We start from the raw sequence: 72,089 nt of genomic DNA on the forward strand, positions 1-72,089 counted from the left end.
TGGATGGAGAAACATACACTTAGTTACAACCCACAATCAAAGGAGACAAACAATCAGATATATATCTCATTGAACTTTTTCATTTCATTCTTGAAAGTGTGTTATTGCTTAAAATATAATTGTGTGTTATTTATAACACCTTGATGGAGAATGAGGCTTTCAAGGTTGACTCTAACAGTTTGACCATTGACTGACACTCTAATCGCTGAGGCGAGTGATAAATCGCTCTACCAGAAGTGGATTAAGGAGAGCGGTAGCGAGTGATCACTTTCACTCCCCTTAAAACTGAGTCCCTGGCCATGTATCTTCCTTGGACAATTGTTCGTCCTGTAAAGGACCACCCAAACTCGAACGTTTCGACAGATGTGTTCTTGTCGTCTTCCGGAGAATGAGCAAAGTTTTGTAAAAGCAGGCCTTATACAGTATACTCTGTCATGGTGCCATATGCAGGGTGCCTTGCAGGATACATGTCTCTGACTGGTCACATAACATCCACATATGTGGATGTGAGTGACAGCTTGCATAATGGGCTTGCAAAACAGCAAAAACAAGAATTACCACCAATTATCATTAAACACCAAAATGGCATGAATTTAGTTTTGCTAACTGAAATTCTTCAAAAAGTCAGCATCCTCTGGACTCTTGGTTCAAAAAATTACTATTATTTCAAGGTTTTCAAGTTTAGAATAATAGCACCACGTAAACTTGGCTGTTTCTTGAAACATTTTTACGAGCAAGGATGGTTCCAGGAAGGGGTCGGGGCAAACATTAAGGGTATCTTTTGGCTATATACTTGTTTTGAACTTATTAACAATATCTCATCAAGATACATGAATAAATGTAAAATTGATTGCAACCTGTAAAAGTTCTATTGGTAATATGAAATGAATTCTGCAGAGGAACTTCAGAATTGTATATGTATGACAAAATTGGTATTGTAACTCAAATTTTAATTCATTTAGAATTGCATTAATGGGAGAGCTTCAATACAGTAATTCCTGATGAAATTTATGTCGTATTATTTCCAATTTGAATTATGTTTTCAGAATAGCGTCAGCCAGAGAGAGTCAATACAGTATGTATTTTGACATTGACATTACATCTGTCAAATTTTTATCATTTATTTAGAATGGCATTAGCAGGAGAGCTCCAGTACAGTATATGTATGATGAATCTAAGTGAACGCAGCCTTTCTGACGATCGTCTCAATCATCTGATGAACGTCGCTCCTCAACAGAGTATAATTCTCTTAGAAGATATTGATGCTGCCTTCATCAGTCGAGAGGAGGCAGATGATCGTAAGAATTTATCATTTACTACAAAAAGTTCTTCATTTAGATATGTGATTTCATAGGGCCGTGCACTTGAGATTTGAACATGTAGGGGGCCCCTTGGGGATAATTACAAAAAGATTTTGTCCAGTTAAATGATGTAAAGGAATGTCATGACTTCATTACATATTCATGTTAAAGTGCAAAGAACTGTCCACTGCATGTGCAATGATATAAAACTTTGAGATTAGTAAACTTCATCATTATTCATCGGATTTTGATTTTGATTTTTTGTTTACTTGTTGAATAGTTTATTTAGTCAGAGAATATATTAATAATAATTGGATTTATATAGCGCTTTTTCCAGAGGATACAAAGCACTGTTGATTGCATAAGACAAGTTAAGGTGTATGGTTATATAACTGGGTTTTGAGATGTTTTTTGAAGAGGTTTTGGAGAGATGGAGGGAGTTTGTTCCAAAGACGGGGGGCAAGAGATTGAAAGGAGTTGAAACCGGCCTGTTTTCTGGATCAGGGCCTGTCTGACAATGAGTATCAATTGATTTGATCAACCACAACTATGGAAAGCCAGCAACGTCAAAATCTAATGTTCAAAGTTTCTTCTAGATATGCTATATATTCATACATCCATTGTTTTCTTGAAAATTAAGTGTGCTTCTCTTTGTGTACTTTGGACACCGTGCAAATTTCCTGTAGGAAGAAAAAACGTGACGTTGATGGATTTCCATAGAGTTGAGGTTGATCACACTGGAGTACCCTTTTCAACATTTAGTTATAGCATCCATATATTTCAATTGTTTTCAGCTCGTTACCAGGGTATGGGCCGTGTCACACTGAGCGGTCTCCTTAATACGTTAGATGGAGTCGCATCAACGGAAGCTAGGATAGTATTCATGACAACAAACTACATAGATAGGTAAGGGAAGATACAGACCTGTTGGGTGTTTCATAAAGCTGTTTGTAAAGTTACGCACACCTTTACGCATGACTGAAACATGTTCTTGGGTCATAAATCAATTATAAAGGGATATCACATAGCACAAGAAAGGATCACCAGTCGTGCGTAAAGTCATTCGTATCTTACGAACAGCTATATGAAACGCCCACCTAGAGAGCTAAAATATGTCTGTAGTTTAAAAAACAAGGATTCTGATATTTAATTATATTTTATTATATAATTGTGCAGAGGTGTTGTTTATTACTTGATTCTGATGATCAAAATTTCATGGATCTATATTTTGATGAATGTTGTGTTAATGGTAAAAATCAAAAATTAATTTTTGTAGGTTCCCTGTATAGAGTGTGAGGATGACTTGAGTCTATAGAGGAGTAATGAAGCTGGACATTGTCCTGCGAAAAAATTAACGAGACAAACTGAAGCTTGCGGTCTAATATGGGTCCTGTTTCATAAATGCTTGTTTAATAACAGATGCACAATTTCTGTAAAGCGCTTACTACCAGCCAATCTGATGGAATTATTTCAGAAGCTGCTAACTCTTATTGTACAACTCCTTCTTAGCTTGTTTTACGCGAGCAAATGGGAGGCTGAATGTCAAACCTTCGTACCGTGTCACACATGACGTACCGTCCAAAATGTACCATTGCATGGCTTTAGGAGGTGACGTCACAATACGATTCAATTCATTGCGCTCAGTAACAAATGAAGGTGAAATACGCGTATAGCTCGCATTGCTGCTCGAGGTCATGTGCGCTTGTGGGATTTCGCTTTTCACTTTCAATATTTTTGCTCCCTTTTCATAGATTACTTCATGGAATAACTCTTCCCTTTTTTCATATTTTCGCTAAACTCTGAGAAATTGTACAACACAAATAGCGAATATTTTTATTCGTGCAATGGTGCGAGATTTCGCATGAGGGGAAAGGAAGAGGCTGAATAGAGTATTTCTTTCTTTCACCGACTGCAAAATCTTTTCGCTAAACTATGAGACATTGTACAACACAAATAGCGAATATTCTTATTCGTGCAATGTTACAAGATTTTGCATTCGGTGAAAGGAAGAAACACTCTATTCAACTTGGCTAACGCTTCGTTGAAAGAGCATCTTTCTTCTCATGCAAAATCTCGCACCATCGCACTCATGCCTATTTGTATATTGCAAATTTGTTATAACAAATTTTTATGAAAACGGACCAATGCACTTTGATGACACCCTTCACCTGATGGCTGCATCATATGCATAAATTCATGCATTACTGGATGTATTTGAAATTCCTACATTTTGATATGTTAGGTTTTCAAATATAATCTCTCTTATGCATCATCCAAAGATGTTCCGATCTGAAAGCTAGTAATTTTATAACTGAACACTGCTTACTTTCTAAACCTATCCCCTCAGATTGGACCCAGCACTGATTCGTCCAGGTCGTGTGGACTACAAGCAACTAATAGGCCACGCCAGCAAGCACCAGCTAGTCCAGATGTACCATCGGTTCTATCCAGACCTTGGTCCGGAGGCAGCTGAAAGGTTTGCCAACACCGCACTGTCCTTCAAGAAACCTATCAGTGTTGCAGCGGTACAGGGATTCTTCATGGTTTACAAGAACGATGGACTCGCAGTCATAGATAATATTGAAACACTCTGGCAGAGGTGATGAAGGCTTATGAGGTCTTCAACTTTTTAAGAATTATATTAGCCGAAACAACTCGTTGAAAGCGATGGCAATCTTACTGGGTTTTCTTGAGACTGCTCAGCATGAGGCTTGTATCTAGCCAGGATTCTTACAAGGATACCTGTTTTTATAGGCAGTATCAAAGTGGTCAGCGAATGTTGATTAACCCTTCGACAGCTGAATTTTGGCATTCCCATATGCTTCATACAGGACCTCTTGGTTCCAGCAAGTAATGGGTTAACAGCTACTACCTGATATGGGGCCAGTTGCAGAAAGAGCTGCAATTAATCGCAACTCTAAATCGCAACTCGATTTTTCAACCAATTAACAGCATGCATTTGGAACTTTCTATTGATTTTGTTTACTTGCTTAAAGGAACCCTTTCTGCAACAGACTCCTGGGAACCTTCTAGATTTCCATACTTTGGGCAGCATTTCAGGAAACAAAAATTGATTTTCACTGACTATTGTCACAAACTACCATATTCCTTGCATCTGATTGGCTGAGAACAAATTTGTGAAAAATCAATGACAAAATTTCTTCATGAAATGCTCTCCAGTGGGATGTTTCACAGAGTTTTAAGTGTAATTTAGAGTAGCATTTAATTTTTCAGTTGCATGCTCTCTTATAATGCATTACTTCATTGGTCAGGTCATACACACGGTTATGCACATAAGCATGTATACATCAATGAGATTACGTGTTGATTAACATGTGCACGTTGACTTTAATGGGGTGTTGCAAGAAAATATTTGCAAATATTCTGTTGCAATTTTACAACTGATCGATCAATTTTAATGGTAGCAAATGAGATTACACTCCATGTTTCAATGAGCAGATTAGCAATCTCGAATTTGCAATTAATTGCAAGACATGATTTGGGGACCAAATATAGACTTGCAATAGATCGCAAGTTTCTTGCAACGCCCCATAAGTCACACTTAAATCTTTGTGTCTTTGGCTGAACTAATTTTCAACTTTAACCTGATGAGTGACGAATGCCAACGCAAAGTGTGGCAATTTGACATCCAGTTGTTACGGTATCAATGAGAACAAATGGTATATTGTGATAGTCAGTATTGAAATACTCTGATAATAGAGCTTTTAAAGGTACCTTGTCAAGAGTCTTAGCCACATCTCTTTCCTGGAGGAGTCCAGCAAGCATCTCTTTATTACAAATCACTGCAGTCACCATAGACATAACAATAGGGACTGCAGGAAAGCTGAAATGAAAAGATACATAAACCCTTATAAGGAGATTCCTAAAGACATGGCATAGAGATTTGACAAGTTGCCTCTTAAGTAAATGTTGAGAGTGGAATATGATTTGTGGAGACTGCAGCCATGTACTTTGACATAAGGATTATGCATCACTATTGACAATACAATAGGGACTGCAGGGGCCCATTGCATAAAACTTTTTACCTGAGAAAACTCAGGTTGTTTTAACCGGAGTTTTTGCCCTGTGTTAAAGTCAATGGCAGAAATCAGACTAACCTTAGTTTTCAGTTTTTACCAGAGTTTTCTCAGGTAAAAAGTTTTCTGCAACAGGCTCCAGGAAAGCTGCAAATCATCCTTATAGGGAGATTCCGACTAAAAGACACGGCACAGACTTTTTACAAGGTTGAGAGTGAAGTATGATGCTTTATGGACACTACAGTAACGGACACAAGTGCAATCATGTTGATTAGGAATTTTTCTAGGGTACTTGGATGAGCCAGCTACACCCCTACATTTATCAGCTTGTGTGCTGGAATGGTAGCCCGGGGGGTGGGGGGGGGGGGGGGCACTCGACCAAAAAAAGTGGTGGGGATGTGCCGCAGGAGAGAAAAAAACGGGGGCCTTGGAGTGGGCTTATTGTAAAAAGGTGGGTCCTCGGAACGGGCTTCGGAACTACAATTTTGTGAAAAACGGGGGTCCTTGGAACGGATTGCCAGCGTGCGAGTACATGCGTATGTATGCATCCCTATGGAACGGGCATCCGTGCATGATGCAGCTAGCGCGGCCTCTGTCGGGTGCACTCGCGCAGAGACGATGGTCAGACAGTGCTCTGCGGCCGCTTTTCACCAAAATTGCAGCAGATCAATGCGACCAGAACGGCGTAACGAAAAATATGCGAAGCTTTGTAGCGGATTTCTTCTTTTTTCTCGATAAGAACAAAATGCTATGCCTTGGAGCGGCTTTCTTTCTTTTTTCCTCAAGACAAAAATGCTATGCCTTGGAACGGAAATTTGGGTGTAAAAATGGGGGTCCCCACCGCGGCACATACCCACTATGCATTACATACTGAGTGCCCCCCCCCCCCCCCCCCCCCCCCCCCCCCCCCGGGAATGGTAGCCGGGATAAGCCCTGGGTGATAATCAGTTAGTGTATTGACCACAGAGTGGGTACAATCTGCATTTTTAATACTGTTATTGTTAGCATTATTTGTGAAATCAAGCTCAGGGACCACTTGGCTATGTTAGTCAAGTATTGTGAGAATTCTTTTGTCAACGGGCCTGAACCATGTACCTCATAGTCTAGGTTTACTCCTCTGCACAACCATCTTACCTTGTATATCTCTGATGCCATAGTTAAAGACAAGATACTATAAAAGTCTACTGGATTTTGATGCAGTTGGCCTGCTTTCTTGCTCAAATATGCACTACCCCCCCATATGATATGGTTTGCATTCTTGAGATGGCAATGTAAACTGCTGTTGAAATATGAGAGTTTGTGGTGCTTAGTTCTCAAGAAATATAGACAAATTAAATTGTAATGCAAAGCATGTTGCAACTTGGTGCAATTTAAAGATGCATGTGCAGAATTAGGCAAGACAGCTGATGCATTGATGCCCTTTAAGTAAAGATGATTTCAATTTTGAGCTTTTCTGAACCATTGCGATTGAGCATTATAAGACGGGCCCAGGTCCCTAGGAAATCTCACCTATATAACAGTTGGACCGTCAAACTGTCTGTCATTTCATTATCCTTTATTAATTAATGGAATAAATGTCAATGAAGAATAAAATAATACAAACAGCAAAATTTATGTCAGTATTGTATTTTATTACAAAAAGTCTATTTTTCCCTTTTATTTCACCCATATCATGATTCAGTTACACAGTACACAACAGAATGGCATGTAAGCAGTAATTATCAGTATTAATGACGATTCTTTAAAAAAATAATCTGGGCTCCAATGCCAACACTTGGAGTTAGACAAGCTAATACTCACAATAGACGATAACCGAAAGTTTACTGGATGTTGCTCATGGCATGAGTTTGCCTTTTACTTGTGTTATCCCTCTGGCAGTATACTATTCTAAGCTACTGGAGGTTTCCTAAATCACACAAGTTAAAGAGAAATACCAGTAGTTGCGGTAAACACTGATTTCGTGAGAAAGTCAGTAAAACCAGGCTTAATTGTCAGTATATCATCGAGGATCTAGATCTGGTACAGTTACATAAACTGAACTTTGTGAAATCTTGAAATCTACGCTGAAAAATATTCACACTGAAGATCACCAACACAGATAAGCGCACGTGGGACAGTGTATTATTATTGCTTTGAATGTCGTGCCCGACGCTTGACCCGAATCATGTGCTTATTTACTATTTTCTCAGCAATTACACAATTTCTTCCAGAATCCTTTGGCACATATACAAACAGACACTTTGGTCATTTCATTGGATTCTGTACGGACTCATTTTGATATCGTTACCAAAACTGGCATTTACCTTTAACAGTGTGAGCTTCATCAGAAAACTTTAGGTTACAGTTGATAGTGAGATTAGCAACAAGGCTCATCTAGTGAAACTTGTCAATGTTGAATTTTATGATTTATTTGCTCTTTGCCAAGCAGTCTTGTAAGAGCTTACAGAAGAAGCTTTTGATTTTTTACCAAAAAAAATGTGAAACGTGGCCCACAAACAAACAGTCCTCAGTCACTCCAATCACATGCAATTTATACAAATTCTACTACCTACATGATGAACTTTTCATTTCATGAAAGTGAACACTTAAAACAAATGACTTACATAGAATAGACATCCTAACATATTTTTTTCTTACAATTTCTTAAAAATGATTGTTACTATGCTAAGCAGTAATTTGGCACCAATTGTTGTTTTTCAATTTATATATGTTGATAATCAACAGCATATAGTGTCATACATATATACTCCATCAGGGTTCCAACAGAAATTTGAAAACAGAATTCCATGACTTTTCCATGACTAAATTGCTGCTTTCCATGACTTCCCGTGATGTCCCGGACTCCCGGGAGTTGTGTAGAATTTGGGATGTCTCAAAACTGGAAAAAATGGAAATCGTGAACACCAATTATAATAGCAGTGTATGATCACAGAGTATGAGAGTTGCGAGACATGACAGACTGGAAAGCTGCCATAGCCAAGAGTTAAATGCAATTCCATGACTTCACAAATTTTCCAAATTCCCTGACTTTTCCATGACCAAAAATTTTTCCAGGATTTTCCATGACTGTGGGAACCCCGTCCATTCAAGTACTGTTAAACTTAATTATCATTCCATAGTATTTCAGTAGGGCAGTATACAAATTACATTAAACTACATAATACATCTGAATATTTGATATTCAATCTAGACCTTTCCATAAATGGGAAGCTCCGCGTCTGAGCAGTGATAGAAAAAACGTACATGCAAGTTATTGCAAGTATTTTGTGTGATTGCTAATGTACTGTATCTACTTTTTTTTATACTTTGTGTTGCAAAAAACCCTCCAAGATCATTAATTCCATTTTTACAATTAATAGCAAGACTTGTGACCGATTAGGGAACCTAAACTAGACTCACAAATTGTTAGTCTTTTGCAACAGTCTCTTAGAGATGCATTATAATCTCGTCTTGAGGGATATCTTAGACAAAAAGTTCTTTCATGAACTTGTAGTAGTGCAAAATATACCAAAACACCAACTTATTTTACAATTTTTAAAATTCAAAGCAATATATACCTGTATGCTGTACCTCACACATGATACTAATGATAATAACAAAAACATCTATAACTCTAATAGGCAGGGATGTAGTCAAGGCCGGCCTCAAGGCTATATTTTGCCGGCCCGGTCCAAGTTCCATGTACAAATTCTATGGGAGAATTTTTTCCCGTGCCTTGACTCGGAAGTACCAGCCTGGACTATATCCCTGCTGTTAAATAATAATTTGTAACCACTGTAAACAGAAATAACCTTGCCAAATTTCATGACTTTATTCTTTTAATTTCTTGAATGCATGATACACCTTACTTATAACATGAACTGAAGGCCACATGACTTAATATGAGTTTCATACTTACTAAAAATCATACCTTTATTTTCCTTGTCTCCTCTTTTCTATCAGAGCTCCTTTACATGCATATGAATGTACAGACAAGAAAGGGAAAATTTAAGAAACTGTTATCTTCTTCTTCTTCTTCTGGTGAATTCCTCTGTTCACCGGAGAACTGCAGGCCTTAAGTTGCAGTACAGCATGGTAAAATAACTAGCTATTAGTCACTGTTTGCAGCAGCTTGATCAACAAGGCGCTGTCTATTATGTAGTTTAATGTTATCAATGTAAACATTTACTAGTCTTCCCTTTGGAGCTGAGATTGAGCAGGATTTAACTTGGTTGAAAATATTCATAAATCAAATCCACAATTTAAAATAAAAAGTCAACAATGATAAACATTTGAAAATTAATTTCTGTTTTCAACTATTGTTTAGATGAGGCAATGTGACCATACTACTGCAAAAAATTATTGATTTGCCGATTTCATTCTCATATCTTTGCATCTAAATAGTGTTGAGACATTATTTCGAATGAAATCAGCATGTTTGATATTAAGACAACAAAAATTGCATCTATCTGGAAGAATAAACTGGGTATATGAAAGTTCATTAGTAGTACACACTTTGTCAAGGTTTTCAATATTTCATTTCAAATAGGTCATAATAATCCAATCACAACATAAACATTGTACTTATATTACCCATGATTCCTCATTCCCAAGCCGGTTATTCTCCACCACCTGATCTAAGGTTGGACTGAAGAGCTAACCACATCCCATGCCTAACGATAGCATCTTGCATCCAGGGTTCCCCAGATTTTCAAGAAAACAAAATTCCCTGATATTTCCGTTATTTTTCCCTGATGAAGTTTAAAAATTCCCTAATATTTTTGAAAACCCAGTCCCAGTTTTGCATAATTTTTAAGTTGTTGCAGAGAATTACATGTAAAAAAAAACACATGAAAACCACCGTAACCAGTCAATCAACGGATGATGTTTTGATATGCAACAAAATATAGCAGAGTCTGAATGATTACCGTGCTTTCGGCTTTGGGGGCCGATCAAAATTCCCTGATTTTTTCCTTCATTAGAGGCATTTTCCCCTGATTTGAGGTATTTTTAAAACTCAAAATCACTGATTTTTCCCCCGACTTAAAAAAAGTAAAATAATTTTCCCTGATGGGCTGGGAACCCTGTCTCATAAATCAGACATACACTCCCAAAGGCAACTATTCTATAGTCCTTCCAAATTACCTCTGATAACAATGATATTTTTAGCTCCAGATATCCTCCAAAATAGGGTTTGGCAATGAAATTGATGCACTTTAAACCCTCCAGAATAACTATGAAAAAGGTGCTACCCCTGAGATTTCTCATGCATCAGTAATTATAAATGAAACATGAAAGACAAATGGTCCCTTAGAAACAAAAAATTACCAGTACAACACATGAGAACAGAAATAGAAAGTCACAAACATAGGTGGATAAGCATGCACTAAGAATGAGAGAACAGCTATACCACAACAAATCCTTTTCAGCTACTGGTTAGGATTCTTTCCTTTGGATTTCTGTTTCTGCTTATCTTTATATTTCACTACATTCTCAGTCCCCAAATGACGAACAATCTCTACCTTGTACATATTCAACGAGAACAGCGCCGGAATACGATCCCGAATGCCCATGCGAAAATAACTACGATCCTTCTCTGCGTTGCATACATAGTTTGGAAATAGGTACGGAGGTTCATTAAGGTCAAGGTGGGGAGAGAAACTCTTCACAAGTTTGTAGGTGAACTTGACATTGATTCGACAGAAGAGGGCGTCTATAGACGCGGGTGCTATGACATAGATCTCCTTTTTGAATGATGGTGACTCTCCTGCTGACTTGTCATCCCTCAGGAGAGAGCCGATCATCTGATGCATATCATAGCGGTCCATTGTACCAAGGTCATGTATTAGGAACTGATGGGATGGGTGATGTGATCTTACACCTTGGGGCGGTAATGCTAGCAGGTATTCAGGTGGGGTAGGGGTATGATAGAAAACATAGTGGTACAATATGGGTTTATCAACAACAGGTGCCGTGACTGTCGTTTTGATGTCTTTGAGGGCTGGGACCATCCCACCCTGCAACACAACTCCAAATATCAATCCAAATAAAACATTCCAGATGATCCATGGAGCATTAGGCATACCTGTTGCAGGGTAGACCACATACTCTGCATAGAGGAGCACCAGAGGGATGATCAGGGGTAGCAGGAGTTTAGGATCTTGGTCTGGCAAGAGAGAGAAGACCAGAAGCGGGGTGGTGAAGACTAGCGCAAAGAATGCACGGCTTGTGGATGTAGAAAATGTCTTCCTGTCCTTGGTATCTGCTCCGCTGTACACCAGGAAGATCTCTGAAATGAAACAGATGACAAGAGGGAAGAAGAGCAGTGGGAGGTTGAACAGAAGATGGGCAAGTTTAGGTCGGATTTCAAGAGGAGCATCCAGGAAGTTGTACTGCAGGAAGTTCAGGGGCGTGACTGTCAAGTTCCGTAGCAACCCAGAGTTAAGATTCTCAAGGAGCTTATTAGGGTCCAGGATGATCTGCGCATCAAGGGTTCCATAGAAAGTGGAATCGAGGATAAGAAGGAAGGTACCCATTGTGATGATACCAGGTAGCAAGGATGCAAGGTTGTGTAAGACTGTTCTGAGAGCTCCGGAACTTAACTGGGAAGCAGATCCTGTAAGCCAGAAGGCCATAGGAATCAGGTAATAGATGAAGAAGGATGGATGGTTGAAGACACCCTCCAAGACGAAAACACCCAACCAAAAACCATGGTTAGGATCTCTCTTTACCATCTTCTTCTCCTTCCCTTTCTTATCTTTGGATGGCGTCTTTGGAACCAGCTGACTCTTACGAGAGTCCACTACCAAGAGAAGCAACAGAGCGAAGGTGCAGGCACTAATGACATGAGTCATGTTACGGGTCATGAAGACTAAAGTCACAAAGGAACTGGCGAAGATGATCATACAGGCTCCTGCATCTTGTCCTAAGATCGTGGCTATGTTGTAAATGCAGGAATCGCAGAGCAAGGAAACCGCAGTGATCGCCAGGCGTGGGGCGATGAGAAGAGTTCGCTCATTTACGGTGACAAGTCCTATTTCACCCAACTTCCGGAGGACGTGGAAGCCAAATCCAGCAGTGATGTAGGGAAAGAAAATGGTTGTCTGCGGTTTGGGAGTATCATAGCCAGGAGCTGATGTGCTTGGAAACCCAAATATACGAGCTGAAATAGTAAACAACAAAATGGGAATCAATTACTTTATTTTAATCATTGTTTACTCAAGACATTATTTATTGACTTGATGCCAACTGAAGCTTACAGAAATTACAGAATTCAAGTCACTGGATTAATTCTACATCTTGGTGTGAGATCAAAAATGGAATTCACAAACATTGTTTTGACATTTGGATCCTTATTCTGAATCCATGGATTACGCAGACTTCATGCATTACTTACACTTTATAAATCAGCATATACCACGAGAAAGACTTACTTAGGTTAGCACATTAATAAGCCCATTGTTAAATTGAACTGATTTACCAAAATTTAGCATGGGCTCAAATAAAATTCCACTATTTCCAATTTTGATCCTCAATTTATAAACAAGCAGTTTCCATTTATCAATTATTATCATATTTCAAATGCTTCCTTAGTATATATTTATCCCCTCAACAAGTACCCCCCCCCAAAAAAAAACACACCTATACATTCGAAGAATTCAGATCCCATAAAACTTAAAACAAATATTGAAGAAAAAATACTAGAAATATAAAATGTAGATGAAGAAACTCTAGAAACAACCCTACATATGACTTTTTTTCTTCCTTCTTTTGACATCCTAAAGCCTTAACAAATCATTATGCCTTTTGTGTATTAAACCTTTAGACTAAGCTTTTTCGGTATTGATATTTTCAATACCGGTATTACTAATAGCTTCAATACCGGTATACCGACTAATACCGAGTAAATTTCCAATTTATTGTCCAAACAGTGTCCAATGTTTGTTTAGCCCTGATATGGCCTTGGATAAAGAGGGGATGCTTGTGGTCAGCTGAGGAATGCTCAGCATGGTCCATTCTCATTGACAAAAACTTTCTCTTCCTTTACCAAAAGTTATACGATCATGCTCTCTCCCCAACGAGAGCTGTGAATTACCTGTGCATGTGTGCAAAATTATCTCAGCAAGCACATGGTACGAAATCAATAAGTCAAGTTGCCAAATGCTACATCGCACAAACTCACTGCTACTTACTTTGCTAAACATGTGTACATGCCCTAACTTCCAAGCACCAAAATTCCCTGCTAGAACTGTCAAGGATATATGCGTGATTTTCCCTTCTCCGATTTGGCCCCACTCATTCACATTCAGATTCACCCCTTTTGTTTACCACTCACATCAACACGTGTTCGTCGAAGGTTCAAAGTTTGTTGACCTCAAATTTTGACGTCTCGTAAATAACTTTTCTTATAAATGTCCATTGTGTTGAACCCCCCCCCCCCTCTTGTGAATCTCCACGTTGTCTAAAAGTAAAACCCTCCCCCTAAACTTCTTATCCCCGGCTGCCTCTTTCTCGCTCATTTTTTCTTGCTTTTGTTTTTCTTTATCTCCCCAGCCCCTTAATTATTCACTCTCTCTTTCCCATCGGCCCATTCTCTCCCCGTCACCACCCCTCTCTTACCACGAACAATCATCATCCTCCTCTTCTCCGAATCTCTATCTTCCCCTCTTTTTTGTCAATTTCATCTTTCACACATGCCAAATTTTAGTTGATCAACATCTTATCACGCCACGAGACCATCATAAATTTAAATTACAATCAATCCAGTAGTTTACTTTATATTATTCATGACCGCACATGCACAAAACGGATACAACACCCATCACAAATCACACAAATATTCACAGCCACTTTCTTCCATTTACGATCACTTCACAGATCAAGATAAACAAAGAGGGATGGCGTAACATTTTTTTCCTGTTAATGTTATCAACATTTTCTTTCTTTTTTTTATTTTCATATTTAATTTATTTATTCATTAATGTATTAATTTTTTCTTTATGCATTTATTTATTTATTTATTATTTTTTTTTTTTGGGGGGGGGGGTCAGACGATTTTTGTAGCAGGCTTATAGTATAAAAGTAAACTTGTCATAATTGAAACAAGTCAAGAGCAGTCCAGAAAAAAACATTGCATAAAGGAAAAAGTGTTAATCCCTGTGGTTTGTCTGTCAATGCACAGCACCCCCCCCCCAAAAAAAAAAAAAAACTCAGTGGACATTCCCATTGATACAAGTTAAGAGCAGTCCGAGAAAAAAAAAACTTGCATAAAAAAAACAAGTGTTAATCCCTGTGGTTTGTCTGTCAACGCCCCAAGCCAAGGTTGATACTTTGTTGAAGCCCGCAATACACCACGTGGTCAAAAGGCAGGCTAGGGAGTGTTTCAAAAAGAGTTTTGTCAGTGATTTTGTTTGTGTAGAGGGATGTTACAAGCTAGGAAACCCTCGCATGTGATTGGCGGAAAGCAAATCTGTTGTTGAAACCACTGAAAAAAACTCTTCATGAAATGCTCTCCGTCTCGGTCGACTTCGTTGTTTAGCTGTGTACACGATCGAGTGCATGGACCTGAGCCGACATGTACCCCAGTATCAGTAGCGGTGGGGCCGAGGCCTTATGCAGTGGCTAACAGAGCTCAGACAGTAGTTAGGGGCGATGTATTCATTTCGAGGTTAGATTATTGGATTCTGATTTCATTAAATACGTTGAGAGAGCCAAAGAACTTATTGTTTTGGCTTAATTTTATTGTAAAAATACCCATAAACGACAATACAGAAGAAAATACCGGTATGATATTTTCAACTTTTGGTACGACGGTATTTCGGTATTGAAATTTCAACGGCGGTATCCATACCGGTATGACTTTCATACCGAACGGTATTACTAATACCGGTATATCGAAAAAGCTTATTTTAGACCTTTTATTTTGGAACCTAATCACCAGCATAGTTGAGTGGCCCCAACAACAAGTAGTTACATATAATATATTTACCAGCAAGTTTGTCTGTTCCCTCAAAGAATTCAGCAGGATCCACATAGCTCTTTTGAGGCCATATACACCAAATGAAGCGAAGTACAACAAGACCAAACCAAAACTTGTAGACATTACCCATCTTGAAATTTACTGTAACAGAGAGATGGGGGGGGGGGGGGGGGTTGGTATAGAAAGTGGGAAACACTTAATATAAATGCTACTGAGTTCATTCATATTAATTACCTTGTGCATTGAATGAGTGGCAAAAATTATGAAATTACAATAAAGCACAGCAACACCTCTCTCTCTCTCTCTGTTCAAAGATTAACGAGTAAATCGCAGTCAGTATAAATTCTGTCCTTAGTTACTAACCCCTGTATACTGAAATAAGGTTAATTAACCCATTGATATTCATCTACCCCTCATTTCCCTCCTCTTCAAATCCACTCTGCCACATTTAGACAGCTTCCTAGAGATGATAAATAAAAAATTTTTGATAAGAATCATTAAAACCAATGAAAATCACATTAAAACCACTGAAAATCACATTAAAAACAATATTTAATTGTCTAATTACTCCTTGTGATCTGAGTCCCCTTCCCGTATTGAGACTGCTTATTTCCCATAGGAGGGGACTCAGATAACAGGCAGGGTGGTAGCACTTGTTCACTGCTACCACCCTGCCTGTGGGGAATCTACAGGTAGGACTATGGTATGCCAATTTTGTACAGAGGACACACTTTAAAAAATCATTAAAATATCACTTTTGTGACCACAATTACTTATTTCCATACAGTTGCAATTTATTTTTCATTAGTAACTTGGGAATAATTTTCGTATACACCAGAGCGCTCAAAAACTTGAATTTGGGGCATATTTTTGTGTACGCCCTCTATTGGTGGAAAGAAATATGGCAAGAAAATTTTCATTTTTTTAAATCTTTATTTTTCATTAAGAAAAAAATGATTTCAAGAATCAAATTGAAATAAGAGCCAAGTTGTATGAATAATAGGTGTAATGAAAACTGTCAGTGTAAAAAAAATTAAGCATTTGCCCCAAAGAAAAAGAGAAAATAAGCCAAACATTGCCACCCTTATTTTGCCACACATGGAGATATAACTGAGAACAAGGTTATATTATAACCTTGTTCATTGAATGAGTGGGTGGTAGCAGTGAACAAGTGGGTTATATCATAACCATGATAACCTTGTTCATTGAATGAGTGCCAGTGACTTGGATGACGATAAGGTCGAAAAAATATCAAATACTTTTTTGTAGGACATCAAAGTAATTTTTTGTATCTTAACACTCAATTTTAGATGGCATTATCCTCGGTTATAAGTCACTAGGCCTACTCCATTCACTAATCACTGCCATGACTGCCGTTTATTTCATCATTGGCACGGCAGTGACTTCCTGTTCTTTCGACTTTCGACTTTCCTCTCCCATTGACTTTGCACACAATGAGCGCACACACACGAAAAGAGAGGTAAATCATTTCAGAATAAGGCCTTTTAGAGCCCCCTAAAGTACATTCCCAATGCAACAACTGCTAAGTCAGCTCAGTCACAGACACAGTCACAGACACGCACAGATAAAATTTTAAAACATGATGAACTGACGAAGAAAGTCAATAGATGGGACTGTAGTTGATGTCCGTTCGCAAGAACCTCAACATTTTAATACCCTAATAGTACACTAGCGTGATTGTTGAATTTACTGTCTTGGGTTTGAATGCACAATCCATCCGAGCACGTAAAGATATTGAAAACTTAAAACCTAACAAAACTACAATTGCCTTGGCAAGTTTACTTACAAAATTTCCAGCTACCAGCATCGAGTGGTAGACACTATGGTATCGCCGAGCGGTCAAGTCTGAGGAGGGAAAAATAAATACATAATACGTCAAGGTTCATATAAATTGGTACCCGGTAAATAAAATAAGCCCGGAAAGGGGGCATTTTGTACTTGAATATTCAGAGGCGTAACAAGCTAAATATTTTGAGGGGGAATAGCGTTGTATATTGGACAAAATTTGGATTAAAAATCACAGGTATTGATGTTTTTGCTACAATGTTTTATCATTTTTTATACTTATTGATTGTTATTCTGTATTATTTTTGTTTTGTTTGTGTATGTTTACTTTCTGATCAATATTTCTGTTATAATGTTTACTTTGTTTCGTCATGTTCTTATATTAATTTCATTAAGGGGCCCTTTCAAAAGCTCTGCTTCTAAGGGGTTCCTAACCTTTGAGGTTATATTCTCTTTGCCAACCTTTGTACTGAATATTTGGATTACATAACCTGATTGGCTTGAATAAACTTGTATATAAGTGAATAGACCTATATAGTATTTTATGATAGATTTTGACAGCATTTTCCGAAATACCTATATATTTCACTCTTTTCTTCCAATTTCTTTCAGAATTTGTTATTTTTTGAGTGGGCATGTGTCCCCCCCCCCCCCCCCACTGGCCCAAGACCTTTCTGCAGGGTGCCCAGACGTCCCGTATTTCCCGGGATTGTCCCGTATTTTGCTCCTTTGTCCCGGCGTCCCGACAAACCTTTCCCGGGACGCCTATTTGTCCCGTATTTAAGAATATTGAACAAAACGTAGTTAATACATTTATAAGTGATGAATTTTCATCAAATATTAATAACCAACAGATGACGAAGCAGAGATAACATCAGTGAAACTAATTTGGAGATGTAATCGGTGGAACAAATTATTGAGTTTTCATAACTAGATCTTGTTGTTTTAGCTTTCGTTGTGTATGATGCCGCTATGTTTCACCTAATTTTTAAGTTTGACAATTGTTTCACTTTGAAATTTTATTATCTTAAACATTTTAGTTTTTCAAAATTCTAAAAATATATTAAAAAACACCACATATCATTATGATATTTGTTAAATGACTCATTTTTTGTTTTCTTGAAGTCTGAACTTTTTTCCTCTTTCTTTCTTTTGTATCATTCTTTGTTCATCTTTATATCCTTCCTGCTTGCCCTGTTTTGTTCCATCTATCTTTATTTCCGATCTTTTTCCCTGAACCTTTCTCTCTCTCTCTGTATACTTTCCTTTATTAAATATCCATTTTTTATTTCCTGAATTCATTCTTTCTTTCCTTAAACTTTTCTTTGCTTCCTTGCCCCTTTCTCTCTTTTTTCGTTCTTTCTCTCCTTCCATTATTTTCTCTTTCTTTCATTCTCCATTCCCTTCATTCTTTCCTCCCTCAGTCTTTCCTCCTTTCTTGCATTATTTATTTTATATTTCCTTCTGATTTCTTTCCCTTCCTTCCTTCCTTCCTTCCTCGCTTCATGTTTTCTTCTTTCTTTGTTTGTTTCTTTCTTCCAAAGAATGAAGGAAACATTTTCCTTTCCCTCATTCTTTATTTCCACCCTTTTTTCTTATTTTCTTTTTTCCTTTCTCTCCTTTTTGTCTTTCACACATTTATTCATCTTTCCTTCCTTTTCTTTTATAGGAGCGCCTAGAGCACCTAACAAGGCGGATATGTGCGCAATATAAATACCCTATATTATTATTATTATCATTTTTCTTTCTTTCTTTCTATATTCATTTTAAAGAATGAAGGAAACCTTTTCTCACTCTCTCTCTTTTATTCTTTCTTTCATCCTTCTTTTATTCTAACTTTCTTTATTTTTTTCTCTTCATTTTCCCCTTCAGTTCGTTTTTCTTTCTTTCTTTTTCAATTCATCTCTTTTCTTTTGTCTTTTCTATCTCTCATTCATTCTTTCGTTTACCCTCCCTTTCAATTCTTATATTCTGCACAATCTAACACTGTGTATCTTTGTTGATCCTTTTGTCGATTGTCCCGTATTTCATTTTGTGAAATCTGGTCACCCTGCCTTTCTGCTCGTTCTGATATGAGGACCTAGTCCTGACAGACGTTATTTATAGATGAAGTTCATCCTAAAAATATGTTGGCTTTGACAAAAATATTGGTGAAGTTTTAATGAAAATGGAATGATTTCAAGATTATTCATTTTATTTGTTAAATCACTGACAGGCAGCTTCAATTGCAATGAATATCATTTCCTAAAAAAATTGAGTGATTTTGTTTGTATGGTGGATATCAGACACTTTCACGTTTCATAACTCCTTCAATTAAAAAAATAATTTCATTTAGCATGTTCCATTAAGAAAGGAAATTCCTGGGATTTGTTTAGGGGAGTTACCTACTCTTTCAACATCACAAATTAAAAGCATTAAAACTTTATATAACTATCTTATTCTATGATGGCTTTTCCACAAACCGCACCAATATTTTCTCAAAATTTTCTGCTTTAAGGCAAACTTATTGCCAGGGTCATCTTCCTCTTTACAGGTCAAGTCCATTCCAGCAAAAAGTTTATTTGAATCAAAGAAAGATCAAACAAGCGCAATGCTGATAATTTCATCAAAAGAAAGTATAAAACAAGAAAGATTTTACTTATATACACAAACAGGGCCTATGCACGACATATATATTTTAATGAGAGAGTCAATGATGTCATGCACTATTATTTTTTTTCATTTATTTATTTTATTTTATTTATTTATTCCTTTTTTTTTTTGGGGGGGGAGATATTGCAGAATATTCGATGTAAGAAACAAAATTGATTCCTCCATCTAATGGAATTTAAAAGTCTTCTTATTGTAATCTTCAAATATTCAAATATTGTAGAATTCACAAGGGCGATTCCATGCTAGAAAAATCAGCCATTTTCACAACATTTTTCAAACTGCTGTCCAAACGAACGACAAACTTCAATTTGCATTGTGGTAATAGTACTACTGGGTAGAAATGCAAAAAACTGACAACAAAAATATGTTGACCATAGGTTAATTAGTGCTAAAAATGTTGCGTGTCGTACGGGACATTTCTGCGTCCCATTTCTGGGTCCCGTACGGCGCACAACATTTTCACCTATAATGTACTCATAATCAAATTTTTGTGTGTTGGTTATTAGTTTTTTACATGACGACCACTCGAGCTTTACCAAGGACAAAAAGAATGTTTTATTGCTCAAGCATTCGGCTAGGAAACGAGAAATTGTTGTCAAAATGTCCCGTACGACATGTATGGAATCGCCCACAAATAAAATACAAAAGAAACAGGAGTGAAATCCTGATTTCCTCATACATCAAATTTCTAAGAAATTTTCAGCATTATACTCATTTATTCTGTCCTCTTTTCTGCACCCCTCCCCCATTTTCAAATCTGCTATGTGCTGTGTGTGCTCCCTCTATTTCAAAATCTTGGATCTCACCCTCTCACACTGAATATTCAAGAACATTCATATTTCTCTCAATAATAATATGTATTTACCCAGGGTAGCCACTTCAATCATAAGACTGCTCTTCCAGCGGGCCCTGCATAACATAATGTTATTATTACCCTTCTCCAGTCTGAATGCTGAGCGCCAAGAAGGTCCCATTTTTATAAGTCTTTGGTACGACTAGGCCGGGGATTGAACCCACGACCTCCCATTCATGAGGCAGACGCTCTACCACTGAGCCACCATGCCTGGTTAAACACTATCAACACTATCAATATCTCTCTCAAAAAGTACAAAGGACTTCATACAACAGGCGTGATCATTCAGGATGATAGTAAAGGGATATTGAGTTATTGACTGACCTCGGGGAGATATATCGCTCAAACAAAACTGACTATATACCCAGGTGAGGTAAATGGGTACCGGCAGGAAGTAATTCCTCAAAAAAGCTTTGAGCACCAGAATCGGTAGAGAAACTTAGCCGGGGTAATATAGGAGCGCCTTGAGAAACCTAACGATGTTGATACATGCTCTACTGTCATATTTCTGTAAAATTAAAAAATTGTAAATTTCTGTTAATTTGTAACTTTTCCGAAGGGGTTAACATGAGAATGAATTATTCACTGGTCAATATTGGGGGGGGAATAAAATGGGCAATGAATAGTTCATGTTGCTTTACTTATGCAGTAGCTCAAAAGAAAAAAAATAAAGGGAATTTCATGCAATATGTCATTCATCTCTCCCCCACCTCTTGAAAAAGCAAAAAGTACACTTACACAAGCATATTCATCTTTTGACCAACACATAACTTATGTACAAGGAATAAAAAGAACTTTTACACAATAATATGATGTTGACATAATTTGGTTTATTCTGTAAAATTCTGAGCATTTGGCTTACAAGAGGGGATAATAACAATAACAATAATAATGATTAAAAAAGAGGGCAAATCACAAGAAAATAAAGACAGAAAAATTATACCTTCTCAGTTTGTTTTGTCAGTAGGAAGTCAGAGACATACAATAACAAACAGCTAGTAAAGCAAACAGACATTACATACAAATATATATTTATCACAAGTATATTCACAATAAAGTTAGAAAATTTACATATTCTTAAAAGTACACCTAAAAGAGTCTTTATTTTCATGTAAACTTCAATCATTATAATACATCAGTTAACAACGCATATCAGCTTGTACAGTCAAACGCCAACACTCATTTGTATTTGTAGTAAAAAGGGAGCTATTTAAAAACCAAACATAACTTAATTAAAAATGTACTTTAAGAACAAAATCATGATTTTGCTAATGCAAAAATCAGAATTACCCTCTGTTATTGAAGAATATACAGGAATAAAGTTAAAAGCAGCCTTTTGTACAGTTATAGTACCAGTATAAGGAATTCAAATAGAGGTGACAAGTACATACACCATCAAAGCAAAGTAATAGAAGTCTTAAGAGATACTAATAATATTACTCATTTAAAAATGAAATAAATAATACTGTGTTTCTTTCTACAGGTTTAGTGTTTTCCTGAATTTTTCTCTACCAATACTGCTCAAACTCTACCTTGAAACTTCTTGACATAATATCAAGTGTCAGGAAAAAAAATCACGTCAACCAATAATTCAGTAATTATTTTGAAAAAATGGAAATATGAAAAATAAATTACTATCAATGATTTAGAAGGTTCTCACAAATAGGTTTGTATGTGAGAAATTGTTTAATATGTCGTGATAATATTTTGAGAGGGCTTTGATTAATTTCTTTTTAAATAGATCTGAAAAGTTGATAAATATTACTGGTAAGTTGTTACATCAGAGAACTCCCATTCATTTCTATGAGGTATAACATGCATAAATAAGCTTCGCTTCTACAAGAAAAAAATCCTTTCTCCTATTGTAGGAAAATATAAAGACTATATGTTTGACAAAAAGGGAGTATAATGCCAGATGCAAATGATTATAGGTTGGAAAGTAGAAATATACAATCACAGGAACACAAGAACATGTTAAAAACGCATTAAAGTGACTGCCCAAAGATAGTACAGATAGTCATTTAATTCTCGCCGAGTTCTTTTATATGAGATGATAAAATGCTTCTATCCTTCCTCTTTTCATTTTCTTCAACACCAACACACAATGTTTTGTTTTTTTTATTTTTATTTTCATTTTTTCTCCATTAATTGAAATCTACAGCCTTGTTCTGTTTGGAGCAATCACCATGACAACGTGAAATGAGCTATACATTCAGACGGTTCGTTGTCAATTTACCATACACGATATAGCAGATTAGCTTTGTACATACTTTCTCACCAGTCTCCAACCCTTTCTCATTATCAATGCTTTCATGTTTTATGTACAAAATAAGTGCTGAGAAAGGTCACCTATCAAAATAAAAGCATACAGTGTTATGTTATACATACATAATTACATACATACATATTTCTGAGCAGAAATTGTCTACATTTAAAGCTGTATCGTTTCCGATTGTGAAAATTTGTCTAATTGTAAAACTACGGTTACTGCTTGAAATAAATACACTTTCATCCAATGTATACAAAGGTGAATGATGGCGTAAAAATAGAAAGATTGAGCAAACCTGGTTTACATGTATCTATAATAGTGACCAAGATTAATGTTACCACAGAGAGATTTCAAAATATTAATCCAATTTGATTACATACCAAATGCAATACTGCATCAGGTGTTGAAAAAAAGGTAGTGGTGTAAAAATAACAAATCTAAATAAAATGATTAGGTAATATCTGTTCAGAGCTCTCTAAGTAGAATCTCCTTTGACTTGTTTTATTTCCTCAGTTGTTAAATTCTTGAATCATATTGTTTGTAGTAAAATTTTTCAGTAGTAATGCATAAAAACAGAAGCACCAAAAGAAAAAAAAAGAAAACTCTACACTTTAAAAATAAAACCCACATACTGAAGAAAAAAAAACAGTTTGCTAATAATTATGTATTTATATATATATCAGCTTTAATATGACAGTTTATAGAATAGGTTGTTTAATTTATCAAGATTAACTCAACACAAGTCATTATTTTGATAAATTTTATATTTCCTATTTTTTTTAATAAATAGAAGCATAAGAAAACCAAGTGATTTTAGTATGTCGGCTCTAACAAAAATTGGAGGGAAGGTGATGTTTCTGAAAAATTCAATAAATAAGATCCTACCTCATCATACTTCACTCTCACTCAATAATGCTTCCAAAATTTGGCAATTATATATTCACAAAATGACCACACTTATTACGGTCTATGGTTACTCATACCCACAGAACAGATCCGTTTGAATCATTAATTCACAATTATCATACATTCTTTACAAAAATGAGTAGCCTAAATGGTATCATACATTCTTTTTGAAAATCCAAGATTACTGTTTTCTATTACAACATATCATACAGAGGTGCTTGAAGATTAGTCCACAGATTTGAATGGCAAAGCTTGTACATTGATAAATATGTTTAGAAATATATATATACCATCGATGCAAACATTCTAATGGTCCTTAAAATAGGTTTGCATAAAAATATCAGCACTGATTTTTGGGTGGAGATGGTTCAGATAATCAACAATGGTTTTAATCACATCAGAGAGCACTGTCACAATGCAGCAAATACTATAACACATATCTGAAAAGTTGTAGAAAATTGGCACCGCATCATAGTTTAGTTTTACCTTTTGCTATAGAATCACTACCTGCATATAAAAACTTTTTTTTCTCGTATTTTTCACATTTAGTGCCCTAAAGGTTCATACATATTGCAGACAACAAATAACTGGTGTTTCGACAATTAGTCCACATGCTATACACTTTGAAGCTTGTTCTCTTGTATGTAAAATAAAACGCACTTGCCTATATGATTTCAATGTGGAACTAGAAGTGCAAATAAAGTCAGTGTCCAACAAGGATGCCAGACCTGGGTGCAACTCAAAAAATCTTGTTTAACTTGATTTTCAGCCAATGAAGCACCCACATTCGGGACTTGCGCTTGATATTTTGACCTGCGTTTAAATGCAACTCTTTCTGCAACAGGCCCCTGGGGACGTTTCACAAAGATTTAAGTATGACTTAGAGTCGCACTTAAATGCCGACGCGTACAGACATGATCTTACCAATGTGGTCGTGCCGTTTAAACCGCAAGCAACTAGGCATGTAAGTTTGACTCTGAAGTCATACTTAAATCTTCGTGAAACACATCCCTGGCTATTTTCTATTTTGGGGGTTTGATTTGGTTAGATCACGCTCAAATTGATGAACATTCATCAATGGCTTTGTGAATTTGTGCACTTCAGCATCACTAAAAGTATCGTGTGCAGATAGGTAGTAAACAATACATTCAGTGTATCACTGTGAATCACCGCCCATCTACTCTTGAATATTGATAGCTGAATCAATTGTCTGCAATGTGTGGGAACAATCTTTGTATCATTATTATTATTTTATTTCATTCTCTTTGAAAAATTGGCAATTACAAGAAATTTAATCAATTTTCAAGACATCAAATTTGTACATCCAGATCATAGTAAAAAGACTAATTTCACATTATTTTTAGTACATAGAATCAAAGCTTTCTATAACAATCTGTACATATTTCTGATCAATAGAAATAAAATCAGACAATGATTAAATTAGAGAAACGCCTATAAAACAGAATGAAAAATTATAGAATGGACAGAATACTGCATAAAATGTTGAATCACTTATATAATAACAAGATACTTATCAATGACTATCAGCTTTTGACTAAGCAATGCTGTGTGGAACAATGCTGATCTTTGGGTTGAAAATGATTTATCAACATTACCAATATTTCTGTTTGAATAAAGATCCTACTATACCAAAATGAAAGAGACATATATACCTAGTGAATAGCCTAAGAATGGCCTATTATTCAGAAAGCCAGGATGGAATTCGTTTACGTGTATCAGAAGTAATAAATCAATGTGTTAAGGGGTAGACAATACATATTTAGTTGAAGACTAGGGTCATTATCTGTGAAGTTCACCAAATAAACATACCATGATGTAGAAAGGTTTCAATTATTTTGGTCCATATTAGTTGAGGGGTATGACATCATGTTAAGAATTATGGATCCTGCCCAATCATTAATGATGATTAAAAAACAGATGTTTCTTTGGTTTACATGAAGTCCGATCTTAGACTTGATCGTTTGCAAAAATGAGTCTTCTTCCATTCATAGTTACTACAACCTTTCACCTTATTAATCACTAACAGCAGCCAATATACAGTACTGTATTAAACCAATTATTATATTAATATCAAAATCATGATCTGTTTGTACCTCAAAACTAGGGTTTAATGGGGAGAAAATAACAAAAGGTTATTAATAATGAAGAACAGGGCATTGTTTCACTAATTGAAAACAGGTTGGGTGAAATTTGGCCCAGACGCAAATAGGAATTTCAGCCCCGCATACTATGACACTTTAATAACAATACTGTGACCTCATTACAAAACAAAGAATAATCATTTGAAAGGCAGTCTTTAGAGATATTGTTTGATGAATTTTTATCTGATTGTGAAGCGGATTGTCCTATTATTATGTTATTTTGGAAGACCAAATCATTTTACGTCCCATGAAATTTATTCCAATCACATCTTAGCATCTTTCCCGGTTATTTTCATCAAAGATGCAAAAGTCATGTTTAAACAAATGTAACATGTCAAGAGGAATTTTACCGCTTTCATATTTTTTTTCTTCTCAACAAATCACAATTTTCATGAAGTCTTTTCGTTAGTACTATTATTTAAAGTTCAATTTTTTCCTCTAGGCATGGTCTTCATGATTTTCTGTAACAAATTAAAATCTATGCAATATATCTGTCCAAATTAAGTTAGAGGATATGCATGTGTCTATATATAATAAAAAAAATCAAAATGTCTGCTTCTCAATGATAAAATAACAGTACACCAAAAAAGAGAACAGACACTAAAAACAGGCACCTTAAGAAAAGTTACAGCCAACAAAAAATGCAGTTCTATTTTCCTTGGATTGTCTAGGGATGCCGTTTTGTTGGAATCACTCTCCTTTTTTTGCGTTCTCTCTCTCGTGACCTCATAGTCATGTGATGCCGGGTGAGGTCATGGAAGGGAGGTCCTGCAGCTTTTGGAAGTTGAGACTTTTCGTAAGGAGTCCAAATAAAAACATACAAAATGAAGAGGATGGTAAAAAAATAAAGTTTGGAACTATCACCATCTGAGGAGGGACGCGACCGTTGCCATGACAACACAAAGGAAAAGCGACGTGACTCTGTGGATGGCCGATGGTTCGCCCCCAGAGGGCAGTCTTGTAGGACGGTAAATAGGATCTTCAAATTCTGTACTGAATGGGAAGAGATTGTCGTCAGGACCCGTAGAGCCATCGCCTGACCCGCTACCGCTCCCTGAACCGCTACCATCTTCTAAACCCTCTGTATTGGGAGAAGGGGGAGGGGGCAAGAAGAGGGGATTAAGAGGAGAGAAGGGGGAGGGTAGCAAGATGAAAGAGGGGGTGAGAACAGAGATTAAGATGAGAGATGAATTGAAAATAGGACGATTGGTACGAGGAGAGAGAAGAAAAAATAGAAATGAAAACATGTTCAAACCTTAGTAAAGTTAAATACAATCACACTACATATTAATTACACAATAATCATCTCTATTATAACCATTTTCATTCTCATTATCAATACCATCATCACTATCATTACCATTATTATAATTTTCATCATTAACATTATCTTTATCATTTATGTCATAATCTTTCTTAACTTCTTATCATCATCATCATCATCATCACCATAGTCAACACCACCACCACCATCATTTTCTTATCAACATTCTAATTACTATAACTATTGATATTCTCACTATCAAGTGACGAATCCAGCGGGGTTTGATATATATAAATATACAAGACCATTCCAGTTGCCCAATTAATTGTATATGTACAACAGTCATCCCCTCAAAATGATCATGGGCCTGTTTCACAGAATTACAAATTTGCCATTAGTGTAACTTCATTGAATCCTTGATTGTGATTGGCTGCTGAGCCCTGTTACCATGGAAGCTACTATATTGGCAAAGTTACCGAAACTGGGTCCTGTTGCAAAAAAGTTACTATTATGGTCACATTGCCATGCAATAGTAACTACCACGGTAGCAATGCTCAACAGCCAATCAGAATCAAGGATTCCATGAAAGACACCGATTGCAAAGTTACCATAATGGTAAGCTTTATGCAACAGGGCCCAGACGGTCTTTGTGAAACAAGGCCCACGTTTTGTTTTCATTCTTGTTATCCATCTACTTACGGTGATCAACAAATGGGACATCGTCTCCATTTTGAGCGAGTTGTAATATATCAATGATCGTCTCTAATCTTTCTTTCTGTATCCTGATGGACGCTACAGGTTTGGTTAACGCTACCATCACCTCCGGGTTATTCCTCTGGTTGGCAATACCACTGCCCACGATGTCTTGCTCGTACCTGTGAGGGCGCCATTAAAATTTATTTGATTAATATCCATGAAGATGCTTTAGTATCATTTCAAAGAGATACAGGGAGTATAAAAAATTCGCAAATTACGTGTATGGTTAATGACTCCTCTATACATAAAGAATATCATTATAACAACCTGTACTAAGGTCAATATGTTTTCAATTATAAAAGAGCCTGTTGCTTATGAAAGGTATAGACAAGAAAAATAAGGTGAATCAATAAATGGTTCATTTACATGTAATTATTCAATTTAGGCTCCAAGATAGCATCCTTGGCAAGTCATTTGTCTACATTTGCCACTCTCCACCCAGGTAGGATGCGAAAATCTTTTAAGTAAACCTTGCAATTGAGTTTGGAAACTCTTATTGTTGGAATGCTCCCCAGGGAGTGAAAAAGTGCATATATTGCGTGTGGGCAACCCAATATCCAATGACTGGGGTAATAATATATCTGTTAAGTGCTTAGAGATGTCATTATGATGTTTTACCCCACTAAAACTAAATTCAGAAATTCTCATAGCTTTTACAAAGGTATCAACCGGCTCCAGTTGTCAGCAGATCAAGCACGATATGAAAGCGGAATATATTAACTCCAATCAGTGTTGTAGTGCCTTGATGTAAATCGCCTAGAAAAATTATGTATTAAATGTACAAAGGTGCATGTAACAATATCATTTTAATATTTTGTCTAAATCAATCATGAAATTATTTTTCTATTAAGTGTACAAAGGTGAAACTTTTTCTTGCTCTGTCCCCTCGCTCACATACATTTTGCCATGTGTGATGTCTGCCACCTAAGCATTGTTAACTCATTGTTCTGTATATCGTAAGTTTGAAATGCCTTGGCCTTGAGGTTTTCAGGCCTTGGCCTTGGGGGACCATACCTTGGCCTTGGCCTTTGGTATTGAAGCCTTGGCCTTGGGTATTAAAGCCTTGGCCTTGGAGGTTTGAGCCTTGACTACAACACTAACTCCAATGCTTGAAGCTCTCACCTTCCAACTCTCTCTCCATTCCAACAATTATCCTCTGATGTCGATGTAACTTCCTCTGCTATACTGGTATCATCACAGATCATATAGGGCAGAGCCGACCAGAATGGACGACTGTCCCGTAGCCTCTTCAGGACATCCTTGATCAGACGGTCTAGGTTGGTACCGGCCGCTGTGGTGGGGGCGGGGTACCTGTAACCGCTCTGTATCAACAAGATATAGGGATCACAATAAATTAACCCTACATGCCTATTAGAATGATAAAAAAACCTCAGAACTTTTGGAAGTTTGTGTTCTCATACCTAGAAAGTTATGTAAAAACCCCTGTACCACTTATCGATTTTACTTCTTAACTATCTGTCCAGATTTCTTAACAAGTTTAAGCCCCTCTCATAAAAAAACCCTCCTATGTTTTTGATCATCCACACACACCGAATGTTATCAATTATGTATTTCATACATTGCCTTTGAACATGCATATGGAGTACATGATTATATTTATTAAACACCCTCTCTGGTTTAAAGCCAATATGGAACAACCACTTTGTGAAGAGCACCATCTCAAGACCGTCACTACTCAAATAATTCATGGAATCTTACCCAGGATGCAACATTCTGATCATAAAATACACTCACAGCAATATTAGATGATGGAATAAACTATGCTTAGAAGTATGAATTCTTGTTTTTCAATCAAGATCAATGTCCATCATCATTATCTTTTTTGTCAAACCAAAATGAACAACATTAATTATTTTATGAAAGGGAATAGATATCAAGACTACCCTTTAGCACATGGACCTATAACAGGAGCTTTGCCATGTGATTGAGCTCCCTTGGAGGACAATATTCCCTTTAAACCTGTTTTTTAATGATATTTTTTTAATGTTTCATCATCTTCTTACCGCTCTTTCTCCTTGCCCTCTCCTCCCTTGCCTTCCATTCAACCCTGATGATGTAGCTTTTGTTTCATTGCTCTCGCTTTTCGGGACTATCGCCGGTACAACTACAGCCGGTGCTTCCGCCACGATTTCTCCTTCGTCTTCTTCCATCATGAGGTCTTCGTCAGCGGGAGCAGCGGGCTGCGACGCTCCGGTTTCTCCAGGATCAGTCTCTCTACGATTCCTCGACAAAGGTGGAATACCACATCCATTGAACACCTAAGTAAAAATAAAATGAATCCGGAATTGTGATGTCAGACAGGCCACTAATACAGAGAAATAACCTGAAAATTGCCATTTTCTATATGAAGGAATATAATATTTTATGAAGACTAGGTTAGAAAGAGCAACAAGAGATTTAAAAGAAATTAAAAGTTTTATTTTTCTCCATTAATGTTCCATTTACCAAAAACCTTTTGAAACATTGAAAGGCTCTATCATTCATTATGGCAACAATTTCTCTCATTTTTCAAGTGATAATAAAGTAAAGTTTGGGTTAAATTTGTTAATACAATCAAGATTCAAGTATGCTTTATGGGGTTATTTTAGGTGGAGTTCATCTAAGTTAGAATATGGATCAAGTATTCACAAAAGCCATTAAAAAAAGAATGCAAAACTACAATGGAACCAAATTCAACAGCTACAGCAGCTTTGCTGTATGTGTTTTGTGCAAAGAATATACATTGTACCTCCTTTGAAAGTCAACATTAAAGCTACAACCATGTGACGTTACATTGAAATTTAGTTAGGATATTCTTAAGCTATTGTCGAGGAGTGAAACCAATTGCTGTCTATAGGTGGTTTCAAACCGCCTCGATCACAAGAATCCCTGTTAAATTACGAGAACTTTTTTAGGCTAAAAATACCCATTAATTTATTCTTGCACTCACACCGCCCTGAACCATACACTTCGGGATAAGTTCCTGAAGTTACGAGCATGCGCAGTATGGTCTGATAAACAGGCAAGGCGCGAGATTCAAAATCACTAGCCCAGCAGCTACCCACGGCGCCCGCGCCCAACGACACGCTGGGATAAAAAGTTCCCGTAAATTGCTTTCACATCGCCAAAATACCTGCGACCTTGGAAAAATCCCCGCGAAAGTTCTCGTAATTTCGCCAAGTACCTACTATTTAGCAGGTATTTTCTTTCGGGGGAAATAACGCGTAGTTTGCTTTCACGTTACCAAAATACCTGGTATTTTCTGATCAGGGTAAATTTCCCGATCAGAGAATACCTGGAACTGACGAACTTCGAGGCGGTCTGAAACCGATTGCTGTCTATCGTTTAAACCAGAGACATTTCCAATGATCTGTGATGTGACAAGTAGGATGCCTCATAAATTGGCCTCGTTACTGGGTTTCTGGGCGGGTGCAAAACAATACCCATGTTCGTTTCATGTCACAAAGGGCTACAATAACACAAACAGGTGGCTTTGCAATTATCTGATTTATTTCACAAACAGATGCCAGTCTCTAACCCTATGGAGCCATATTACAGGAACCCTTAAGGGTGTAGAGTGGCACCCCTGCCATGTATTCAGGGGCAGTTCAATGGGGGGGGGCTAGTGATCAGAGAATTAATGAAACAGAAGAAAAAAAAGGAAAAGAATGGAACATAGGACAGAAGAAGAAACATGGAAGATAAAACAAAATATTGAAACCAAATATGCAAGGATGTATATGATAACCATTGAATAATCAAATCACCTGTTGCTTCCCCACCCCCCCCCCCCCCCCTCTTCCATCATTAGACCAATCTTGTCAATACCCCTGACTACATTAACAATTACCAGAAATCACCTAGATGTAAAGTCACTTTCAAAGCTTGGCTTTAATACATGATCAAATCTTTATGTTAAATCGACACTGAAATGCTTTGGGGGCTTGAACATCTACATCCAATCACATATTGTGGGCGAGGAGATTACAGGTGAAAAAAATGACCTCTTGATATTTTCTTGTAAATCACTCGGTCCCATCTGCATAAGGTGTATCTTCATTAAAACAGCACGAAAGCTGAATTTCAACAAAACAGCAACAGGGTAAAATTTCATGAAATAGTGATTGTCACTGCATATTGTTATAAGCTACTGAAATCTTTGTATCTGATTGACTGTCAACAAATTTGTTAGTAACAAAATAGCTGTGTAAAACACTCCCCAGGTGGGTGTTTCATAAAGCTGTTCGTAAAGTTACAAATGTTTTTACACACGACTGGAACTTGTTCTTAGGTCTTAACTAAATTATAAAGGGATATCGCATAGCATAAGAAAGGATCACCAGTCGTGCGTAAAGTCATTCGTATCTTACGAACAGCTTTATGAAACATCCACCTGGTTCAGTAAGAGTACGGGTAATAGCAATATGGGGAGAGGATGAAAAGTGGGGGTGGGTAAAACATGGTGGAAAATATGGACAAAAATCATACGAACAAAAAATTAAAGAGAAAGTGAAAGCAAGGAGTGGGGAAAATGACACAAAAAAACAAAGAAAGAAGAAAATGGATAGTACAAAATAAGAGAAAAAGAAAGCGAGACAGGAAAGAAGAACCCTTCTATTTATTCAGAGGGAGTTGAAATCAGTATGAGTTGTTTACATTTCATATCAAGTGGCATATCATGATCAAATCTATATGTTCAACAAGGCCCACGCAACACTTCTTCTTACAGCGGGGATGGTCGGCAGACACAAACTGTGAAGTAGATATCAAACAATGGATCCTATCTAGACTGTTATGACACATCTCTGGTAATGTTACCCTTTGTATATGTTTCACAAAAGCGGTGTGAAACCAAAATACAAGAGGTGACTGCCAAAGGTTTAGAAACATTTACGTTTTTATAAAAGAGATTCAATTAACTGTTCAGCGTTTCCTTAAAACATTTACATGATGCAGTGGCTTATAACGATATATTTTCTTCTCTTATCACAAAAGTGGATAATATTGTATAACATTTAGAGATAATATAATTCAACAGTTGATAGGTTATTATGTTTGTATGATACCAAATGTATAGGCCTCCATTCTATGATAAATTCTTATAGGGAAGAGAATGTAGTATTTCAGCCTTTGTTTCATGACGTCAAATTCAAATAACAAAAGAAATGAAAAATTTCCTTTTCTGTCATCAATGTCAAATATGCTGACATGCTTTTTCATTCAACCATGGTAGTTACCCACAAAATATCAGATAAACTAAAAAAAAAAAAATGGTGCCAGTGAAAGGAAAGATGGCCTGCATTATCTCCATCAATTTGCGGGATCAGAAGGGGTCCTGGTCCAGGTTACCATAGAAACCGCATCGAACATTGGCAGACACCAGGCACCCCCTACAAAGATGATAATGTAATTTCATGGAGTTGGTTTCATTCCGTGTCTGTGTAAGCAAGAACCCGTTTTACCCCAATCCATCTCCTTTCAACTCTTTGTAATATATCAAATCTTGGAATACTGGAAAATGACAACAAAGGATTTATTTCTCAAATAGGGTGTTTGAAGGAGAGCAAGGCAGATATAGCATCAGCTGGAAGACAACTCTGTTTGGAGTTGACTCAGTTTTGCCTTTTACTAATAGCCCTTAAAAGGGATGGTCCAGGCTGAAGATATTTATATCTCAATAAATAGAGTAAAATTCACAGAGCAAAATGCTGAAAATTTGATAAAAATCGGATAACAAATAAAGTTATTGAATTTTAAAGATTTGCATTATTCAGGTGAAACAGTTCTAGGCATGTCTTCATGAATATTCATTAGGTGGGCTAATGATGTCATATCCCCACTTTTTCTTTTGTATTTTATCATATGAAATTGGGTTTATTCAAAATTTTTCTACCAAGAACTTAAAACAATTGGATTGACAACCGATTAAATGCATTAGTTATTTATTGTCGCATCTTATTTCATCATAATGGAGACACATCATTTACAAATGTATGACTAAATGAAACAATAATGATTTCATGTAATAACATAAGAAAAAGGAAAGTGGGGATATGACATCATCAGCCCACTTAATGAATATTCATGAAAATGTGCAAATAACTGTTTTCACAAAATATTGATTAACTTTAAAATTCAATTACTTCGTTAACCGATTTTGATGAAATTTTCAGCATGTTGTCGTGTAAATTTTACTCTATCTATTTAGATGTAAATATTTTCAGCCCGGACCATCCCTTTATGCTGCTGAAATCCTTGCATGTTATTGGTTCAGAGAAAATATTTTCAACAAGAGTCACTGACAAGATAGAACCACTTGCCTCAGCTTACATTGCTGTGCAAGAGTACATTGCTGTGCCATGGTTAGAGCAGGGAGGTTAGAGCAGGGAGGTTAGAGCTTTCAACTTTTTTTCAAGCATTTGTCATCTACAATAAATACAAAAAATTCTATTTTGGTTATTACCATTGACCTTATGACCTCTATTACCATTATTGGTACGCAACAAATGAAAATGCCTCTTTGCCCTAGAGCAAACCCCAAACAATCCGAAGAAAATAAAATAACTTGTGATATCGATATAGGCATACCAATGGGGAAAAATGTAGGCTAAATGAGTATAGGTGATGAGATAAAGGAGGCCCTCGCTTGCTAAGAAGGTGAACTTGAGGATAAGGATGAGAATTGTTGGGTTTAAAAGTTAGGATGAAATGTATAGATTCATCAAAGTAATTGTTTGCAATGCAAATTTATTGGAATAAAAGTGATGGCCGATGAATAATCTTTATTCTTCCACAACAGCAATGAGTGTGGGGATTTTTTTTCCATAAATTAGCTCACTGTAAATTAACATTAAAAGTAAACTCACTTCATACACGTTCTTATTTCCTTTTTCAGTCCCACTCCCTCTTTCATTTTCTTGTCTCTCTTACTCTTGAAAATTGAATAAATCAAGAGTTCGATAGCAAGAGAAATGGGGCTCTATTTGAATGCAGTGTATTGTCATGCATTACTAAAGAAAGACCCATTTCTCCTCCACAAAATGGGCTAGGTGAATTTGGAAAAAAAAATGGGCAGTAATCCTAGATGTTTATTCCTGTCTTTTCCCCAAGGGGTATTGTCTGGGGACAATGAGGGAAGGTGAGAGAAGGGAAGAGTGGGAAAGGAAGGAGGGGAGGAGGGGGGGGGGGAGGAGGAGGAGAGGGTGGGCGGAGAATCAAGTTTAGTTCAGGAGTAAACGCGCTTCAAGATATCGCTGATTTTAAAAGCTGATTACTCTGATCTTTATGATATCATTTTCCTAAAGCCTACAGGTGAGTGCTGAGAAATCAATGCCAAAGAACTTATTATTTAAATATATGAAAAAAAACAATACCTCAGAAAGACAAAAAACAAAATGCACATTGGTCAAGACAAAAGGGAAAATGACAAGATGGTTTTGGAGGTAAACGTAATATTATTGTTGACAAAGTAAGCCCTAAACATTCAATTGCACACTATCATTTAAAACTCCAAGTTTATGTCTAAGAATCAAAGTAGCTTTCAATTCAAGAAAATACACAGAAAGAGTGGGAAGGAAGGAAGGAAGGTGAAGGAGAAGGGGAAATAAAGCAAGAAATAAAGGAGGGGGCGGCAAAATAGCGAAAGAAAGTAAAAGAGAGAAAGAATGAGATATTATGAGGAAGGAGATACAATACAGAGAGGGGAGCCCATGAAACATGGCAAAGGAAAAATAAGACATGAGGTGCCTCAATGTTTTCGGAGGGAGTCAATTTCGTTTCGACACTGGCGGGCAGAGTCTTGGGTGAACCAACCAGCGTAAGAATCGATCAAGTTGAGGGGCACCCCAATTGTCAACTCTGACATATCTCATCAAAATCGAACCTGCCGATTTTCTTTTGCCTTTGTGTGCGAGCACAAAAGCTACAAAGGCTGCTAAAACGGAGTAGGCAGAGCAGTCGAACGGTGTGGAGAGATTACAAATATTTTGGAGGGAACAATAACCCAAACAGAATCACTGCGGTTGGGTTTCATTCAATTGCTCTAAGGGTGTGCAGTTCAAAGGTCATGGGGCTATTCTCTTCTCGCTTTTTTCATCGTCATCAAGTTGGGTTACTCTAGAAAATGTTGAAAAGTCCCGTTTTAAAAATCACAAAATAAAAATGACATTACTTCCACTGATTGAGACTAATAGAAACACAATAAAAAAACAAAGTCAACATCAAAATCACTTTTTTTTTATTGATGAAAATTTTTAAATATTCATGATTTACTCACCCCCCCCCCCTTCCTAGGAATAATTAGACAACCTATTTATATTTCAATGACCTGCTTGTTTTACAGTTTGTTTTCTTTCTGTTTTTGTGTTATAACATCACTATAAAGATGGACTACAATGTATAAGGTCAGACACACCAATTTTGTAGAAATGGAAATGATCTAGACAATGAAATTGACTTGATAGCTCTTATAAAAAAAACCCAACATTCTAAGTGGTAATAGTAAGATGGTAAATAGGGCCTACTTGTATCAATTCTATCTGAAAAAGGTCAGTGACCTGTTGTGTTGACATGGGAGTACAAGCAGTCAAGACTTTACATTTAGGTCAAGGTCAGTTGTATTCTTACAGCTCACTCACATTCTTTGGTTGAATGGTCAATCAGTGGTCATACTGTCCAGTCTGGGTCAGATTTCTATAGTTTGGCTTTGGACATGTTCTATCTCACTCTCAACTCATTAACATGTTCTCATTTTAAACTCATTTTCCAATAATAAGACTTTGAAACATTTTACTGCTAAGTCTCAATTTATTTTTGTTGTTGCAATCATAGATAAATTCAAAACCATGAAGACATTGATTGAAAATTGAAATTACAGAGAATTGGGACAAAGTGATCATACCAAATATTGATGTATGTAAAAGGAGCATTTTTGGGGTATTTTTTTGTGGTAGAATAATCAATTATGCCTTGAAGTTTGCCCTTTGCCTACATTTACTTTCAATTCCAAGACCATTATCGTTGTAATTCAGCCAAATAGTTCCTTTAAATTAATTTTCAATAGTGTGTGTGTGTAGTTGAGTTTTGTCAGATGTGTATCAATCAGATATGATTATTTACGTCTGGGACCGACCTTTAACGTCACCATCCGAAAGACGTGACCAGGGCTCGAACCTCTGCATCAATTTGTAACTTCCCACAGCTTGGATTACAGGCGCACGCCACAACGCCCAGTTAATTTTCAATAGTGAATAACTGAAGATGGGATTTATGTGACATTACAAATTGCTTAACAATAGAATGTGTCAATGAAAAAATGATTTCCTTTAAATCCATGTTCTTCAGAAAAACAAGCCCTTAATCAACTCCAAAGCTTCCCTTTTTTCAATTTGTAGTACCTGTCAATCATTGGTATAATTACCCTTCATGAGACCGTGGCGATCAAAACCAGATTGTCTTCTAGACAGCCAGGAAATGGATTCAATCCTTTGTCTTTCCTTCTTCCGACAACGAGGTTGGTCAAGAACTGCTGTTTTTATTCAATTTCCTCTCTTGTAAAGGTATTGTTTGTTCTAAAACTTGCCACAATCTATGATAGTCTTTGTCCATCTCCTTCAATGTAAGTTGTGTCACCAGTTATTGCCTGATTTATATTGACCATACCCCCCTTCCTCCCCACCCATGGTGCTCATAAAGATTTACCAAAATTTGATATCCTTTGTCTTTTCAATTTTCCTGTGGTACTTGTAGGTTGCTTTTGAGGTTGCAGTGCAAGTTCCTGTACAAGAACACTGTCAATACAAAACGTACCTCATGCTTGTCCATGGATTTTTAAAATGGACCTTTGCTTCAATCTCGGCATACCCTAAACAAGTATTTTGTCTTGTTTTCCCTCTCTTTTAATGTCTTAAATATTCTACTTTCATGATAAGAAGAAATATATACTGTTTCCATGCACCCATGCACAAAAAGGCAGTAGAAAATTATAGGCCTGTATTTCCTGATTTTTGGTTACCCTGGTATTTTTATATCCGTTTCACTGTACATTTGTTACATCATCCAATAGTAAAAAAGCAAAAAACAACCCTATTTTAAATGCTTAAATGAATGGACTCGCCAGTGTCCTCCTTGTAATGACATTACCCCCCCCCCCCCCCTCTTCATTGGGTTCCTGTTATATGTATGACTTATAACTTCATTTACCTCTCATGTTCTGTTGCAAGAGCATAACAATTGTCACTCTAGCATCATTTGAAGAACCTCATTATGGATTCATCAGTGTCTTTGCTCATCTCGGTATTTCTTCATGATTTGATTTTGATAATGAGAATGACAGTCCTTTGAAGGATGAGTCTAGTCAAGATAATCTTACCACCTGTTTCAACTATATACACCATTACAACAATGATAAAGGGTACAGACTACATATGGATTTGGTCCTTTTATGGGGGAGAGGGGGGGGGATTTATACCAATTTGTTTGTAATTTTTTTGGCAAAGGAAAAACAAATTGATTCTCAATGGCAAGAAATGGAGTAATTATATTTTCTCTCAAATCTGACAAATGAAAAAAAAAATCTCCTTTTATAATTACATCAATAAATGTTGTTTGCAAAGGAGGAGGGGGGGGGGGGGATCAGCCAATAGCAGATCTAGCCGAGCAATTTCCAATAACAATTTGGGCCAAATTGTTTTTGCATGTTGAGCTTCTTCTCAGTATTGTTTCTGATGTGGTTAGATCTACCACTGGCTTTTTATTTCTAATAATTACATCAGTGGATCGAACACACCACTACACCAGCAGCTTCCACAACTACCATAACCTACACTGCAAAAACTCTGGTGTTGATTTAACACCAGCCCGGAATCTATATATGTCCACAACAGAGAAGTGTTAAAAACACCGGTTTGGTATTAGTCTAACACCAAATAGGTGTTTAAACAACACCAATTAGTTTTAAAACAGCATCGGTTTGATTCCAAACTGGTGTTGTTTCAATACTTCTCTGGTGTGGACATATATAGATTTCGGGCAGGTGTTAAATGAACACCGGAGATTTTGCAGTATACCATACCACCTGACAGATCGTCTGACTAATCACATGATTGATCATGTGATGCTTTCTTACCTTTGTTGATATCGAGAGGCCATTATTTTGCATATTCATGATGCCATTGGAGATCTCAATTTCCAGAGTGAGTAGGAAGGTTTCGATGTTCAGCGTTCCATCCATTCTATTACCAAGACTCGTCATGGCATCTAGGAAAACAAACATGCAAACATGATGTTTAAATATGCTGAATGCTTGATGGCTGATTAGGTTCTGATTAATGAGGAGAGTTCAAAGATGTGAAGGGGCAGTTTATAATTATGAATCATCATCAACACAATCATCATCCTCTCTATAATTGGCTTGGTACTCTTCAGCATGCATTCAACATTGTTTGCTTAGAATATGACTCATGTATTTAATGTCTGGAATTAAAAACATCATTACACATGAATTCAACTTTTAAGCAATTTGGTTATTGGAACATTAATTAATTGCAGAAAGTAAGATAATAAAGATTGGGTAACATAATGAAAGCATGAACAAAGTTTAATCAGATCATGAGAACAAACCTCTTATGTACATCGTGATGATTGAAAGAAATGTGATTGGAACTTCATATGTGGTGGATCTATTACAAGACCCTGTGGTGGTATAAATACTTTTGGCAAGGCACTCAGGAATATTTGCTACCCTCGACAACGGACATGCTACGTATCAAGGTACATCAAGAAATATCAAACAAAAAATATTCGCCATGGCAACACCAATGGAAGATGGTCAATGAACGCTATTTTAAACTGACCAATGATGTCACTGGAAATAACATACAAGCTTTGGCCATTCGAGTCAGTTTCACCAATGAAACTACTGTAGCATTTTGCAACATCAATAGCGTATGTATGATTTTTGAAAGGGGGGGTTCAAGCTGAATGAAATATTGACGAACAAAAATTTTAGGTTGTCCCCCCCCAAAAAAAAGGTCTTCATTAATTTTACATCGTTTTGTAGCTCAAAAAAAAAATACGGGGGAGGGGGTTGAACCCCTGTAACCATCCCCTGCGTATGCTACTGTGCAACATGGAATCCCCTATAATACTCCGATTGCTTAAGGTCTTATATCATTATTCATCAAGAACAGATAGCCACAGGGAATACACTCCCTGCATTCTTTCCTCAATCCAGAACTTGCAATTTTCTCCAATCATTGTCTCGCAATCAATAATATGGTAATACACAAGTCATGGTCCAGGCAAATAGGAATAAAAGCAGGCAGAACTCGTTATGTTTAACACAAACTGATGAAATCTTAAATGAAGTCTGATTGGTGACACACACACATAACTGTATTTGATTTTCCATCAGAACAAAGGAACATGTCTGGGATTACAAATGATCCAGCATTTACTGGTCTCGCTCGAGTGGGCTATGCATCTGGGAGGTTTGTACCCCCCCATCTTTCTTTTTCCCTTCCTTGACACTAACTTTCCTGACATTTCCACTCTCACTATCTGTCTCTTTTTATTCTGTTATCTTACTTTCCCTAACACCACCATTCCCATCCATTCAAGTCTTATTTGTTTAAAATGAATGCATCATACACTTGAGTAAATGTGCTCTTAAAATAATTTGAAATCTTTTTGTTGAGTTATATAAAATCCTCTCTTCGCTCTACTCTCCTTTTTATTTTCATCATCACCATCACCATCATCATCATCATCATCACTCCCATCATCATCACCATCATCATCACCATCACCATCATCATCATCACCACCATCATCATCACCACCATCATCATCACCATCACCATCATCATCATCATCATCATCATCATCATCATCACCATCATCATCATCATCATCATCATCACCATCATCATCATCCTCACTGTTATCATTCTCATTTTCCTCCTCCCTTGCCTTCTCACATGTATTTATTTATTTGACATTTCTGTCCATCTTTCTCTCCTTGAAAGACATCTTTATAAGAAACACCATCTTAGTACTAGTAGGTCCATGGTACTAGTAGGGTCCATAGAAACACACATCCATGACACTCATCAAGGAGATGGTGAATCTCTCCAGAACTGGCTGGTGTACAACTCAAACTGTTTATCTCATTCTCAACCTGGATGAGTCATCCATTGCCATGGGAACAGGTGCATAGAAGAGGGAGAGAGGGAGAGGATGATCATTGAGGTGTGTGATTGCAATGAGGAGGTGGGAGAGTCTTTGGAATTTCACTTGGAAAAAAACCCCTCCACTCCTGCAACGGGTGATTACAAGATATTGTAACATTTCTTGGATATAAGCATTATGGCAATATGGCGTCTATGCTCATGTCTTATACCCCAAGAGAATTTAATTCCTTTAGCAGTGGAAATATCTGTATAGAGGTGGTAGGAATGATGATAGTGAGGAATGTTGATGATGGTGAAGATGATGATGATGTTGATATTGATGTCGATATTGATGATGATGATGAAGGTGGTGGTGACAATGATGATGGGGATGATGATGATGATGTTGATGATGATGGTGGTGATGTTGATGGTGATGATGATAATAATGATGATGACAACGGTGGTGGTTGTGGTGAAGATGATGATAATGACGAGATGACAGTGTTCATGAGAAATGCCTATGGTGATAATGAAGATGATTATCAGGATAATGGTGGAGATTTTAATGATGGTAATTGTGGTGGTGACGATAATAATGGTGACAACAAATACAATTGTTACAGTTCATGTGGTTTCCCCAAAATAAAAAAATGAGGTTTCCTAAAACACCTGCACCAGATAATACACCACCAACTTGAATTATATAATTCAAATTTAAATCCAGACATCTCACATGAAAAACAACTTACAATGTCAACAAAGCACAGCTAACATCTTGTCAACTGTGCCACGGCCAATGACACAAGGCCAATCAGCTTGATTTCCAATTAGATGAGCTCAAGACATATTGGATTTCATCTTACACTAAGGGAGATTCCCACCATTAGATGAAAGCTCAATCCTAAATATTATGGATTCTTCAAAGTGCAGATGTCATAGAGTTGTGATTATATGCAGTACGGCATCACTCTGCGGTGTTTCTTGCCTCGGAGCTGGCATAAACATTGATCGGGTCTTTCAAATCTAACTATTCTCAATTGCAAGTGCTTTACCATATGAGTGTGGGGCTCCAGTGATCAAAACTGTAGGCTCTGAATATCAATGTATGGGACTAAAGATTTGCATGTCTAAATTATGGGAGGTCCTATGTCCTCTAAGAAGTATAAAGGACAAGGATTTTCCCCATAATTTCACAATGAAAATAGAGGCAGAGATTCTACATTAAAACCCCTAAAGCCATTTTTTATTTTAAAAAAATCAATCAGAATTATCCATATATTTCTGATAGGCCTTACTTGCTTGAAGCGAAAAATTTATCAGGAGAAAAACAGAATCGAATCAGTGAAGAACACAACTTTGAATGTTTTTCCCATATTCTATGAAACCATTCTCTTCATGTTAATAGGAAAATAAATCAAATCGGATTGGCGGTTTAGTGTAGGTTCTGTAAGCCTACATTTCAGTTTGTGAATATATGACTGTAAGTCCTAATTGATAATAAGGAGTACTTCATTAGGTTAATAGGGTGATGGACACTAATTTGATTCTGTAAAGCACTTTGATTGACATGATGAATAATTTAGATTATTTATAATTATTCCCTCATCAACAGCCCCTGATTGGACCAATGAATGATGCCAACGACCTGGTAAATGAGTTATAAAGGAAATCCCCTTTTCATGGAAGCCATGATAATGATATGAATGACTCAGCCCATTACAGTGTCATCTGAGCAAGGCTAAACCAATGAATAATGCATGGTTGTCCTCTTTATAAATTCATTCACCGAGTTCACACTGCCCTCCTAGCAACAGGGTATTCCCTCTCATATCAGTGGATTCCTTACATTGCTTGCAACAGTCCAGTGTTGTAATCTGGATACTCCTGGGGACCGTTTCATCAACATTTTTGTCTGACAAGTTGTCAGATCCGACATCTTTCCTTGATTCTGACTGGCTGAGAGGCACTTTTACTATAGTAACCGTCTGACAAGTCCTTTCGTGAAACGCTCCCCAAAACCTTCCAAATTGAACCCTGAATGCAGAAGATATCCTCTAAAAAGTTCTTCCCATCTATGCTGGGATGGGATGTCCTGTGACAGTAGGTAATGGGACTCTGTTTGCAATATGAAATATGCAATACCCATGCACCCAGCCCTGGGGCGGTATTCTGAACATTGTCTTTTCTCCATCTTTTATCTTATCTCAGAGATATGACAAAATCGGTATTCTGGTGGATGTCATAACTTTTGTCACAAAAATTGTCATAAATTTTGTCTCTTCTCTTAAGCGCAGCAAAAATATGCGGCTTTAAATGCACGTAATCCTTTTATACAAGCAAAAGATATGACAAAAGTTATGACAGGGGGTAGCAGTCATAAATTTTGTCATATCTTTTAGTACCCAATATCCCGATACTCTGCCGACTGAATGTCAAGCAAACAATTGAATTATTTTGATTAGATTGTGGTATTAGTTTCACTCATCTTCCATGACAATTTTCAAAATTATTTTTTCATGCTACAATTAGTTAGGCCCTAAATATTTATTCCTCCCTTTTTTCTCTGTTTTCCTTACTTTTATACTTCTCCTCTAAAAATTCTTCACAGCTCCCTGTCTCTCTTTGTAATTAAGCGCATCAATATACGCGTAGTTGCACGATGCCAGCAACTGTTTTGGGGATACGCCCTACTTGCCACGGGGCTTTCCTATTGGCTAGAAGGGCTCCAACTGGGAACTAATGATGATTTTGATTGGTTCGCTTCCGAAAAGATGGGTGGGAACTTTGAGAGATATGACAGGGAAAAGACAATGTTCAGAATACCGATTTGTGACAATCATAGCGGTGTCACATCTCGGAAAGAAATAACAAAATTTATGACAAAAGTTATGACAGAGTTACAGAATACCACCCCAGGAGTTTAGGCATCCTGGAAGACAGTAATTGATGGCGCAGTGACTGCTGTATCTGGAAGATGGTTCCAGATATGGGGAGAACGTCCAGTTGAAGCGTTCAGAGATAACTCTTTATACCGGTGCAACCTTGGTTGTGTAAGTGATTGCATGTTACAGCTGTATTAATCGAATGTTTGCATGCGTGAATGGTAACCAGAGCACTATTCAATACCAAAGTCTGCAACATGGACGATGTGGACAAATTATAAAAAGAAAAGACTTGACTTAGTGCCAGCACTGCACTTCAGAAATTGTGAACAAATGATCATAGACAACACTTTAGAAATATCTTGCGCACAGATATAGCAGTAAAATGTTTCAATTACCATGACCAATCCACGTTAAGAAACCCCCGCGCTGCAATTTTTAGGTTTTGAATCCCCAAAATCCTCTAGTCTGCAAGCAGACTCATATTTGACACTTCAACCAATAACAGGTCTGGAGTGAAGACTAGACTCCAATGTGTTGGGCCAGCCACAGTATGTACATAGTGAATCTAGTCTTACTAATTCAGACTCAGCATTATGCACTATATGAGTTGTGAAAACATGGGTCTGGGCCTTAAGAATACAATTCCTCAATGAAAAATTAAAAAAAAGTGTGGGTTCAAATTAGTGTGGGTGCCCATACATGTACATCCAGCCCAGCTGCCAGTCAGGTCATCCCAAGTTCCAAGTATTAAAGACACCGTTCTCACTATCTTCCTAAAACTAGTTTACTAGAAACAAGTTTAGTGGAAACTAGTTTAACACGTAATAAAATGGTAGAAGCGATCTTCCAAACCGGTTCAGAAAACCACCTCACAATATAGCTTTCAAGATTGCTTTGCCTCGTTAAACTGGATTTAGCATAAGTGAGGACACAACCGTTCTTTGGAAAGCGATCTTCGGACATTTTGAGCGCGCTACTCCACACGACAGGTGCAGAATACCTACGCCGCGGTTTCAAATTTCACATGAAATGTGTCACCCCACTGAGAGTGTTTCCATAGCAACAAGATCGCTTTACATAAAGTGATTTTGAATATCACTTTCGTGTGATCAAATGGGAACGCTAGCAAAGCGATCTTCCAAACTGGTTCCTGAACCAGTTTCCAGTAAACTAGTTTTAGAAAGCGTAATGAGAACGATGTCTAAATGGAGGTGTTGGGTACTGAGTGACTCACACACAGGGATTGAGTCTACAGAGCAAGATATGTCAGAAGATAGTATTGGATGTGGCTATGTGAGTATCTACTGTCACCCTTGATGGGTCCTGAGGGGGGTGAATTTGACACAGATCTACATGAATCATGCATGAACCATTGATTTCAAGGTCAAAGACAAGACCAAGAATTCCTCCAAATGAACATCTACACCACACTGCCAATCCTTAAGCTGAGCGTATCACAAATGGAGAACTACTTTTTTTAAAAATATTTTCCTCTCTAATACACAGGGCATCTCCCCCAAACAAAAAATAATAACTGTGGATCTCACAACCAAGGATAAGGTATTGGGAATGTTAACATTCTACATAATTGCACTTTGAAACATATACAAAGTGTGTTATAAATTTTGTGTATTATCATTATTAAAGAGCCCCCCCCCCAAAAAAAAAAAAAAAATCATTTGAGGCAACACTTCTTAAAAGAAGGGAAGTAAATTGTTGGCCTAAACACTACCAACCCTTTTCAGTTTGTTTGTGGGAAAATGGACTTTGCTATTTTCATCAAGTACAATGTTTGATATGTGAATCACCTCAATAAGAGAATTAATCTGCTACCATTTGCATTGAGGATTTAGTTGGTGGTTAATTGTTTGGTATGACCGAGATTCAAGGGTAATACAATAGCAGGTGCACCTACTATTCTCTTTTCTACAGGACGGGTCCAACTCTCAGCACTTGACAATCCAATCATCATGAAAGAAAAGCTACAAATGGAAGAAAGTTCTCTTGAATTTTTAACATTACAAGTTTTGATTGATCAAAAAGACAACTTAGTTAATTATCAATTTTATCTGAAAAGTTTATCTCACATTTTCATCAAAACTTCTACCAACCATTCTCTCAGTTTCAAAGCATGCATACCTTGGAGCGACGAGCTCTATGGTAAAACCAATCATAATTCTCACCCTCTTAATCTTCCCATATATTAATTTCAATAGGCCTACATAAATCATTTTCAACACCAGCATATACTTGTACCCTCTTTTTAATTCTCACATGACCAAAGTATCATAATCACTTATTAATTCTTTAAAAGCTTAGCTTAGGCCCCTTTTGACTCTCTTAATTCTTTAAAAAAATTCTTCAAGTACATTCAGAAGTTACTGGATAGGCCTACAGTTTATTTTTGGGGTTTACTCAATTTCTATTTCACACCTACATAAATCACCTATAATGTCCCTATTCTTTGTGCTCTTGGAAAATAAACAAAGAAACTAAACAACATGGCAGTCTGTTTCCTCTCTCCATATGAGGTTACTTCCTAAATTACTTCCTACCAAAGCACCATTTGCCAATGCCTTTCCTTTCGCCAAACAGAATGGCAATATGCAGTCTGGCCTGGCACGCTACAAAATAGTTTGACCTGAAACAGAATATTTGCAGCAAGGATCACCTAATAGGGCCTATAGAGTGGACATGGGTAGCGGGAATCCCTCAAATTTATCAGGAATATCACTTCCTTGGTAAAAAATAAAAGTAGTGTAAAATTCATATCACTTCTGAACAGGATATCTTAATGTAATGGTTATTTTGAGAGACTGCTAAACGGCCCTCCCATCTCTCAAGAATTCTACAGCCTATAGGAACAGGGGTACTGAAATCCCACAAAATTTATACGATTATCGATTCCTTGATAAAAATTAGATCTGTGTGAACTGTTAGGTTTTCCGACAGGCTACTGAGTAATGCTTATTTGAGTGACTGCTAAACTATTTACACTCCCATTGTAACTTATCCTATAGTTTGTATTAACAGTAAAAATATTGTCCTGCTTTAAAAATCATTTGATCTACCAGGATGACTTCACATGTCTGTTGTATTCTACAAAAACAAAACCTTAAGCTGGGAGTTCCCATTTTTGGTCTTCTACTGATTTACATAACCATTACCATCTTGTGGGCTATGCATTTGTAAAACAATATTAAACCCAGGAAACGATTTTAACTACGTTAGTATAATTGAGTCTGAACCCTCGGTGAACTTCTAGCTGATTCCCAATGCAATTGTGGCTGGAGCAAATAAGTCAATAATTCTACACATACAACGAATAGGCCAGCTATGTACATTGTATGTGCTTGTCATATCTTGTCAGGAATTATTATCTAAATTGATGAGGTACATGTATAATCTCATCTGAAATGCTCATGTGCGGTCGGTCGGACAAACAAATATCCTCCACAAAGACTCTTCATCATCATCCTCTGTTCATCGAATGATGCACGACACATCATGCTTCATCTCCATCTGCTCATTCACACAAGCGAGAATCACATGTACATGTATACATCATGGAATAAATGTGTGAAGAACCAGAGGGCAGCAAAAGCGACATTCACACACAAAAAAAAAAATTACTAAGTGAAAGTCCTGCAACTTCATGACTGTAACAAAATTGAGACCTTCCAATCTAAACAAAAATCTTAACAACCAATCTTTTCCATCAACTGTGTGTATAATATGTGACATATTGGGGAGCCTGTGCCTTTGAATGTGTTTACAAAAATTTTGTTTCTGTTCATCACCATCATCAACATTAAGTCGGCAAATATTCTATGAAATTTTGCAAATGTAAATTGCAGATGATTTGCATATATCTGCCATTGTACCAATAAACTAATAGAATGACAGATTAACCATGACCCTTCAACAACCTTAGGAATATTCTTTATAGGTTGTTAAAGCAAAAAAAAACAATTTCACTGGTGTGAAGTGGGATGGCAACAAAGGACCCAGCCAAAAGAGAACCCAGACAAAGTCTGACTTTAAACCACATCTCAACCACATTCATGTGACAGACATGGCAAAGGTCAAAGGTCATCAGCACATAAACTCTGCAAAATGATATAAACCCATTAACAAACAATCTGATATCAATAAAGGAAATGCTTTCCATAAACCGCACCTACCCCAAATTATTTCAAATGGCTCAATCATTGTTCAATACAGATTCTAAGCTGGTAAACAAAGAGCTGAAACAACAACTTTGCAACAATATTGCAAACAGAACCATTAAGTGAATTTTGGAAGAAGGTCCAATATAATCATTGGACAACAGATTTCATCAAATGCAAACCTGGTTGAAGTTTTCTCAGTTCATTTACAACTTCAACTCTACCCACACGTTTTTCAGCAAATACGCTTAGGTCTTAAAATCTCCTAAAACTCTTTGATAACAACTCCACAAAATGAACAAAAGAACTGAACAATTTCACCAGGTAACACAATACCCTATGATTGTCTGGTGAATCATAGAATAGGATGTTTTTTGGCCCATCTATATCAGAACTGCTGATAAACCTCTATCTAGTCTAGCACAGTGTGATAAGTCTACAAACACAACTCCGGTTGTTTTTCTTTCGTTCAGGTCATCTGTTTTACCAGGAACACCCCTGCAAAGACTGCTGGGATAGCACCAATTGACCTCCGCCTGCAGAGGTCATTGCACCTGGAGATTCAGTGTACTTTGGTGGGAAGCTGAGTGTAGGAAACATTCCCTAGAGTCAATCATAAATGTATCATTATGTGACTCATGTAGAGATGTGCTGGCTCAAACCTTATTCAGGACGCTCTTTCATTACCTGTTTGTATTAGTTCTCAACAGGAGTTAGTAAGACTTGTAAACAAAAAAATTGTGATCAAAGCATACCATACTTTACTGACTTAAAGTTACACAGCCTGACCTTCTGGAAGATGAAAAAAGGCAATATTCTTTCAAGACAAAAAGCCAAAATCTACTTACCAATATAATAATTCCATTCAGCGTCCATCTCTGATTGGCTGGCTAAACATCCTTTCATGATATTAAGACAGAGGGAGTGGCATGGCTTTACGAATGGGATACCTTTACAATGAGGGCAGTATGACATTCTCATTAACGCCTTCCGACATTCTGGTGTAGGCTCAACCTAGAAAAACGGGCAAGATGGTGGATGGGGGAGGTGAAGAAAAAAGCTGTCATACAACCGGTCTACGTAATCAGTTTGAAAAAAAACCCCAGAAATTACATAAAATGTACGATTGAATTCCTAAATATGTATTTAGTTTGGTCCTTTAGATGTTATGCAAATTTGTTTGCAATGCATTAAAGATGACTAAAATAATTTTCTGCATGTTTAGAGGTCTCCACTACCTACAGACCTACTTGGTTGTGATTTTTTTTAATATTAGTATCATATCAGACTATGATATCATGGGCATTAATTTCAATAAAGCAAAACCTTTCAGGGCCCAATCTTACAAAACTTTATATCAAGGTGACATGGCCTGGAATTGAACCTCAGACTTTCAAATAGCCTCACCAGGTACTTCAGACCACACAAAGGCACCTACCTATTCAAAATCTAGAATCATCAAATACGTATAGATGTGTATATGACATCATCAGTTGGTCATTCCATGGATCTATCAGGTTGAGAGAATTGCCATTTTTATGATTGACCTTTGATCTCTTACCCTCGACCTTGAATAAATTTGCATACAAGTATCATCAGTTACTATACCTTTGATCCTCTTGTGATGGCATCACGTCCAAAACCAAGTCCCTGGCCGAACGTCCTGGCAGCAACGAATGACTTCTTGGCCCTATCGATGAGGGTATTGGCCACGTCGCCAAATGGTTTTAGACTCTCCATGATGACATCTTGCCTTGTACAGCTCCAGAAGTCATCGGTGTACTTGTACTGAGGGTTGAGAAGCTGAAAGATCCTCTCAAATAACTGATTGAAGAAGTCACCCATTACCTGGTCGAACAGAAAACAAAAACATTTCTTTCAGCAAATGTCTAGGATATTCAGGAAACAGTTGTGGTATGGATTTACTCTCTTATTTCTAAAATTGAAATCCTGTAGAGTTGGGAAGGCTAATACCAGGGTACTAATTTGATTCTTTAAGATACATTTCAGTTAATAGTTCAGTCTCAGGCTAGGTATTAGAGCCATCCAACAGCATTCAATCAAAAGACTGTATCTTAAATAATATGAATAAGCACTACAATAATTATTATTACATACACATTAATAAAGCAAGATAATTGAAGTGATGGTTTACCTCTGAAAGATCGATGTCTCTTCCATAATAATAATTCCTGAAGTTTGTATAAAGATCTTCAAACAAATCTTTATTTTGCTCATAAAGTGAATCATACGTCCTTGTAAACATGTCATCAAGATCGGCTTGTGAATTCACAATAAGCTCTTTGATGAAATCTGAGGAAGAATGACAAAAAAGAAAAAGATATAGTGTTAATTTGGAACATCAAACGTATGTTGTTTGTTACTCTCTTTTCTTAAACTTTCATGTTATATAGTTAGGAAGAATGGCAATGACTTACAGCTTACATGATTCAAATTCCTGAATTCAATGATATTCAGCACAAAAGCTACAAGAGAAGCTAAAAAAAAACAACAATAATTATCCCACCGCTGCCACCAAAAACCATTGGACAACTTGGTGCAATGTCGGGCAAATTCACAATAACACCAATGAAGATGGAAACAAAATCAATAACATATTAGCTGCTAAAAATGCAGCAATGGAAACAAGAGAATAAAATATAGGAACATATAGAAAGAATGGGACAAGTTAAGGGCATAAATCATAATTGCATTCTTTGATTAATGATGGGTTATGACTGATGGGTCTTTTCCATTCCAGTGAACAGAAAGGATTGCATCCCTCCCAAAACATCATCAAATCATGACCCATCTACATCCGAAATTAAACCTTTTAACCAGACCAAATTCACATACAATGTCGATTGTAATGTAATGAGAAATGTCATCTGATTCTAACAATCCAGAAGACTGGGAAATTGGTGGGTTGATTTTCATGTTTACAATTACACGTATGAAAAAACAAGGCATGTGAACGCTAATCATCAGTAACAGATCCTGTGAAAGAAATAGTTGCATCACAGACAACTCCAAAGATCAAACAGAACTCATCTTTCAACCTACAAATTATGCACATGAGGGACTTAAGCTTGATTTTTTAAATTGCATTTGAACGCATCTCTTTCTGCGATGGACCCCATCTTATAGAACTCATCCAATTCACGAACGTGGGACTATACTAGGACAGTCATTTTAGAATAGCTAAGCTGGTGGGCTGTTAACTAGAGCAATGTATTCATCTACCCACAGTAGGCCAGCGAGGATAAAATTCTAGTACATGGAGTGTGAAGGGAGTGTACATGGGGACGATATCGAGAGTGTGGGTAGAATCAAGGTATCACAAAGGTATCCTTTGCTACAACCGAGATCACAAGGATCTGCTTAAACACAGTTATTCTTTTAAATGCGAAGACCACCAAGTTCAGTTGTAGATGGTCAGAGCGGTTAAGATGCTGGATGGGACTGTTAAGAAAATGAAGTCTTGAAGGGGTGTCAAGACAAGACTTAAACACCTCCTAATGCATCAGCAAATATGTTGCAACTAGTGTACATGCAAATGCTCTGGGAAGAAATGACGACAGCTTTTACACAAGGGCAAGACATACATGAGGTGCATGACCAAAAATTATTCAGACTATGGCAAACGGACATTTATGTCAAGTGTGAAAGGGGCTATCAGACTGAATGATGGCCATGACTGAGAGTGTAATGAGGCATGAATGTCATCTCTTACTTCACAAGTGACATTGGCACTTGCATGACTTGGATTTCCTCTGAACCTTGTTTTCAACTGGATATTTGATGAGATAGTATTGATGGGCAGGACATCCTTAAGCATAGGTCTACTGAGAGTGGCTTCATTTAAGATGCATTTTAAGTGCCCAACACAAACTTAAATGGTGTACAACCAGGGTGATACATAAGCACTTGCCCGATTGCCTGGGGCAAGTTAAAGTTAGTCAGGCAAGTGTTTTGAAGTACATGTAAAGACCAAAACTACTTTTCCGAATTGGGCAAGCAAATTCTCACAGTAGAATGATCAAAATTAGGGAAATTGCGATTTAAAACCAATTTTGTAATCACACTGAGACTAATTCTATTTACACAATAAAGCAAAGGATATGAAAGGATGCATTTTCAATGATGGGAAAAACAACTTCATTCAGGCAATTTTAAAGAACTGAATTCAGATTATATTTGTTTTTCAACTGGAAACGCAACATCTTTTACCTGGAGAAAAAGTTTGTAACCGTCTCTCTCAGTAGCATTATACACCTGCAGTGCCTGATGATGCAATGTTTGTAATTCCATGAAGGGGGGGCATGGATGAGCGTAAGGTGTTGCCGCTCCTTGATGAGAGCGAGAGAACGTGTTCTCTGAGTTTCACAGATCACAGGCCACTAGTTATACGGGGTATCGGTAACAGTGTTAGGCTTTAATTAAAGCGTTCCGATCTTATTTTCCCTCCAGGTAAACTCAGAGCAGGATGAACCGGAGCCTGCCCTCGGACATAGGGCAAACGCATGCACAGCCATGACTGGGATTGAGAGGGCTTACTGTATGAGATGTAGAGCAATAGAGGGGGGGGGGTAGAGAGATGCTGAGAGAAAAAGGGAGTGAGTGGAAGAGAAAAAGAGATAGGTGGAAAGAGAAACAGAGTGAGAGAGAGAGAAGAGAGCGCGTGTGTGAGAAAAACACAAGACATACATAAAGAAAAAGAGAAAGAGAGAGGGGAAGAGAAACGGTCAGATGTTGCTCACTAGCAGAGAACACAGGCGTTCAAGAGAGAGAAAGAAAGCTGGGGAAGAAGTTAAGATGACATGAGGATGAAGGAGCAATGTGGATAAAAAAAAGCAAAAAAAATGGCAAGTGGATAGAATAGAATTATATTTTTTCAAAATGAATTTAATGAAAAAATTAGAGGGAAAACAAAATAGAAAGGGATAAATATATGGAGGCAAATGGAGAAGGGGAATTTATGAAGACATTTGGGGCATCAATAAAACACCATAAAGATAAGAAAATAACAGGCAAGGACCAACAGAGGGATACTCAGATAGGATTAAGGATCAAAACAATGGAGGAAGAGATGAGGAAAACAAAAGAGAAAATGATGAGAGGAAAACAAAAGACAATGAAAAGAAAAAAAAAGACAGGAGCTAGAGATGAAGACCATGACCTGAACAAAGGCCATGCCATCTTATTACTAAGTCTAATTGGCATGTCTTCCATCGATCATATTACCAAAGAGAATATACCGTCTGGAACTTGGAGAAAAGAAAGACGTTCACACAGGAAAAAAACGCTGGCATCTTGCCTTTTTTAATACAGCTCTAGATTTATCATTGAAAGTTGGATGATGGAATTTTATCAATGGCAAAATACAGTTTCGACCATCTTAAAATAAAACATATGATCAATCCGGGACTATACGGGAACTCAGTGGTCTATTTTGCAATTGAATACATGCATCTTCTGAAAACTCTGTAACTTTATAATTATCTTAAATTTAAGCTGAAGCTGATCCAACTTGAAATGCATCGAACAACACTCCAGAAGACGTATGCACCGTGAGATAGCATGGGACTAAGACAAAATCCCAGCGTTAAAAGCCCTGGAAGTACTTGCAGAAAAATGTTGCTAAGCCGAACTGACAGGAACTTGGGAGTTGATTCGAATGAAAATAAACTTGTTCTTCTTCAGGATCACATAAACAAAATGAGGAATCTCGTTCCAAAATGACATACCTCTGATACAACCTGATACGTTCCAATTTTGAGAGAAGAAGGTAGAGACAGGATTTGCTCAAATCTCGGAGGACTTGCACGTATTGATTCAACGGAGGCTTAGAAAGGGATGATGGTTTCGATGTGGATAACATTTCGAGCATAATCCTATCCTTGTTAACTTATCATTTACATATTTTATCTCCCTTGCATAATATCAGGATGAAATGATTGTTTAACTCTCCTTCAACTTGCATCATATCGATTCTGCACACCGAATGATCACTATTAGGCCATAGAAATTAATATCAAGATTTACGTGAACCCCCAGCCAGTCCAAATCTACCAGATTTCAGTTGTTCCCACTACCAAGATTTGAGCTGGCCAAGTCTCCTCACCTCTGACAGAATTTTGGCCAGCCAAAACACCAGTCGCATCCACACAAGCGACCTTAATTAAACTCTGCGTCCCATTTCCCATCAAAGCTTGGCCATCCCTGGGTGGACTTGAAACACCTCTCTGCCTGACTGATTATTGGGCAATTAACCCCAAAATACTTTCATGTCAAGATCTTTGCTGACCAAAAGAATTTCGATTAGGAAAGAAGCGGTTATATTGATCTTCCAACCATTCTCTCGCACTGGTCATTCATACCCATGTGCATACATCTTCAGTGACCTTTGACATTTGTCTCCCGTCTGCTCTAGAGCAACGGTGAGAAAGATGACATTATCAAATCAGACCAAGGTGTAGTCAAACAATGCAAGGTATCCAGTTCAATTAGCAGATATTAATTGGTGTATAGAGGACACCACAGTGGGATGCCATCCTCCTACCAACCAACCCATCTCACTGGAACCCAGACAGTGTTATCACCAAGGTGACATGACAGCATCATCAATGGGAGGGCATCACTGATCTATAAGATGATGTTGCCATCGAACATCATCTTCAATGTTACAAATAGATCATGAATATATTTCTAGCAATGCAAAATGCTTGTCAGATGACTTTAAAATTTGGTATCCAAAGTGAGCCCAAATAAAATCCTGGTTATGAAGTAATAATAGGCATAAACTATTACACAATAACTAATGCAAAATTTACTTTCAGAACTTCACAAGAGTAGAGCTATATCCATGATGGTATAGAAATGATTGTGATTTTCTCTTGAAATCATTGCCCGCTGCATTTACTCTAGTTAAAGGACAAGTCCACCCCAACAAAATTTGATTTGAATAAAAAGAGAAAAACCCAACTAACATACCACTGAAAATTTTATCAAAATCGGATGTAAAATAAGAAAGTTATGACATTCTAAGAAAGTTATGACATTCTAAGTTTTGCTCAATTTCACAAAACAGTTATATCCACATCCCGGTCGGTATGCAAATGAGGGAACTGAAGACATCACTCACTCACTATTTCTTTTGTAATTTTATTACATGAAATATGACATTCTAATTTTCTCCTCATTATCCTGTGAAAAAAGTTTTATTTCTCCCTGAACTTGTGGAATTACCATTATTTAACATTTTATGGTTCAGTCAAGTTGGGCCTTTTTGTCAAATCTGTAAAAAATAGAAATATTGTATAATTAAAAAAAAAAGAAATAGTGAGGGACCTTAGGGTTATAATATTAGGGTTATAAAATATAACTATTTTGTGAAAAATAACCGAAATTTTAAAATGTCATAATTTTCTTATTTTACATCCGATTCTGATGAAATTTTCAGCATTATGCTTGTCTGATTGTACTCTATGGATCCAAATCAACATTTTTCTGAGATTGCTCTTTGAGCTAATAAGAGTGAAAGTAGTATACCATAGACTCATCAATATAGTATTTTCAAGAAGGTGGAAGTGGGAAGGGAACATTCAGTACAGTATAAAAAGCGATGCATTCTCTTTCTCTTCCAGTACCTCTCACACAGGACGTAGACTGTTTTCAATCAGAAGCAATTATCAGTGGGAAAGATAAAGACATCATTAGAATGGACAGCCCATACAGCACATCAAAACATGACAAATTCCTCTTAAAGAATATGGGATGAAATATAGAAGATGTAGGGAGTGAATTGGAGATAAAGGGGGGTTAAGAACTGGATAGAGTTAAGAAGTCGGTCTAAATGATGATCTCTAATTGTAAAGAGATTATTCCTATCTATTTCTTTATAATTTCAAATGAACATATTTTGGGGATAGACTTAGCCTTTGATTTCACATGGGAAATATTCAATTTATGTTCATAAGGGAAAAGAAATGGAATCAGAGATATTTACTCTACACCCCCCCCCCCCCTTGGCAAAGAAGAAAAATATTTGCCATTATGTAAAGTTACAGCAGGGATGATTAAATATCTTTATTTTTGAGGGGTTCTATTTTTTTGTACATGCTTATTCTAAATCCTATCTTACATTGCCAATTGCAATGTTCCCTCCAAGGGGCTAACCAATGATTCTAAATCAACACGCTTCCTATCAGGGAAAAACACCCCTAACAAGGAACAGAGCTACAGAGAAGACAAACGAGACATGACTGCCGGAATTCTAAGAAAATGTACCGGGCGCACCGAACGAACGGCCAGGCCGTCCCAGTTAATTTTCTGACGTGATTCACATTGACACACCATGTATCTTAGACAAACAAACATGATGATACTAACCCGTACATTAGCAAGATACTTGAGCTTCCTAAAATGCTAACAACCCCAAAGACTGGGTTCTTCAGAAGTACAGGTGACCTCTATCTTCGAAGCAGACCTTATCTTTTATCTTCCTCTTTTTTTTGAGGACACCATTAGGAATGTAACTTTCTTGCCTCAATGCCAATGTTATTTCCTTTTCTTGAGTGAGGAAGTCGACTTAATTTCCCTGTGTGCCATGAATGTGCATCTGCATCGGATGTTTTCAAAGAGAATGTTCAAGGTCCTGTCTAGCAATGGTAATGTCAATGAAACCCATTTCGCTATGTCAGGCAAAGCATGAGAGTAAAATTTAAATCGGGTGACTCAAGCTGGGAGTCAACTCTGTTTAGAATATAAGTGACTAGTTGTTTCCAAGTGACTTTGACTCAGAACTTGAGTAATTTTTCAGAATATCTCACACCATTCAGAGTAAAATTAATTCAGAATCAGTCACTCTGACTTGTAACGGAGTTAACTCCTAACAGGAACCATTTGGAGTCAAATTTGACTAGGCAGAAATGATGTTTCCCAAGTGGTTCAAAGTTTACTCAAGCTCAAAGCAACTGGCATTTTATGGCACTGAAATAGTTTCCACTATGCAAAATAATAATTGTGCAAGCCTAAACTGTGAAATCATAGAAACTCAAGAAAGCTGGATATAAACAAGCTTATATTTTGGACAAGTGAAGCTACTTTTCAACAGTGAATTAAGTTGTTATCATAGTTAGAAACATTACCATATTTAAAATGGACAAATTTTAAAACACAACCTCTTGCGCCCCCCATGTAATTTTTTAAAGTTTGTAATACCTTGTTTCCACTGCTGTACAATCCTTTACAAAAGCCAAAACTAGCCTTTTGTAACCGATCCCAAAAATTTGTGAACCATCAAAATATTTTCTACAACTCTACAAGCAATCGACTGATCTGATCTGATAAGATCACTACGATCTCTCCATAATTAATTCCGTTTTTTTTTTTATCGTGGCACGAACCATGACACTGGGAACTAGGTATAATAGATTACCTCTAAATGTGCCCAGCGTTGCTTTGAGCCTTGTTGCATGAGGATGATGACATTCCATTATCTAGCACAGTGACCTCGCACTAATATGTCTATAATGTAAACACAGACTGAACATATGAAATTCTAAATCTAAATCTAAACACAAGGCCGGTTATGTTCAGACAGAGAATGGATTTTTTTTATTATCATCACCCCTCAATTATCACAAAAAACTCTTTTTAAGATTAATGGGGTGTTGCAAGAAATTTGCAATCAATTGAAGGCCAATTTTAGGGCCTGAAATCAATTATAAGTCTTGCAATTAATTGCCAATTTGCTTCTTGAAACAAGGAGTGTATTCTGATTTGCAACAGTTAAAAGTGATCAATCAATTATAAAATTGCAACAGAATATTTGCGATTGATTGCAAATATCTCCTTGCGACACACCCTATGTATTGCAATACTACTTTTCAGAAAAGATAATCAAACATGGAAAGGTGGTAGTAAATGGACATACAAATTTGACAAAGAAATTTGTTTTGAACTACAGCTGTAACAAGGTAATTCAGTGCAGTACCATAAGAACAATTATGCCACATGTAAACCCTATGAGTTTATCAGTGTTTCATAATGTAGGCTTCATCAGGATTACCCTCTCTCAAACTTGTTGAGTGAATTTCACATTTTAACACGTGAAATTTGTATTAAATTATTGTTTTTGTAATGATTTTTCACTCTAAATTCACTCCTATTTGAGTGAAAATTCATTTTTTTAAGACAGAGAGAGAGAGAGTGGGAGCAATGACTGCATAGGACATGACTTTCTTAGCAATGGTTTTAATCTTCCAGCCATACATGCAATCTTCATCCATTCTAGCATTCCTCGCGGAGTCATAGGCCTACACATACAAACAAAACACAGGTTTCATCCATTACCCATTACAACAGCAACCGGTGCTACATATCACGAAGGTGCATATATGCATACTCCCTCCAACATACATGTACATGTACATGTAGTGTGTCCACTATCTCGTTGCTATGTGATAAGTCAATACGCAACATAATGTACTGGGTGAGAGAATATGAAAGCGGGAAGGAGCATGGCAAAGGTGAGGGGGGGGTTGAGAAGTGATGGAGAAAAGGAGGAAGTGCCAATTGTTTGAGATATTGAAAAGGGTAGAGGAAGATTGAATTGAGAGCATGAGATGGGGTTGATATGGGACGGGGTGATGGAAGGAGGAGAGGAGACGAGGAATGGATGCGGGGCGCCGGGTTGAGATGCATAGAGAGGTCAGGGAAAGGTTTTTGGACTAGAGCCGTCTCTCGTTTGTTGATGCGGGATTACCGGCAAACATACCATCTGGATACCAAGAGTTAATGTATCGCTGGGATGAGTGATGCAGGATGGAGAATGATACAAGGGAAACTGGGGTGATGCGGTCCGAGGGGGGTAAAGCTAGAATAGAAGATGGTAATAAATTGATTCTAGAGAAGGGCATCATATAGCTATGCAATAAATGAAAATGGATATCACCATACGATAACCTGAATTTCCTTCATAAGCACAGGTTACTAAAATACATTTTAGAAAATCCAACAACTGAAAACTAAGAATAGAAGATGGATGGAAGATGGGTTGGGAGAGATAAAGGTAATTGGATTGGACGCCATGGTTATGCATCATACGGATGGAGGAATATTGATTTCTGTTTTCATGCAAGGTATTCCAAACCTAACAAAGTCAACACTTCATCAGGAGTACGATAAGGGAAGAATCCTTAAAACAGGATGTAGGAATGGAAATAATCACAGCAAATGAATTCGAAAAGCAGAAAAATTTTATTTTGTATATTTTGTGTACTTCATTCTTACACATTCCAAGATTTGTTTCAAAAGGGAGGGGGGCTATTTTTTATTTTTGAGATCCCAAATTGTGGAACAGTCTGCCAACTCATCTACATTCTAATAGTTCAGTAGAATCGTTTAAAAAACATTGAAAAACTTATCTTCAGTGAAAAATTGGACAGCTGTATATTCATTATATGCTGTATAAACACCAGCTCATTATCATATTCATTAATATTATTAATTATAATTATATTAAAATGAATTTCAATGGTAAGGGGGCATTAGATTTATTTAGACGGAGGATGAATGTGTAAACATGGAGAAAACTTTGGGTTAGTATGAGACCAATGCCATGGTACAAATGTACTATGCATACACCTGAAGGGTAATTAAGAGATGGAAGGTTTCAATAACAAAAGGTCATTGGACTGGATTGCTTTTAGAAGGATTTAGAGTCAGGGATATGTCACACTGTATCTGTAGTAATGTATCATGCGGTGATGGATGTATGAGGTGTCAGACGCCCTATGGTGTCTTACTAGATGTCATCATAGCTGTGTTCACACAAGATGCCTTCATACTAGATGTGTTCACATGAGATTATCATATACACAATGAGTTGCAAATTCTAACCAGAATTGCCAGTAGGCCTACTGCTTAAAAACAAGAGTTTTTTTTAGACAGAATCGGTGATTATTATTCATAAACCATGGGAAAGTTTTCTAGAATATACATGTACCACTGCACTTAAAATGAAATCATTATGTGCAAAGTTAGTTTTACAATTTACAATAAAACGACTGTCATAATCTCTTCATCAAATTGCATACTAGTTTGGCAATTACAATCTGATCTCATTATTCAAAGTAATATATTTTCTAATTGAAGGTCTGATTCTTTTAAATACTCATCGTTTTCCTGATTTTCTTCTTTAACCCCCCTCCCCCTTAATACCAAATTAGATTCTACCTTTGAGTTCTAAGAAGGAAGGTCTATAGGATAGAGCTAGGCCTATTACAAAAGGAACATGATAATTTGTTCAAGAAAATTGGCTGAACAAGTTATATCTTCCAGGTTCTATTTTCAACTATTTCCTCCCAAGAACTTAAAGCACTAAGGAAGATGTGGGTCTTGTACAATAGGACATGGTAATTTGTTCACACTGACGGGATGAGCATGTTCTAACTAACAGGTTCTATTTTCAACTATTTCCTCTCAAGAGAGTTAAGCTGTGATTGACTATATCCTACAAGTTCAACTCATTTCCATGAAATAATAATCATCTATGGAAAGATGTATGATTGGCAGCAATCATTATCACCATGAAAAATAACCAACAAAGAGGTGACGTAAGCTTTGGTGATAAAGAAGAAAAAGGGGATTTCATTTTATTGGAATTTCAAACCACAAAACCAAGGGGGAAATTAATGATTAGATACATGCATACTCTTCTCTACATGTATATTGCTAAATAAACCCCTACATCAACAAAATAGGCATGAATCCATTTTTACTTTAACTTTTGTTGGCCATATTATGGTAAACATTAGTTATTTGATGTTATCTTTTTACCAATTTTCAACTCTCAAATATCCCTTCCACCCCTAGTAACAAATGGAATATCCTACAAAATACCTGAGAACTAGTCTTTGAATACACACTTTTTTATAAAAAAAAATACAATGCAAACCAGTGATTTGAAATAGAATTGACTGTCTCAATGTTCTAGCGAAAACTGTCACCAAAAAATTATCTTTAAGATAATTAGGCCTTCAGAATATGCACTATCATTTCATTTAAAATATAACAATACCAAACAGAAAGGAGATACATGTAACATAGCTATTTTTTTTGCTAGGAAAAAATATACAAAACTGTTTATTTCTTTTTTAAATTGATTGATTGATTGATTGATTGATTTTATTTGGCAAGTCACCATAACATATATACAGTAGCATTAAAACAACAGGCTTGCACAGGATGACCCACGAAAGCTCGAAAGCTTATTTCCAGTGGGGTCCTGAATTAAGATAATAAAATGGTTCAATTATACTATTTACATATTAAAAATGAAGGAAAAAAATCAGAATATGAAAATACTTACCTGATTTTCTTATTTACGAGATAACTCATACATCTACTTGATTTGCTAGTTCAGCCCTCTGGACTGCCATACCCGAATAGAACTCCCAAGGATTTAAAAAGCGCGAGCGCGCCCTCTCCCGTTCAGGCTTACTACCCATGATCACCGCGCAATTAGCGTCCATCTTCCTCACCTTTCGCAAGCCCATACGTTGAAACATGTTGCTACGCAAGGCGGAGGGTCGGTGGGAGGGTATCAAGTAGATGTATGAGTTATCTCGTAAATAAGAAAATCAGGTATTTTCATAATTTACTTCAATAACTCCATACATCTACTTGATTTGCTAGACCAGCACGGACTCAAACCGTAGGGAGGCATGTTTTCAATTGTAAGCCTAAGAAAATTTAAAAGAAAAAACAAAAACAACGAAATTTAGGGAGAGGGGGAAAAAGCCGCAGCTGCTTTAAGCGCCGAAGCAGCAAATCTCGCCTCGCTGGACGGAATGTCCTTCAAGTAGAAAGAAGTGAAGGAGTTAGTTGAGCGCCAAAAGGCGGCCCTCAAAAATGTCCTCGAGAGGAATGCCCTGTATACTCAGGAATACTAAGTATCATGGGCCCTCGGCCTAGTGTCAGGAGAACAACATCACCTGCTGACTAGAGCGTAAGAATTGAAATTTGTTGAAAATTTCAACAAGAATCGTGATCGGAAAACTGAAGCTTTTAAGGCTCAGTAAGTGATCAATCGACCAATCTGAGAAGGCGAGATATCTCAGAACCCCTACCGAAATTTAAGCGTGCCGCTTGCTAGTAACTAGCATGCGACTAGCAGGGCACTCGCTTAATAAGCGAGTGCATGCTAGCGAACAGTCCCTGCTCGCTAAAAGATCGCTTAACTATTACTCTGCACGCATATCACACGCTTATTAAGCTAACCGCATGCTAGTTACTAGCATGCCGCAAGCTTGCGCAAGCTAGTCGCACGCTTCCCGCAAGCTTGGAAATTTCTGTAGGGGAAGCCTCCGCGTGGGAGAAAGCGCCCAGAATTCGATATCTGTCTCAAATGCGTGAGGGCAGAAATCTGCAGAATTCTGATAGAGAGCTGTGGTAAAAAGTTACTAGCGGTCCGAAGGGGACCAGGAACGACGGAGAGTAGGGATTTAGGAAGAAAACCACTCGTAAGGCAGACAAGGGTCGAGAAAGCGACTGAGTGCCATCCTGTTAATAAGGAATGCCGCGGACATGTTGCCTATGTAGAATAGAGCAGTCTGGTCAAAACAGCTCAACCGGGCGTGTCAGGGATACAGCGCGGTACACATCATGACAAAAGTGTGTTAGACCGAGTGATCGAGAGAGAACTCAGGATCCCCTTTCTCCCATACTGATTGAAGCACCCATCTGAGGGTGCAGTGCCCGCGGTGGAAGAGGTGGCTTGGCTCAAGCCACCATCGCCGAGAGAGCCCGTGAGGCTAGGCTGCGATGGCTGTCCGCTGGGCGGGGGAATCCCTAGCAGCAGCAAGTGTACGCCAGAGGGAGCTGGCGAAAAAAAATCTGTCACGATATTACGTGTAAACGACCATCAAGAGATGCTCTAAACGAACAGACATCGCCAGATATGATACCTCAACCGTTACATTCCCAACGGAATCGAATGAGGTAGCAACGGCCCTGTCCTATCAAGTTAGGGACGGAAACTGGCTAAGAGTGTCGAAGTCCTCGCTTGAAGAAACAAGCGAAGGAGACTTGAGGAAGTAATCACAAAATTTCCATCAGTCTGCGGTGAGAACCAGTTGTTTATGAAAACAGTCACAAGGCCTGTTTCTCAGGTGATCGTAAGAGCGAGCACCGCCGGCGCCAGTTGCGGCAGCGTGGAACAGTCCGATATCGGTAAGATAAGGAGCTCCAAAAAGCTGCGGGGGGGCGGCAAAAATGACGCCCTAAGCAGCGGGGGATGAGAATCTAAATTTCTAAAAGAAGAACTCCAGTGAAGTAAATCACTTACATGGAGAGGCTCATCCACAGTCGGCCCGAGAGAAGGCGGGTCGTAGTGATCGTGGTTAGGAAGGCATAAGCATACATCCATCCACTGTTACATCATCCTCGGTCGTGCGGTGACCCTGGCCACATGCCTTGCATGGAAGGAGGATGAAAGCAGCATGCGGGGCGACTCGAGTGTGCCGTGAAAAAATTTCTAAGAAAGAAGCCGATTCGACTAACGGGCACGGTAAAGACATCCACCGTAGACCACTCCGCACAAGGAGGGAGCGGCGGAGACGCCCGCAAGATTGACCCACATAGAGGGCAGTCTATAAGATAGACAGTTAGAGCTCGACCGATGGTCTGGCGGTGTACAGTTTGGTGTGAACTCGCCGACCCGGTACGGTGGGTGTGCCCAGAAAGTAGGCATAGAATGCCGACAGAGAATCCTGGGGCTTTAAACAAGTTCGAACGCGCGTACATAGCCAACAATCTCATGAGATGTACGGCGGTTACTTTCCTCCGAGATGATGTTTACCCAACCGGGAAAGACTCGGGGAACAGCTGTGAATGTCAACAGGAGGGATATCTAGCATATGAAAAGCTGATTCCTTCCACGTATTCGGTGCGGGTGCTGCCGGCGGTGTCCGGGGGGACGACCGGTGATGGCAGCTCGGGCAGGGTTCGTACGAGCCGCCCGAATACGAGACAAATAGGTTAACATAACCATAATGCACCGGGTGGTGAAGGCATAGCGATTATTAAGCACAGGAGAACTTTTAATCGCCGTGACATTCAGATCCGATATACATACTCATAAGCTCGGAGAGCTATGAGATAGTGAGACATACCGCTGAGCGGTGATGGTGCTCATATCAGAGTCGCCCTCTCTTCAGCGGCGATCGCTGGAGAACGGGTGTCTGTACTAGCCCTGACTCTGGCGTTGCAAGGGTAGGAGCTAAGTAAGACAGGGCACCCTTACTTTCGAATAGAAAGTGAGGTTCAGGCCAGAAAAGCGACGGTCCCGTCGCCTGGGCGGACGGTCCGCGGACGTGATAGGTTGTCCTCTCAAAGCAGCCAAACATTCTCACGAGAGAAGTGCGGCATGCGGTATGTAAGAGATTCATACCTCCAATCTACGGCCTGCTTAGGGGGAAGAATGGAGAGAGTTACCGCTGAAGGAGTCGTCGCCGTATGTGAGCTTGACGTAGAGGGCGAATTCGGGAGTACCTGCATAATAATCGCCCCCCCCCCCGCCTCTGCCTTCTCGCTAGCCTCGAGAGGCTTGAAAATTTCGAGACGGCGGCGCCGGAGCCCGGCGCTTCCGGGCAGCAGCAGAGCGGGGGTGGGTTTACACCCACGGAGCTGGCGGCTTCCTCGTCGTAGGAGCCGCCTCGTCTAGAGCGACCCCGTCACTCTCCGAGACCCCCAATTCGGCCGATTGAGCTCGGAGCGCCTGAAGAGGCGGGGCGAGAAAATATGGACTCCCTTGCTTCATCAATACCCCCGCTCGGAGGGTAGATGTGAGGTAGATACTTGTCAAGCAGCGCCTGAGCGCTTACTGAAAAGTCGACCGCGGGATAGGGGTTGTCCTCGTAAAGGGAGTCTCGCTCTATGGACTGAACCGGGGGGTTGTCCAGTAAGCGCCGGGGTGGCCCCGCGTGTCGGCTGGGGCACGTGCTCTGAGATCGACGAAAATGCTGGAAAGCACACGCGATCTTGGGGCACCCGGTTAGTCGGTGCACTGGCTGGCGATTTAACAGAATCGCTCGAGGATTTCCCGGGTGTCTGGTGGTTATTGCCCACTTGTCTCGCTTGATGCTCAGGGGCATCAGCAGGGTGAGTAGACGTCGAGAGTGGGGTGAACCCGCACTACTCGAAAGCAGAATGTAGCAGCATGAATAGCTGTAACATCTGACCACCGACACAAGGGTCTGAAGGAGGGACGCCCATGGCAACAGGGCTGGCCGACCTCACCTTCGACCTCTTCTTCTTCGCGGCCTCCGCCGGTGTGGCCGGGGCAGAAGAAGGCACAAGAGGCACGGGTGATTTCTTACGATTTGCCGCCCCTGGCAGGGCGGCCGTCAACAACGAAACTTCACCCGAATCTGACGGGGTCAGATTGTGGTCACAGTCTGATGTGTGACGCCTCTCGCGGTAGCAGAATGTAGCAGCATGAATAGCTGTAACATCTGACCACCGACACAAGGGTCTGAAGGAGGAACGCCCATGGCAGCAGGGCTGGCCAACCTCTCCTTCGACCTCTTCTTCTTCTTCTCTTTCTGCGGGCTCCGCCGGCGTGGCCGGGGCAGAAGAAGGCATGAGAGGCACGGGTGATTTCTTACGATTTGCCGCCCCTGGCAGGGCGGCCGCCGACAATGAAACTTCACCCGAATCTGACGGGGTCAGATTGTGGTCACAGCCCGATGTGTGACGCCTCTCGCGGTAGCAGAATATAGCAGCATAACATGTATGACTGTAACATCTGGCCACCGATAAGAGGGTCTGAAGGAGGAATGCCCATGGCAACAGGGCTGGCCAACCTCTCCTTCGACCTCTTCTTCTTCTTCTTATTTTGCGGGCTCCGCCGGCGTGGCCGGAGCAGAAGAAGGCACAAGAGGCACGGGTGATCTCTTACGATTTGCCGCCCCTGGCAGGGCGGCCGCCAACAACGAAACTTTACCCGAATCTGACGGGGTCAGATTGTGGTCACGATCAGATTGTGGTTACAGTCTGTGTGACGCCTCTCGCGGTCAGGGGCTGGGCGATCTCTCCCGATGCTGTCAACGGAGGACGACTTATACGGCAGAGATCCTGACCTGTGCCGGGGGGAGAGAACCGCACTCTCCCTCCGGACTTCTGGTGACCCGGTAGCCGGTGGGTCGCATAGCCCTATGGGTGCTGCGGCGGCAGGACCTAGTTTAGGCTTGGAAGCCTTGGCTACCACTTTTTCCTTTGTCCGAGACCGTGGCACCACAGTCTCGGCCTTCCTTCTCTTAGCATCCGACCGCAAATTCGGAATGCTGATCGACGCACCCTCATACTCACCGCCGCTGGGCGCTCACCGCGGCGTCCCTCCTGCTCGCCTGGAGGCGGCCGACTTCTGTAACTTGCAATCGGGACGGTCCCCGTGGAGGGCACCAGGTCCTCTGGGGCTGTGTTAGTCCCATTCAAAGATACCTCTCTCTACCCTGAAAAAGGAAAAACAAGAATTTTTTTTTTTTTTTTTACAAAGATCTCGCTTAGATTAAAAGTGGAGACCGGAGTGGTCTTTCCCTCCTCCTAAAAGGAGTTTGTTTGAGCAAACAGAACAAAACAAGAGGGGAGGGGTAGGGAGGAAGAAGAACCTAAGAATAGTTTAGGTATCTGCCTGTAAGAAAATAAAAAGGAGGTCGGAGACTTTGAAAAAAGAAACTCCTACAAGGTTCCCCTACTATATTCTCTTTTTTGTGCCCGAAGGAAAAATTCGAAACAAAAATTCAAAAATGAATGCAAGTTCAGAAGAGAACGAAGTTTCCACCTGCGAAGAAACACAAAAACAAGCATTTCAGAGCAGGAAGAAAAGGGATTGAGAGACAAATAATTCCAGATAAGAGAAATTTTACGATAATTTCCAAGAGGAAAAAAAAAGTAACCTCCTGTGGAAAGGTAAAGAAATTCAGAACAGGAGGAAGGAGGAACGTCTCTAGTAACGATTCCAAGAGGAAGAACGACACAGTAAATCCTCAAAGGGAATCGTAGAGCCCGCCTCTAGAAATAAAAAAATATATAAGACTAGGAGGGAAGAGGGAATTGAACGAAGAAAACAATTCCGGGACAGGTCAAAAAAATTTCTAACAGGAAGGAGACCCCACCTGTAAAGAACAAAAAAATTTTTTTTTTTTTTTTTTTTAGGGGGGATTGAATAACCGAACAATCATCAGGTATAATTGCGTAAGCCGAATTAAACAATCCCCGAAGCGTCTGTGAATAAAATATTAATCAAGAATTTTATTCAGAACAGAAAGGAAAAGGAATTGAGCTTTAGGATGCGCCTGTGAATAAAATATCAATCAAGAAATTTATTCAGAACAGAAGGAAAAGGAATTGAGCTTTAAGATCCGCCTGTGAATAAAATATCAATCAAGAAATTTATTCAGAACAAAAGGAAAAAGGAATTGAGCTTTAAGATCCGCCTGTGAATAAAATATCAATTAAGAAATTTATTCAGAACAGAAAGGAAAGAGAATTGAAGAATTAATCAATCAATAATCAATCGAAAATCTTAATAAATCAATTCCAGAAAGCAAGGAAGGAACAGAGTTGAAGATCCCAACCTGCAAAAAGAAATAACAATAACATCCTCGACAACAAAGTGTAGAGGCTGTCTAGAATTTAATTCAAAAACGGCACCAAAAGCCACCACGCTTTGAACGTGAGAAACAATAACCATGACAGGTGGTGAAGGCTTGCTGCCACGTAGGCAGGCCAAGCCCGGTGCCTCGCGAACGCGCTAGCGATGCGGCGCGACGAGAACTCAAACGTTAGAAAAACAATTTAAGTGTCACCAAAAACACGTCTAAAAAGTCACGCCAAGTGTAAATTCTGAACACAATCTTACACACAAATGGAAAGATTGAAATTAAAAGGGAGAAAGCACCACAGATAAGCGAAAATAATATACCAAAGCTCAAAAAGATTTGAGCTCTTAGGAGACTTATCTGAGCACGTCTTGACAGGTGGCTTGCCGAAAGCAAAAGAGGAAGATGGACGCTAATTGCGCGGTGATCATGGGTAGTAAGCCTGAACGGGAGAGGGCGCGCTCGCGCTTTTTAAATCCTTGGGAGTTCTATTCGGGTATGGCAGTCCAGAGGGCTGAACTAGCAAATCAAGTAGATGTATGGAGTTATTGAAGTAAATTTTAGTATTACCAATAAATAATATATATAGACAATAAATTAGATATATACAAGAATATAACGAAGAAGAAGAAGAAAAGAAGGAGAAGGAGAAGGAAGAGGAGCAACAGAAGAATAATGGGGACGAGGAGTAGGAGACGGAAGAAACTGATAACGAAGGAAAATAAATAAGGAGAAGAACAACAGCAAAAACGTTGACGACAATAACAACACGAAGAGGAGAATAGGAAGAGATAAAAGAAATAGAAATAGAAGAAAGAACATATCGAAGCTTCAATCACACTATGTAAAATACATAATAATACCTGGTAGAGAAGAGAAAAGACCTAGGTCAGTATTCAGGCTTAATCAACCGTATAACATATCATTTGCATCTTCTTTTTGACTCTCAAGTGAAAGATATTCTTTCAATTTCCTCTTAAAATGCAAAAAGTTTCCTATTTCCTTTATATAATTGGGAAGGGAATTCCAATGTTTTATAGCATTGTAATAAAAGGAGTTACCAATACTCCCTATCCTTTCTGGTAAGCAAAAGTTGAAATGGCTGTTTCTTGTATTATAGTTATGTATTTCGGTAACGAGATTAAAGTTTGATCCAATGTAATGGTTCGATCTATTGTGATAGATTTTATGCACGTGGTGCAAAATAAGCTGCTTTGATCTTTTGTTGACTTCAACTTTGATCTTTTGTTGACTTTGTTGTCATTACTTTCTATCCCAATAAGCTAAATTGGTATTTAATAGATCCAAGCATCAAACTGATCACTGCATCTAACAAACCTGGGCTCCGTAACACAAAGATTAGCGATCAATCGCTAAATTAACTGACCAATCAACATCAATGTTTCACGCGCACTTGGTTTAAAATACTGACCAGGGACCAATCAGTGCGGTTCTTACACGTTTGCAATCCATCGCAAACCTTTGTGATACGGAGCCCAGGTAATCACTAATCATTCCCTGATCAAACATTTACAAAACAAAGTCTGTATTTAAAGACTATCCAGGTGAATGTATGTCCAGCTGATTTCTATCAAATAGTCTGATTACCTCCTTATATATACATGATCTACAAAACACTGTTGAAATTACTCCCAACATATAGATCTACATGTATATAGGCTTAGAAATAAAAGGCATATATTCAATTTGCAATGTCAAAAGATAAAAGTCTCATGTAACCAACTTATAACAAAAGACCACTAACCTGTAATTAGAGACTCCATTAACCTTAACAATGATAGCCTTGGTGTTCATTATAAATAGCTTATGGTTGGCGTTCTGAACCATTTAATAGGCATTAACATGAACAATAATTAATAGCTCACTGAATTGTAATTATACTAATGTAGTAATGTTCACCTTACACCACGGATATGCTTTTCACACTGCATTTCCATAAACCCATGCTCTTTTTGGGGGGAGTTTCACACTGTCTTACTTAACCCCGTACTATTTAGCCGGTCCGGATAGTACTGTACTATTCACCATGCTAGCCCACTTTGCTGAAATGTAGTGTAAAATCTAAATGGGCTAAGCCTAACCCCAGGAAATATGTGCAGTGTGAACAGCATAATCATTGTCATCATCACCATGATCATCATTATCATTCCATCTTCATCATCATAACTCTCATTTCATCCCCATCATCATCATCAGCAGCAGCAGCATTCATCATCATCATCATCATCATCACCATCATCATCATCATCACCATCATCATTATCATCATCATCATCATCACCATCATCATCATCACCATCATCACCAACACCACCATCACCACCATCATTATCATCATCATCATCATTATAATCACCATCATGATTGTCGCACCATTTGCAATAACGCTCCAATAAAATGAAATCATGATCGACTTTTCAAAAGAAAATAAATTCTGTGGGCCAAACACTTTACAAAACCAACTATAGTATACAGGTAAGGCCTGTATATTGTTGCGTTTGTCTCAAGTTAATATACTATCTAGCCTTCCACTGTACAAAATATCCATCAAATTGACTTCTTATGTACATATAGATGTACATGTACAATGTATGTACACCGCTAGTCAAGCTACCCTAATTCACTGCATACATAACGTACAGGAACGAAGACTGCTGTAATGCAGGCCAATTTATGTGGGGAGGAAATACTTGGAATGCACCCCCCATTACATTGACCATGGAAGGTATTTAGGTGTTTATGTTCATGGTCACTGCCAGTTGGACCCCCATTCCTTTACATTGGTGTTACATGCCTCTTGAGCTCCACTGTGTATACAGTATACTGTATAGTCCCTACGTCTACATGTATACAGTGTATGCAAGACTTTGGTGGATCTATACTTGGGAGGGGTGGCATAAACAGGTAAATTATGTCTCAATTGTTGCCAATGCCATTACATTTATTTCAGGCAAAACAAGGTTGAAACCTATAATTCAAAAGGCCTAACCTTTAAATTCTCAAACTATTCAGATGTAAATTATTGTGTATATGTGCTTAACTTGCATTCGCTGTCTCTTGCAAAGAAAAGAAATAAAACGTAATAGTCCAATAAAAATACACATTTATGGAAACTGCTTTGGAATAAACTACAATATCTTAAACATACAGTGGTATTCAGAACTCAGTGGTCTAAAAGGTAATCACATCATTTATGTCAGCTCTGCTGTTGAACATGATTCCAAACAAGCCTTTAATATTCCACCCTTAGGTACACGGATGAGAGTGTAACAAGTTCAATGATATCAGCTTCTAGATATATCCTAAATCATTTTCACATGAATGTCCTTCATGAAAATGACCTTGAGCAAGTCATGAAACGATTAGTGGCTAATTTGGCAGCAAAATCATAATACTTAGTGATCATTATCTATCATAAAACATAAAAATATATTACTTGTGAGGCTCAATCAAATATTAACAAACAAATATACATCAATGGAAGACTATAAAATGCAATAAACTACTTTAGTGATCAATATGAGACTTAATAAACCACGTACCGGTCATACTAACATTTTCATCAATTTTGATATTTGATTGAATTATGATAAAACATTTTCAGCATTAAATAAATCTAACAAATGGAAGACACAATGTGCATTTATGGATGTTTCCTTGTATATGCAATATCCCAAAATTCAGACATGTAAATTCTCTTGTTTTGGATTTTTTTCACAGAAATCATTTCTTGTTATGTTATGATATGTTAAGTAATCTATATTATTTTTTATCATTTTATTTGAACATTCACTTTTGCCTTTGGCACTCAGAGTGTGTGGCACGTTCGTAGCAATAAAAACAATACATAACCCTCATACGTATTTTTCAAAAACTATCAAAACCTAGGAATCGCTTGCAAATATTTTGGTTTTGAAGGGTGTACCACTTGCCCAAGAAAGATACATGGTGTACTGTGAAACCGTCTACACTATTCTTCTTCGCCATGGAAACCTTCAGAAGTTATGTCTACCACCTTCATGTGAATCGTGCAAGTTACCCAAATTTAGGAACAGGGTGTTTTCTATTAACTGTAGAAGGTTGGTAAATATGCCTTTACATCTGAATGTTGTACAGTATACCACAGTATATAGCAAAGTTTTCTTTGAACATAGGGCTATGTTTTGTTAATACTTATCTAGTTGTTAGGATAGCTCAGCCAACATTTGCAT

At 38.0% G+C, this 72,089-nt stretch overlaps 3 protein-coding genes across 3 annotated transcripts in view; 1 reads left to right on the top strand and 2 right to left on the bottom strand.

Moving 5' to 3' along the window:
- The window catches only part of LOC121429974 (mitochondrial chaperone BCS1-like), a 13,913-nt gene extending 8,636 nt beyond the window's left edge, over positions 1-5,277 (top strand). The window contains exons 6-8 of the mRNA XM_041627243.1: positions 1,129-1,298; positions 2,096-2,207; positions 3,649-5,277. Coding sequence (XP_041483177.1) covers positions 1,129-1,298; positions 2,096-2,207; positions 3,649-3,904 — 538 coding nt within the window. The 3' untranslated portion in view covers positions 3,905-5,277. The remainder of the gene's footprint in view (positions 1-1,128; positions 1,299-2,095; positions 2,208-3,648) is intronic.
- A 5,096-nt stretch (positions 5,278-10,373) lies between these two features.
- LOC121429827 (GPI mannosyltransferase 4-like) lies at positions 10,374-17,199 on the bottom strand. The gene is made up of 3 exons (XM_041627066.1): positions 17,104-17,199; positions 15,306-15,437; positions 10,374-12,479 (listed from the first exon to the last, which is right to left on the bottom strand). The coding sequence occupies exons 2-3, from the start codon at positions 15,424-15,426 to the stop codon at positions 10,747-10,749; spliced, it is 1,854 nt and encodes a 617-aa protein (XP_041483000.1). The 5' UTR covers positions 15,427-15,437; positions 17,104-17,199; the 3' UTR covers positions 10,374-10,746.
- Positions 17,200-21,417: 4,218 nt separating this feature from the next.
- LOC121430149 (glypican-6-like) lies at positions 21,418-51,127 on the bottom strand. Its single transcript, XM_041627427.1, has 9 exons — positions 51,043-51,127; positions 50,346-50,503; positions 49,799-50,038; positions 49,039-49,204; positions 39,090-39,220; positions 29,989-30,243; positions 29,087-29,286; positions 27,908-28,083; positions 21,418-27,025 (listed from the first exon to the last, which is right to left on the bottom strand). Exons 1-9 carry the CDS (start codon positions 51,125-51,127, stop codon positions 26,805-26,807), a joined length of 1,632 nt encoding a protein of 543 aa, XP_041483361.1. The 3' UTR covers positions 21,418-26,804.
- Between the last annotated feature and the right edge of the window lie 20,962 nt (positions 51,128-72,089).

Source organism: Lytechinus variegatus, chromosome 16, assembly GCF_018143015.1.
Source record: "Lytechinus variegatus isolate NC3 chromosome 16, Lvar_3.0, whole genome shotgun sequence".
Taxonomy (NCBI): Eukaryota; Metazoa; Echinodermata; class Echinoidea; order Temnopleuroida; family Toxopneustidae; genus Lytechinus; species Lytechinus variegatus.

What these genes read in the sequence shown, in the direction of transcription:
- LOC121429827 (XM_041627066.1), bottom strand. Translation starts at nt 15,426, where the DNA reads ATGGGTAATGTCTACAAGTTTTGGTTTGGTCTTGTTGTACTTCGCTTC. An exon ending in GGGAACAGACAAACTTGCTG is followed by an intron (nt 12,480 to 15,305) that starts GTAAATATATTA and finishes TTACTATTTCAG; the next exon opens with CTCGTATATTTGGGTTTCCA.
- LOC121430149 (XM_041627427.1), bottom strand. Translation starts at nt 51,127, where the DNA reads ATGAAAATCAACCCACCAATTTCCCAGTCTTCTGGATTGTTAGAATCA. An exon ending in GCCTCTCGATATCAACAAAG is followed by an intron (nt 30,244 to 39,089) that starts GTAAGAAAGCAT and finishes ATTTTTACTTAG; the next exon opens with GTGTTCAATGGATGTGGTAT. An exon ending in GAGGGCAAGGAGAAAGAGCG is followed by an intron (nt 29,287 to 29,988) that starts GTAAGAAGATGA and finishes TTGTTGATACAG; the next exon opens with AGCGGTTACAGGTACCCCGC.